Genomic DNA, 72,089 nt, shown 5'->3' with positions numbered 1-72,089 from the left:
AATTTTGCAAGGCTGTCTGAACGAGAAGAATAATGTGTATTTGAAAGATAAATAAAACTACTTTAACAAACATTAAGTAATTTTCAAGTCTGCATAATAATTAATTAATTAAATCTAAAAGCACAGCATGTCACTGTACGCAGAGTCCCAGAACATTATTTTAATGTCTTCAAGTCAGCATGATATCAGAAAGTTCAGGTATCATGGGAATTTAGTGAAAATAACATGGTTTATCACAGCTGGCCATAAGTACAGTAAGTAAGAACATGGTCATCTAGTAAAAATGCTTTTAAATATTTCGTACACAACAGCCCTCCCCCATCCCATATCATTTTTTAAAACTTTAATCATCCATTTCAATGTATTTAAAATGAGATGTTAGTTTTTTGGTAGGTGATATTTTACCTTCATAACAGAATAAGTCCTTAGTTTATTCAAGATAAACGAAATAAGTCTTTATTTGTTAAATGACTGCATAAATTCCCCTTGAAGTTTTCTGCATTTATTTTTAAATCCAAATTCTTTGAAGTAAACTCTGAAAGTCTGATAGCACTCTTAAATAATAAACGGAATCTGTTACACATTTTATAAAGCTGTAAGTTATACTAAATTCTGATGAGAACACTTGGGTTGAACAAAGAGGTCTATCTGGCTCACACATGTACATGCTTTTACATTAAGGAATGTGAGTGTTTTGTGCGGGTGTTTAAAACTACCAAAATATCTTTACTCTCTATGCATTTTCAGAGTGACAGTGTGAAATATCTGTAAGCATTTTACTGGCAAATCCTACATTCCAATTCATCCAAATGTGAGAGAAATCTTTGACAAACTCCAATACTAGACTTCATTAGTTCCAACCTATAAGGAGCTGAAACTTCCCCTCTTGACTCTGAACATGTACAGATGTGTGTGGCTGCAATTTTTAACTTTTCTGCCAATTCGCAGCAGAGCCAACTTTTCCTGTAGGTGAGCGAAAAACTGGGAAGGGCTATGATGTGACATTCATCCTAAAGTAACTGGGCAGTCACTATTTAAATTCTGCTGCAAATCCAATTTTCCCCGATTTTTGTTGGGGTACGTAGGTAACTAAAGTCTGTGGGATGCAGGTCGTATAAGTTAGTGGACGACCCGCTGAAGAGTCAGAAAAGTATAGACAGGTAAGTTGCCAACTTTACATGTTGCAATTTAACTGTGCATGAAGATTGTATTATGCTTTCAATGTAATGACTGTTATAGATTTCTGACCTTAAAAAGTTGACCATTAAATTGACCAACATTGTGAAAAGTTTTACCAGTATGTGCGTCTTTTCCAATGGATAAAGTCCTCTCATGCATCTATCAGTGTTGAGAAAGTGTGTTAAATGAGTCACTTGAGACCGTTGATTTGAGAATTTCAGTAGCTTAAAGTTCAGTGATAATTTCAAATCTCAGACATGGAACAGAACTAACGAGTTGCCAGATTGATCAGATGGAGTGTGTGTGTGTGCGCAAGCGTGTGTAAGGGGGTATAAGTCCATGAGACGGTGTATGTGAGTGTGGGAGTGTATGTATGAATGTATGAGAGAGGGCTTGTGTATGCGAGGGGGTCTGCATGAGTGTATGGGTCAGTAGGAGCGTGTATGTGTGTCTGTGTGTGTATCTGTCTCTGTGAGTGTGTGTGTGTGAGTTGTGTGACAGTGGGTGGTGCAGGGCTGGGGAGGAGTTGGAGAGAAGAGGATTGTATACACTGTAACATAGATGATCATCAGTTTTGTATAATAAATAGTTTTATTAATTTGATCTTTCTTTGAATCGTGTTTTCAATGCTTGTGTGTTATTTATTCCTTCAATGGAGCTTTCACTGAATCTAGGAGAAAGTAAGGACTGCAGATGCTGGAGATCAGAGTCAAAGCAGGACGGTCAACGTTTCGAGGAGAAGGCCTTCATCAGGATCTGTTTGATTAAGTTTTGAGATTGTAGAGAGTGTTTCTTTTTCAAAGAGTCTGCTGAATGCCTTATTTTTATTTAAATATTATAACTATTTAAAATACTTGCCAGTGTTATTTATATTGCTCATGAGTCCTGTGCCTAGTGGGTAGTGAGTGAATGGGAATGGAGGACACAGAAGGCAATGGGAAAACTGAGAGGGGCATCAAGAGGACAGAGGGGATGATGGGATGTTGAAGAGGGATGTTGAGGGTGATTCGCAGAAGGAAAAGCCAATAAGAGTGACAAATGTCACACATTGGTTTCATTCAAATTATACCTCAAAATGGAAGTCCAATAGGACTTTATTCAAATATTACAGCTTTTAGTTCACCGTTTTAATCATCCTCAGTTGATGGCAATGCTTAAAATGGATGGAGATTGTGGATGAATTCACCTCTGAAAAGACCCAAACACTCGCGGAACACAGGGACAACCGATTTGCGAAACGTCGGCCTGGTAGTGGAGGTAAGGCCTTTGCTGAGGACTGATCGTTCATTCTCAGTGAGGAGGGGGTCTGGGGGTATATTGAAAACTCAGCAGGGTTTGGAGCTACGACCTGGTATAGGGCTGGAGCTGAGAGTGGGGGTGGAGACTATAACTGGAGTCGGCATGGTGGTAGGGGGAATGAGGGTGGAGTCATTTGCAGAGTCTCCTCACCAATAAGTATAGAGACTGCGGAAGAGTGTAAGGCAAATAAAGCTAAGAGGAAGAGCAGTCAGGGAGACCACCCCACCAACCTCCGCATAAACCGCATTATCTGCCAATATTTCCGCCACCTACAAATGGACCCCACCATCAGGGACACATTTCTCTCCCCACCTCTATCCGCTTTCGGCAAAGACCGTTCTCTCCTTGACTACCTGGTCAGGTCCACGCCCCCCAACAACCCACCATCCCCTCCTGGCACCTTCCCCTGCCACCGCAGGAATTGCAAAACCTGCACCCACACCTCCCCACCGCCTCACCTCCATCTAAGGCCTCAAAGGAGCCTTCCACATCCATTGAGATTTCACCGGCACTTCCACAAATGTCACTTATTGTATCCATTGCTCCCGATGCGGTTTCCTCTACATTGGGGAGACTGGGCGCCTTCTCGCAGAGCACTTCAGGGAACATCTCCGTGATACCCGCACCAAATAACCCCACCGCCTCGCGGCCAAACATTTCAAATCCCCCTCCCAGTCTGCCGAGGACATGCAGGTCCTGGGCATCCTCCACTGCCACTCCCTCACCACCTGACACCTGCAGGAAGAACGCCTCATCTTCCGCCTTGGAACCCTTCAACCCCATCAATGTGGACTTCACCAGTTTCCTCATTTCCCCTCCTCCCACCTTACCCCAATTCCAAACTTCCAGCTCAGCACCATCCTCATGACATGTCCCACCTGTCAATCTACCTTCTGCTCCACCCTGCTCTCTGACATATCACCTTTACTCCCTCCTTCATCCACCTATTGCACTCCCAGCTACCTTCTCCCAAGCCCCACACTCTCCCATTTATCTCTCCACCCCCAAGGCTTCCAGCCTCACTCCTGATGAAGGGCTCCTGCCTGAAACGTAAATTTTCCTGCTCCTCGGATGCTGCATGATGTGCTGTGCATTTCCAGCACCACTCTAATCTTGACCCTTCCCTCATTAGACTATTCACATACTGTTTCAAAACACCCTCCTGGACACACCTAACAAATTGCTCCTCACCTAAACCTCAGCACTAAGGGAGTTCCAGTCAATATGGGACAGGTTAAAATCAACTCCCTCAATAATCCTGTAATTTTCAGATCTTTGCAGAATCTAACTACTGTATACATCTCTTCCTGTATCTCCTCCTGGCAGCTGGGAGGTCTGTAGTACAATCCCAGTATTGTGATTGCTCACATTCTATTCCTGAGCTCAACCCATAATGTCTTGCTACAAGATATCCCCCCAGGGTGTCCTTCCTCAACACAGCTTCCTAACAAGTAATGCAACTCCCCGCTTTTGCTTCCTTCTCTATCTCATCTAAAACATGATATACTGGAACATTAAGCTGCTAATCCTGTCCCTCTTTCAACCATGTCAGTGTAACAGCAACAACATTACAATTGCATGCATAAATCCAGGCTTTAAGTTCATCTGTTTTACCTGTTATACCTCTTGCATTGAAGCAAATATAGTCCAAGCCTCCAGTTCCACTGAGCTCAGCAACCTCTCCCTGACTGCTCTTCCTCTTAGCTTTATTTGCCTTACACTCTTCCGCAGTCTCTATACTTATTGATCTGCTGCTCCGGTTCCCACCCCCCCCCCCCCCCCCCCCCCGGCAAGACCAGTTTAAACCCTCCTGAATGGCAGTATCAAACCTCCCTGACAGGATATCCATGCTCCTCCAGTTTAGGAGCAACCAGTCCTTCTTGTTCACATCCCACCATCTCAGTGATCCACATAGCTTAGGGCCTCCCCCTACACTAGCTCTTCAGTCACGTGTTCAGTTGTACTTTGTCTCTATTCCTAGCCTCAGTAATGGCACAGGGAATAATCCTGGGATTACTACCCAAGAGGTCCTATTTTTTAGTTTACAACTTAGCCCCCTGAATTGTCGTTGCAGGACCGTGTCACTGGTTCAAGCTATGCCATTTGTGTCAATATGGGCAATGACTTCTGTCTGTTCACCCTCCCGTTTCAGGATGCTTTTTACCCACTCAGAGACATCCATGACCCTGACACCAGGGAGGTATCATTCCATCCTGGTGTCTCTCTCCCAGCCACAGAAGCACCTATCTGCACTCCTGACTATCAAATCTCCAATTACTGTTGCTCTACTAAACTTTGACCCTTCATTCTGTACAGCAGAGCCAGCCATGGTGCCACTGCTCTGGCTGCTATTGCTGCTGTCACCTGATGGGCCAACCCCCTCATCGGTATCCCAAATGGAAGACCTGTTTGACAGGGGGACAGCTGCAGGGGACTCCTGTATTGACTGCCTGCCCTGTCCAGCAGTCATTCATCCATCTTCCTGTACCTTGGGGGTGACCACATAACTTCTATCTATGATTCTGCCCACCATTTATGCGCACCTTAGTTTTGTCATCTGCGACTCAAGCTGATCCATTCATTCAGTGAGCAGCTGAAGCTGGGTACACATTTTTCAAATTTAGATTTTGATTTTATTGGAGGTTTAGTCAACAGCACAGAAAGTTACCTCAGATTGCAACAGGATCTTGATCAGATGAGCCAGTGGGCTAAGAAGTGGCAGATGGAGTTTAATTTAGATAAATGCGAGGTGCTGCATTTTGGGAAAGCAAACTTAGTGGGACTTATACACTTAATAGTAAGGTCCTAGGGAGTGTTGCTGAACAAAGTGAAGAAGGCGTTTGTTATGCTATGCTTGAGTACAGGAATTGGGAGGTCATGTTGTGGCTGTACAGGACATTGGTTAGGCTACTTTTAGAATATTGCGTGCAATTCTGGTCTCCTTCTTATCGGAGGGATATTGTGAAACTTGAAAGGATTCAGAAAAGATTTACAAGAATGTTGCCAGGGTTGAAGGATTTGAGCTATAGGGAGAGATTGAATACGCTAGGGCTGTTTTCCCTGGAGTGTCGGAGGCTGAGGGGGTGACCTTATAAAGGTTTATAAAATCATGAGGGGCATAGATAAGGAAAATTGACAAGGTCTTTTCCCTGGGGTGGGGGAGTCCAGAACTAGAGGGCATAGGTTTAGGGTGAGAGAGAGCAAAGACATAAAAGAGACCTAAGGGGCAACCTTTTAATGCAGAGGATGGTGTGTGTGTGGAATGGGCTGCCAGAGGAAGGGTTGGAGGCTGGTACAATTGCAACATTTAAAAGGCAACTGGATGGGTATATGAATAGGAAGGGTTTGGAGGGATATGGGCCAGGTGCTGGCAGGTGGGACTAGATTGGGTTGGGCTATCTGGTCGGCATGGACGGGTTGGACCGAAGGGTCTGCTTCCTTGCTGTACATCTCTATGACTCTATGACTCTATTGTCACATGTACTCAAGTACAAAAGTACAGGAGTCCAGTGAAATGTGTATAATGTCGCCACACATTGTGCCATCTTCGGTACAAGTACCTAGGTACAGATCCTTAAGAGCAAGTTTGAAAGAAAGAACAAATTTGAAAGTTAAACATTTGCAGTAATGATAGTATTGCGTAAAACATAGGAGAAAAGGTTAAAGTTACACATTACAGAGCTTTTTAGTTTTAAGTAGAAGAATAAAGAAACAAAGCTTAAAGTTCAAACATTACAATCTTTCATAAGCGCTTAGCCATGCTGGGAGCGCACTTTGAGGACTCACCTCAAGACCGGAAGTCCACACTGAGGCCATGCCAGGCCTAGACATCGTCACACTGAGTTACTGAAAGATCACTGAGAAGGGAAGTTGAAGCTGGGAGGATGGATTCGGAGATTTTATAAACACGTTGAGGACAAGTTAATCCCCGAAAGAAAACTCACTGTTGCCTTGCTTTGAACTGATGATGGCTGCTTGGTCTTTCTCAGCAGAGAGGGCCAGGTCAGCAGTTGCCATCTTTACAGGAGGTCAGCAGAGACTTCTTTTGGATATAATTATCAGGGATGCTCTCATTGACCACATCTCGCAGACAGAACACAAAACCCCACCAAGTGACATGACTAATCTTCTCTTGGCTGTTAGATTACAAGTTAAATTTTAATTAAATTTAAATCTAAAAATTACAGTTATGACTTTCTAACAAACAGCCCCCCCATAACCTAATATCTGAACAGCCCATACTAACCAGAAGACGAACTAACTGTACTAACCCATTAGAAAGATTGAGATAAACTTACCCTGTATTGCAGTGAGGTTCCTTCACTTGTAGCACCAAGGGCTTGCAGAACAGTAACATTTTTTATCTGAAATCAGAACACTTCTGTGTTTAGCTAACATTATATTCAACAGAATGTTGAATCAAAACATTGCTGATTGCACCTCAGCACGATTGTCAGCTTACAGATGTGCTGTACTATTTTGTCAGATGCATCTGCAGGATCCTATCCCTAGAAAAGGACAGCTAAACCATGGATCTTCTCCCAGTCTGAAGGTATTGTATGGTGCAATGATCTATTGTACTGTTTGAGGCAATAGAGATGTTTAAGCAGTTTTTCAGTAAGCAGACATTATTAATGGCAGTACTCATTTACAGAAACATTTGTGTAAGCACTGACTTGCTCCCCATGTATCCTGGTGGAAATAATTAACTGGTTCACAGCAAGATTGTTGTTTTACAGGCATAAGCCTTAGACGATGCTATAGCTGATTGAATATTATTTTCTAATCACTCAGGATGTGGCTGAAGATTAAAATTGAAAGGCCGTGGATAAAATAAAACTGACTAGAAGTTTTAAATTAATTATTTTGAGTGAGCTGTTAAATTTCAGAATTTTCTGTCAGGCCATCTTAAGGTATGCAATGCATTTACACAGTAGAATTACCTTTACAAAATTGTCCAATCCACTCAGAGTTTTGGTCATTGCAATTGCAAAGAATTCAATCAAGTGTCTGAATTCCCAATACAGACCACTGACAGAACAATTCTCTGCATTTATTGCTCCTGAATTTCCACTGAGGTACAACAGTTGGCACAACATGATAATCATATTGCAAGATTCTTGTCAATATATTCAAGGATTTTGGTGGCATTCACATCCAAAGCTTCCATTTTGGGAATGCAAATTAGACTTAATCAAAAATCTGGGGAAGATTCCTTCCCAAAATCTGCTTGAAGTAGAATTAATGGTAGTTATTTCAGTGAACAATCATGCCTGTTCTTTTGGGATGATGCCAATCATATGAACCCAGCAGGAAGTAGCTTTCAAGTATCACTCCCATCAGCCAGACAGGCAGGAACTAGTTTGTGTGGTGGCTGCAGTACCTGATCTGCAGGCAGAGCACTGGAAAAGTGTCAGAAATCAAATTGTTGCCTCCCGTCCAAGTAAGAATGAAAGAAATAGACAATCTGGAAGTGATTAGTGTCGGCTGGGGGGTGTTTGTTGGTTGACATAGATATGGTGAGATGAATTTCATGATTCTATAATTATTAGAGAGATCTAGTTCTCTAAAACAGGCAAATTCAGGACATTTTCAATGTCATGACTAAACTTAGTTTCAATCATTTCAGGTTGCATAATGTCAACATAGACAGTGCTTTACTCTTCTGTTTTGAAATGGAATAAAATTCAGTTCAGGTATTATTCATAAAAAGAATCATATTTTGGGTTTTTGTACTTTGCAATTGAACTTGACTTTCAACTTTGAACTTTGTTTTGATTCATTCAGGGCATATGGACACTGCTGGTTGCAGGAGAAAGAAGCTACCTCCATAAATTGCTACAGTTTATTAAATGTTTTTACATCCACAATGCTACTGGAGAGATAGTTCTAATATTTTCATAGAACCTCTGCAGTGTGGAAACAGGCCATTCAACCCATCAAGTCTGCACCAACCCCTGAACAGCATCCTCCCAGATCCACTCCCCTACCCTATCCCATTGGGAGTGGCACGGTGGCTCAGTGGTTCGCATCTGCTACCTCACAGTTCCAGGGACCCAGGTTCGATTCCAGCCTCAGGGGACTACCTGTGTGGAGCTTGCACATTGTCCCCGTGTCTGTGTGGGTTTCCTCCAGGTGCTCCGGTTTCCTCCCACAATCCAAGGATGTGCAGATCGGGTGAATTGGCCATGCTAAATTGTCCATAGTGTTAGGTGTATTAATCAGAGGGAAATGGGTCTGGGTGGGTTACTCTTCAGGGGGCCGGAGTGGACTTGTTGGGCCGAAGTTCCTGTTTCCACACTGTAGGGAATCTAGAACATAGAACATAGAACAATACAGTACAGAACAGGCCCTTCGGCCCACGATGTTGTGCCGAACATTTATCCTAGCTTAAGCACCCATCCATGTACCTATCCAATTGCCACTTAAAGGTCGCCAATGATTCTGACTCTACCACTCCCACAGGCAGCGCATTCCATGCCCCCACCACTCTCTGGGTAAAGAACCTACCCCTGACATCCCCCCTATACCTTCCACCCTTCACCTTAAATTTATGTCCCCTTGTAACACTCTGTTGTACCCGGGGAAAAAGTCTCTGACTGTCTACTCTATCTATTCCGCTGATCATCTATAAACCTCTATCAAGTCACCCCTCATCCTTCGCCGTTCCAATGAGAAAAGGCTTAGCACTCTCAACCTATCCTCATACAACCTATTCTCCATTCCAGGCAACATCCTGGTAAATCTTCTCTGCACCCTCTCCAAAGCTTCCACATCTTTCCTAAAGTGAGGCGACCAGAACTGCACACAGTACTCCAAATGTGGCCTAACCAAGGTCCAGTACAGCTGCAACATCACTTCACGACTCTTGAATTCAATCCCTTTGCTAATGAACGCTAATACACCATAGGCCTTCTTACAAGCTCTATCTACCTGAGTGGCAACTTTCAAAGATCTATGAACATAGACCCCAAGATCCCTCTGCTCCTCCACCTTACTAAGAACCCTACCGTTAACCCTGTAATCCGCATTCTTATTTGTCCTTCCAAAGTGGACAACCTCACACTTGACAGGGTTGAACTCCATCTGCCACTCCTCAGCCCAGCTCTGCATCATATCTAAGTCCCTTTGCAGCCGACAACAGCCCTCCTCACTATCCACAACTCCACCAATCTTCGCATCATCTGCAAATTTACTGACCCACCCTTCGACTCCCTCTTCCAAGTCATTAATACAAATTACAAACAGCAGAGGACCCAGAACTGATCCCTGCGGAACTCCACTTGTAACTGGGCTCCAGGCTGAATATTTACCATCTACCACCATTCTCTGACTTCGACCGGTTAGCCAGTTTTCTATCCAACTGGCCAAATTTCCCTCTATCCCATGCCTCCTGACTTTCCGCATAAGCCTACCATGGGGAACCTTATCAAATGCCTTACTAAAATCCATGTACACTACATCCACTGCTCTACCTCATCCACATGCTTGTTCACCTCCTCAAAGAATTCAATAAGACTTGTAAGGCAAGACCTACCCTTCACAAATCTAATCCCTATAATCCTGCATTCCCTCTGGCTAATCAACCTAACTTACACATTCCGAGAAACTATGAGGCATTTAGCATGGCTAAACCACCTGACCAGCACATCCTTTGGACTGTGGAAGGAAACTGGAACACCAGGAGGAAAGCCACACAGATACAAGAATGTGCAAACTCCACACAGATAGACGCCTGAGTCTGGAATCGAACCCAGGTCCCTGGCGCTGTGAGGCAGCAATGCTAACCATTGAACCACCGTGCTTCATTTTGAAGTAAAGGAATGATGATATGTTTCCAAGTCAGTGTGCTATGTGGCTTGGAGGGAAACTTGCAGGTGGGGGTGGTGTTCCATGTACCTGAGAGTCTTGTCCTTCCAGATGGTAGTGATTGTGAGTTTAGAATGTGTTGTGTAAGGATCCTTGGTAAATTTCTGCTGTGCACTTTGCAGATGGTACATGTGGCTGCACTGAGCATCGGTGGTGGAGGGAGTGAATGTTTGAGCATGTAGTGCCAAACTAGCAGGCAGATATGTTCTGATGCTGTCAAGCTTCTTGACTGTTATTTAAGCTGCACTAATTCAGGCAAAATTAGAAAGCATGCTCTTTTCCCTTAAAGCCAGAGGGCTGGTCAGTTGACTTTACCAGTTCTGGAAGGACTGGGATTCCACAGGGGGGCTCTTTTGGAACAAAAACAGAAATTACTGACAACTGGCCAGGACTTAAGTAAAGCTGCATAAGTGATAATGAGAGCAGAGAGTTGGACAGAATGGGTAGGCTATGCTGAAAATAATGCATGTCATGACAGGACCAGGGCGAGGGTTTGAATTAAAAACATGGAAGGATGTAGTCAGGCTCAAAAATTATTGAATATGATGTTGAGTTCCAGAGGTTGCAGGGTCCCCCAGTGTAAAATGAGATGTTGTTCTTCAAGCTTGTGCTGAGGCTCACTGGAACACTGCAGCAGGCCTGAGACAGAAATGTTGGCCAGGGAACAAGGTGGAGTGTTGAATTTGCAGGCAACTGGAAGCATTAAGTCATTTTTGTGGACTTTCGGACTTTTGCCCAAAACATCAATGTTCCTGCGCCTCAGATGCTGCCTGACCTGCTGTGCTTTTCCAGCACTACTCTAATTTTGGCTGTAATCTCCAGCATCTGCAGTACTCACTTTTGCCTACTTGCTTACAGCACAGCCAATCCACTTTCTCCTATCCTCAGCTCCAACAGAGGCATAGAGATCTGCAGCAAGGAAACAGACCCTTCAGTCCAACTCAACTACGCCAACCAGATATCCCAAATTAATCTAGCCCCATTTGCCAGCATTTGTCCTGTATCTCTCTCAACCCTTCCTATTCATTTACCCATCCAAATGCCTTCCAAATGTTATAATTGTACCAATTTCCACCACCTCCCCTTCCATACAAAGTTGCCCCCTTAAGTCCCTTTTAAATCTCTTCTCTCTTACCGTAAACCTTAAACTTATAGCTCTGGACTCCCCTTCCCTATCCATTTAGGAGATGTCATATTCATAAACCTTTTCTTCTTCATGCGTTGTTAGCACATTGGCAAGGACATTTATTGCCCATCCTGAACTGCTGTTGAGAATACTGGCAGGGAATCATCTTCTTGAACTGTTGTAGTTCGAGTGGTTGAGAAACTCTCCCAGGGTAATAGAGCCATAGAGTCATGCAACACAGAAACAAGCCCTTTGGTCCAACCAGTCCATGCCAACTATAATCCTAAATTAAACTAGTCCCACTTGCCTGCATTTGGCCGATATCCCTCCAAACATTTCTTATTTATGTTCTTGTCCAAATGTCTTTTAAACATTGTAACAGTACCCACATCAATTACTTCCTCTGGAATTTCATTCCACACATGAACTACTGCCTTTGTAAAAAATTACGCCTCATGTCTTTTTTTTAAAGCTTTCTCCTTACACCTTCAAAATACAGACCCAAATCTTGAAATCCTCAAGAGAAAAGACACCTGCCATTCACCTTATCTATACCCTTCATGATTTTGTAAACCTCCATAAGGTCACGCCTTAACCTCCTATGCACCAGTGAAGAAAATCTCAATCTATCAAGGTGCTCCTTATAACTCAAACCATCCATTCCAGGCAACATCCTGATAAATTTCTTCTGAACCTTCTCCAGCTTAATAACATCCTTCCTATAAAAGGTGAAGAGAAAAAAAAGCTCAAATTTTGACCTAGTGTAACGAAAGAAGGGCAATATCAGGTTGGAGTGTGACCGAGAGGAAATTTGCAGATGATGCACCCTTCTCCTTCTAGGTAGTAAATCATAAAATCCCTGCTGTGCAGAAACAGGCCATTTGACCCCACAAGTCCACAATGACCTTCCAAAGAGTATCCCACCCAGACCCATTCCCTTACCTTATTACTCTACATTTCCCCTGGCTAACCTACACACCCCTGTAAACTATGGGCAATTTAGCATGGCCAATTCACCTAACCTGGACATCTTTGGACTGTGGGAGGAAAGCGGAGCACCCAGAAGAAATCCACAGACAGCCTCCTGAGGCTGGAATCGAACCCCATGTCCCTGGTGCTGTGAGGCAGCAGTGCAGTAAAGGTAGCAGATTTGGGAAGTTCTACTAAAGAAACCTAGACAAGTTGCAGAAATGCATTGCAATGTTACTGAGTGATAGAACTCAGGACAGAGAAACAGAAAAGAGAAATCATCCAAGAAAATGGAGAGTATTCCATCATACACAAGACTTGTAGATGATGGGAACACATTAGAGAATTAGGGGATAAATTTTTGTGACAGAATATCAAAGTTTCTCACCTGTTCCAGATAAGTTTCTAGTCAATGATGACCCCGAGATGTCGATAATGGGAGATATGATTTTGATGATGCTATTTCTTGTTAAGGGAAGGTGGTTAAATGCTCTCTTATTGGAGGTGGTTATTGTCTGATACATATGTGACACAAATGTTATTTGCTATTAATGAGCCCAAACCTGAACAGTGACAAAATTCTGATACATGTGGGCATGAAGTGCATCATTATCTCAGGGTTTGTGAATGGAATCGAGCATTGCAGTATCAAATCATCAGAAACCATCTCTGTTTCTACACTTATTGACAAAGCAGCTGAAATAGGTAGGCCCAGGACATTACAGTTGGACAGCTGCAGTAATGTCCCAAGCCTGAGATGATCAACCTCAAGCATCCACAACCAACTTTCTTGTTGTAGGTATGACTCTAGCCAATGTGAAGTTTTTTTTCCTCAATTCCTATTGACTGCAATTTCACTTCAGTGCTTTGAAGCCATAACTGGCCCAATAATGTCTTGCTGTCAAAGGGCAGGAATGAGGCAGTATCTTTTGTTTCTAGAAAGTTGTGCATTAACATCATTGGTCCTTGATGCCATGACCTTGACCCTGACCTAATAATTGTGCGAAGTAGAACGTTGCCTTTAACTTTGATGTAAAGGAGCAGAGCATGAAATGGAATCTGAGAAAGCATATATAAAAGGAAAGATGTAACTGGGACTAACTGCCTTTTCCAGGTAGTTAAACAAATGCATCAACTTTAAGTAAACGGCAGTTTGGAACGAACAAATTTATATCGCCATGACAGTCTGGAAACTAATGCAAGTAATTATAAGAATACTTAATGCTCTCGTATATATTTCTTCTTTTACTATTTTAATACAAGTATTAGCCCATTTAAAATAAATTGGTTGACACATTTACTAAAATAGAATGAGACAAGCATGTTCAGAATTCAGAAAGAATCTTTTTCAGTAATTTCCAGGTTCAAGACTTTGCTGCTAGAGTAAAATTAGCATATGAAAAGTTTCTAATTAGTCATGTTCTCTTTATATTTAATTAACCAAACATTTTGAACAGAGCAAGAAATTTGTAATAGAATTATCAGGAATGGAATTTGGATCACACATGTATATATAGTTCTTTGACCGCACTTTTAAAACAATAAGAGGAAAAGAAATACAGGAGGAATTAATGAAAATACTTAAATAGCTGAGAGGTTAAACTCAATGATAATTCAAGGTAATATTAAGTCACTAAATATGGTCTTTGCTGCTGACAAACCACACATCAAAGGTAATCCCCGTCCTTTTTGGAGAATTTCCATGTGACATTACCTTCTTTGGCTATTTTATACTTGTCTGCAATAGCTCATATATAAAATGCTTTCAACGTATGACTAAAAACATAGTTGGAATCAGTTAAAAAGCAAGTTTTAATGAGTCAAGAATGCAACAATCTATTTCCTTGAACAGTTTCTACTTGCAGGCCTCTGACTAAGCATTTCACTTGCCTTATAACTTTTTCTTAAACTTGGAGACTAATGGCAGTGCTACACATGGGAGTATTCTGGTAACTTGACTCCTTCGCAGAAACTGATGTCAACTATTAATTCTTCTTCATTACTTACAATAAACGATGATATCATAGTATGCTGTCTCTATAGTTTGATCACTCATGTTAACAGCCATTTTATAGCTGCTTTTGGCAGATGTGAGTGTCTATAAGTTTCAGTGGCATGGACAGTAAGAGAAAACCGTTGTATATTAAGTGGCATAGCACCAGGGTGCAGCTGGAGATAATTGTAATGAAGACAGACATTCATTAAATTGGAGCCTGATGTTGGCAAATGCTCAGAAAGACACAAAGAAATGCACTGCAGTGCAACTGTGCATGCTTCAATGTACTACCTAATATGTACTCTAACAATTATTACCATAGTATTACAAAAACAGAACCAAACAATTTATTCATTCACTATCTATTGCCTTCAGTATTTCCAGTGGTTTAGTGAGCAAATGCACTAAAAGAAATAATATACATCTCAAGAAAGACCAAACTTCAATCCTACATAGTGCTCAATTAGCTAATTGCAGCCTACATTTTGTTGTAGACTATGCATTTGCCTTTAATACCCCATTCTAAGGAAAGGGGCATCAACCTCCTGCGAGAAAGATCAGGAAAATAGCTCAACTGTAAATCTTACTGATATGATAATGAAGGGTCAGTTTGCTGTGGTGATCTTTCCATCTTCCGCTATAAGTTTGGTGTAAGTTAGACAAAATGTTTATTTATGTTTATAAATCATGTCTCTATCCAAATTACACTGTCACTATTGAATATGCCTGAAATAAACTCAATCCAAAGTTCATACAACCTCTAGGTTTTGACATGACCACTTTTATTTTCAATAGTTTTGCAGAATTTCTCGTGAGTGGATTGTATCTCCCACCAAAATGTTTTACAAGATTTTCTAGAATTCACATTTAAACACTAAAAGTAACTTCTGACTATTCTGAAAGAACACTTGGCTACAATCACCAGCAGACTGTCACTTGACATGAGGAATTGTATGGGTGGACATCATAGACATTTGTGGGTGAGGGTCAGCATAGGGCTCCAGTGTCATCCCAAAAGAAATCTTGTTTTCCAATATAATCTCAGTCATTATCCAAATTCATTCTGTCAGTAACATGCTGGCTGCTCTGCTCAGCATTAGGTAGAATCTTCCAGTAGCTCTGGAACTCACCAGAAGTAGTGAAGGAAGAATGTGACTTTTCAGCTTAGGGGCTGGATGACTGGCTTTCAACATCTTATCACCTCCTTTGCCCAATCTTGCTTGGATGTTGGTTTATTAAGACCTGTGGGTCAGGTAGCAATGCTACTGTGTTCAGAGGATGGCCATAAAGATGAGAACATACCTGAACATGGTTCCCATCCACTTCACTCATGGTTATCAGGATGTCTTGTTAAGTTGGTAGGAGGACCAGGAGGCCAAGGCATTAAACAGCAGGAGCTTTATTATGGAGGTGTTCACATGAAAGGCAGCAAAGTTAGACTAAGCTGGTTCCCTCTGAAAAAACTGATGATGTCATTACATCACATGACTTCCCTCCACCATATTTAACCTTTAACCAGCCAATCGTGCTCATCAATAACTTCACCCATCCTCCTGCCACTTCAAGGAAACACACCTCTGGAGTTGCTGTATTATCAGAACCATTGCAAGATATGCTGTTAGTCACTTTTTTAATATCATTCCACAACGTTATGCTTTCTCCAGTGACTGACTACAACCTCCATATCACCCTTAATTCTCCACATTTCACCACTCCTTTACAGTTTGTTGTCCTTGAAACTCCTACACCCTTTACTCTACAAATATCACCTTACACATGACTCTCTACACCTTCAGCTACACCTGTTACTGCCCCGTGCGCACCTTGAACCTGATCACTCCCACTGTCCATGCCAACTATACTGTATGATTCCATTTTACCACACCAACAAGTAAGATAATCAAATACTTTGCCATGATTCTAGAACTAGCATTCTATTGCATCCCACACCCCTTCTGTTCCCTCAGCTGCCCAGTACCCACAGTGCAACTCTGAGTACTTCACCATTGAGAGCACTGACCCTGCACTTTCGGGCCACGATCCAACCTCCTTACCCAGAAAGTTCTCCCCCATCAACATGATCACCACAACCATGATATTAGACCTTTCCCTTTTCTATGCTCTGCATATCCCTGCACCTTCATCTTTCCTGCCTGCTTCAAACAGCCTTTTCCTGATGCCTTTTGCATGGTGCCACCCGATCACAATATGATATGCCAGGGATCAATGCTCCCCAAAGTGGTAAAATCTCCGGCTAATTGCTCCAACTCTAGCAAGTGTGTTCTCTCACCTGCTGCACGCCAATTATATGTAGCTGTGAATCTAAAAGCACCTATTTCTCAATCATATGGAGCTTACATGGGAAACTGCACTTAATTCCAGCGATATTACCTTTTAATGAGCATGTGTGGATACAGAGATACCTAGTATTGGGAGGCTCAACTTTGAGACATTGAGATGTACAGCATGGAAACAGACCCTTCAGTCCACTTGTGCATATCGACCAGAAATCCCAACCTAATCTTGCTCCATTTGCCAGCACCCAGCCCATATCCCTCTAAACCCTTCCTATTCATATACCCATTCAGATGCCTTTTAAATGTTGTAATTGTACAAGCCTCCACAACTTCCATTGGTAGCTCATTCCATACATGCACCACCCTCTGTGTGAAAAAGTTGTCCTTTAGGTCCCTTTTAAATCTTTCCCCTCTCACCCATAACCTTTGCCCTATCATATTTTCATCCACTGTGAGAAAGCTGGGTTTTAGTCTCCTGCATGATTAAGTTCCCCCGTTGTCTCCTCCTGTCGCTGGAGCACCATCAAATTCTAAGATAGTTTCTCAATTAAGTATCTGGCAGCATTTCAGACTCTGCAAGCTCAATTATCCAACTTTGGGAACTTGAGAAAATGTTGTAAGGTATCAGTTTCTGAGGAACCTAGCACAAGTTAAAAGGATTCTGAGAAGGTTGACATGTTGAAACATGGAAATTTGTAACAATGAGGAGGTGCTTGTTCCAGCATATGGACTTCACACTTGGAGTACTTTGTAAAAGTCTTGATGCCATATTATGAAAGGGACATGAAGGTAGTGGGAAAGGAGCAAAGATAATGCCAGAATTGTGAGCTTACATATGCAAAGAACGAATGGAGACTGGGGTCTCCTTTCTGTGTGGAAATATAGAAGCTGAGAGGGTGATCCAATTGAGGTATTTAAAACTCTGAAAGCTCTGAAAACTCTGAATGACAGTGCTTTTATTGTGATAAAGAGCAAAACTAGATGTTGTCAATCATGGATATTCACCAAGAACTAAAAAGAGAATTTAAGATGAACCTCTTTAGCCAGAGAACAATGCGAGTCGTGAGACTTGCAAGGCCATCAGTATTTGAGGTGAACAATACAGATGGTTTTAAAGGGAAGCCAGATACATACTTAAGAGGAATATGGATATACTGATGAGTTAAATGGTTGGAAAGCAGCACAGATGTTGACAACTCCCTAGACTAGATGGCCTGTATCTTAGGGCCTTAAAAGAAGTGACTATAGAGATAAAAGAGACATTGGTCACAACTTTCCAAATTTATTGAGATTTTGGAACAGTCCCAGCAGGTTAGAAAATGATAAATTTAAATCTGTATTCAAGGAAAGAAGAAGACAAAATGTAGGAAACTATAGAAATATACAAAATGGAGGGGGGTTGGTGGGTGAAGGGATGAAACTCCTTGACTTGCTCAGTTATGTAGCAGTAGTATATACCACTCACAGGATGATGCTATCAAGTCAAAAAGATATTGTGCCTATCATAAAAATGTATAATGTAGGAGCTGAACTTCAGTGTAGGTGTGAAACAAGATATGTAGGCCATCATAAATACTGGCAGATCATATTATACAGTGTATCTCTTGGCTGTTTGCAGCAACAAGGTACTGATTGTAACCAACCGACCCCTGCTTGTAACACACACAACACAGTATCAAGCGTTAAGAATAATTTTGCAGATAGGCACATCTGCTGGATAATCCTGGGTTTACAAAGAATTACACTTACACTAATTTAGGATTGTCAGTCAGGTTTACAGTACAGCACATTTGTGTACTGGAAACTAGATTTATTAATATAGAGAGCCTTGTTCTTTGCAGTTAGAAAGAACATGTACATGCACAGCACCTGCGTCAACTCAACAAAATAGATGACAGCCCTTCACTGGTGTGATTCTCAGGAATCTGTCCTGACAAATCAGAGTTAAATTCCTAGTTTAAAAATCAAACAAAGCTTGTCAGTAAACTGTCAATCAACATTAATGGGTGCATTTTCCATGTCAATGTCTCTACCAATCAGAGTCCACTTGCCTATCGATTAGCACTCTCCTCTCATCACTCAAAATGTTGGTTTTCCCCATGAATTCCTGTGAATTGTTCTAAAGAATGCAAGGCAAAAAGCTTTCACATAATGTGCTTTTTATAACAAAAATATCAAATTCTGCACTCTTGGTTGACTAACAGTATTACTTTAAACTTCATTGTATTAGAATATATTTATCATTTGCCTCCTCACTTTCCAATCAATGTTCTCCTGATGTATATTACAGTTTTCCTCAATAAATAAGAAACCCTATACCTGAATTTATTGATCTAATTTGTAGATATTGCTCCAGGGCCCAAATTGAAATTATCTACATATGCCAGAAACAAAGCAAGAACCATAGATGGCCACATTAAAGCAGCAACATGAGGAAGAGTGGACTCAGGCTAAAGGTGCATCTGCTATAAGAACTCACTTGTTCACCTCCCTACTGGTGCATATATGGACAGGATGAAGTTTGTCAGAAGTACTTTATGAAATCCTTCACAAATCAATGTTCCCTAAATCAACTGGTACAGAAAACAAATCAGTTCAGATTCAACATCGGTACATATATTAGGGTTTCTGGAACCTCAATCTGCTGTGGAGAAAGTAAGTGACCATCTCGAAGGGAGTTGCAGAAAACAGTTGGCCCATGCGCCAGTGTAATTATTCTGGCTACTGTGACTACTAATGTTGACAATTTACAGGAGGCTTTTAATATTTACCTTGAGGGACTAGAAGATCAGCTTCAGATACTTTGAGATGGCCTATCTGTACACTGATCCCTGATCATCTGCAATGAATATACCAGTTGTTGGACTATTAATACCTCGTCTGCTTGTCTTACTGGATTGTAAAAGAAGCAGAGATTGGGTAACAACAGGAAACCAGCAGAGAAGTCAAGCATGTGGCGAACGTTTCTGTGTCATCTCAAAACTGAGGAGCGAAGGACAATTTGATGCAGCTGAGTAAAAAGATTCAGGATGTAGATACATAAAAGTTCAATGTTTTGGAAGCTTTCTCAGCAACAGGCATAGCTGTCCCTGTGTTAGGACTTGCACGTAGGTCAGATTCAAATAGAGGGGATGTCAGTCACAGTTCCCATTGTGATCATATGTCAGAAGGTAAATCTCTCTAAATATATCCAAGTTGGTAATCCTAGGTCTGAATATTTGCTGCTTGGACCAACTTCATGTGGGAGCAGCCATAACAATAGTACAGCTACATTGGTTTGTGCAAGGGGAGTTCTGTGTTCCAATAATTCATCAAAACTGCATAAAATAGCGATTCAAGACTACTAATGCAGTACAACTTGTGCAAGTTCAAACCATACAATGAAATCTGAATTGGCAAACATACATGAACACTTACTCTAAGCGGTTAAGTTCTCAAGTGAGCAATGAAAGCTAAGAAGTACCCAATATTTAAGAACATGCCACAGTACGGATATAAATAAAGCCTGATGGAAAGATTACACATTGTGTTTATCTTGGCTGAGCACACTTACAATAAGCTTCAATCATGTGTTCAATAATTAAATGTTGTGGAATATTTTAGAAGAAAATATCACCCTTATATGGCAAAAATGCTACAGGCCACAAAGTGGACAATGTTACACCTGATTTTGAATAGGAAGCAAGTTCAGCATGATCTACTTCAGCAGGGGACACATTCAGCAGCATAGTGAATCAAATTAGGAGTGACATATTGGGTAACTGCCAAAAACCTGTATTTGACCCATTGGAAATGCTAAACCTAAGCCTAAAACATGTCATAGGACCCAAACTTGAAAGCTGGGAGAGATTGCAGTGAACGTTGCTGGAGTCAGGTCTGTATTCTGTCTGAGTATCCAGAGGAAGGGTCACTCAACCTGAAACATTAACTCTGATTTCTTTCCACAAATGCTACCAGAACTATTGGCTTTCCCAGCAATTTCTGTGTTTGATTCTGTCCCTTGTCTATTTATCTTGCCTGTTGTTAAAGAGACAACAAAGAACAAAGAAAATTACAGCCCCGAGTAATTGAGTCCCCTACTCTGGGAAAAAGCTTCTTGCTATCCACCCTGTCTATGCCTCTCATGATTTTGTAGACATCAACCAGATCCCTCTGAACCTTCATCTTTCTAATAACAATAATCCTAATCTACTCAACCTCTCTTCAGAGTTAGTATTTTCCATTTCAAGCAACATCTGGTGACCCTCCTCTGCGCCCTCTTCAAAGCATCCACATCCTTTTGGTAATGTGGTGACCAGAACTGTACGCAATATTCTAAATGTCCTATACAACTGTAACATGATCTACCAACCCTTGTACTCAATACCCCATCCAATGAAGGAAAGCATGTTGTTTGCCTTCTTGACCACTCTATCAGCCTGTATTGCCACCTTGAGAGTACAATGGACCTGAACACCCAGATCTCTCTGCACATCAATTTTCCCTAGGTCTTTCCCATTTGCCATATGGTTCGCTCTTGAATTGGATCTTCTAAGATGTATCACCTTGTAGTTACCCATATTGAACTCCATCTGCCATTTATCCGCCCAATTCTCCAATCTACCTTATTCTGTTGCATTCTCTGACAGTCCCCTTCACTATCTGCTAATCCACCGAATTTAGTGTCATCTGAAAACTTGTTAATCAGTCCACCTATACCTTTCTCCAGATCATTTATGTATATCACTAACAACAGTGGTCACAACACGGATCCCTGTGGAATACCACTGGTCACAGTTCTCCATTTTGTGAATCTCCCCTCCACCACAACTCTGTTTCCTGCTGCCCAGCCAGTTCTCTATCCATCTAGCTAGTACACCCTGGACCCCATGCGATTACACTTTCTCCATCAACCTAATTTGAGGAATCTTATCAAACATCTTACCGAAGTCCATGTATATGGCATCTACAGCCCGTCCCTCATCAATTAACTTTGTCACTTCCTTAAAGAATTCTATTAAGTTGGTAAGACATGATCTTCCCTGCACAAAACTATGTTGCCTATCGCTGATAAGCCCATTTATTTCCAAATGTAAATAGCGCCTATCCCTCAGTATCCTCTCCAGTAGCTTCCCTACCACTAACCTCAGGCTCACCGGTCTACAATTGCCTGGATCATCCCTGCTATCCTTCTTAAACAAGAGGATAAAATTAGCAATTCTCCAGTCTTCCAGGACCTCACCCATGTTCAAGGATGCTGCAAAGATATCTGTTAAGGCCCCAGCTATTTCCTCTTTCACTTCCCTCAGCAACCTGAGATATATCCCATCTGAACATGGGGTTTTGTCAACCTTATTGCCTTTTAGAAAACCCAGCACGTCCTCCCTCCTTATGCCGACTTGACCTAGAGTAATCAAACAACTATCCCTAGCCTCAACATGTGTCATGTCCCTCTCCTCAGTGAATACTAATGCAAAGTACTCAATAAGAATCTCACCCATTTTTTTCTGACACCATGCATAACTTTTCTCCTTTGTCCTTGAGTGGGCCAATCCAACTCTGGTTACCCTCTTACTCCTTATATATGAAAAAAAAAACTTTGGGATTTTCCTTAACCTTGGTTGCTAAAGATATTTCATGAACCCTTTTAGCTCTCTTAATTCCTCGTTTCAGATTGGTCATACTTTCCCAATATTCTGCCAAAGCTTCATCTGTTTTCAGTCGCCTAGACCTTATGTATGCTTTCTTTTTCCTCTTAGCTAGTCTCACAATTTCACCAATCATCCATGGTTCCCTAATCTTGCCTTTTCTATCACCCATTTTCCAAGGGACTTGTCTGTTCTGCACTTTAATCAACATCTTTTTAAAAACCTACCACACATCAAATGTACCCTCGAGCAACTGCTCCTGACTCACATTCCCCAGCTCCTGCCAAATTTTGCTATTGTTGGCCTTCCCCAAGTTTTGCACTCTTCCTTTAGGACCACTCTCGATTTTGTCCATGAGTACTCTTATACTTACCGGAATTGTGATCACTTTTCTCAAAGTAATCCCCTTCTAAAACTTCAACCACCTGATCGGGCTCATTTCAGAACACCAAGTCCACCTCCCCCAAAACCAGTCCCAATGCCCCAAAAATCTGAATTCCTCCCTCTTGCACCATCTCACAAGCCACTCATCCATCCTCCCTATTCTTTTATTCCTACTCTGATTAGCACGTGGCACTGGTAGCAATCCGAAGATACCTACCTCTGAGGTTCTACTTTTTAACTTGTCTCCAAATTCCCTAAATTCTTCTTGTAGGATCTCATCCCTTTATTACATATATCATTGGTGCCTATATGCACCACGACAGCTGGCTATTCACCATCTTCCTTCAGAATGTCCTGCAACCAATCTGAGACATCCCTGACCTGTGCACCTAGGAGGCAATATACCATTTGGGAGTTTCATTTTCAACCACAGAACCACCTATCTACTCAGCTTACAATTGAATCTTCTATGACTATAGCCCTTCCGCTCTTTTTCCTGCCCTTCTATACAACTGCCACCAATATAATAGTTTTCTCAAAAACAAACTCACTTAATCATGCAGCTAGAAGGGATGGGAATGCTGTTTCCAGTTAAACACTGGAACCAGGAGCTGCTGTAATCCACTGCTTCCGTCACCCCTCCAAAGTACCTAAATTCCCAATCCCACACTTACCTTTGATCCAGTAGCATCCCAGATGAATGGCTTTATTTCGACCTTTGGCCAATGAGCTGTCGCTGGGGCCCTGTGGCCGACACATAGGTGCCAATGAGAGAATGGACTAATTTGTTATACTTTTGCTACTGGTCTCTTTAGGTACATGTAACATGTGTTGCACTCTCAATTCGAGGAATTAAAATTATAGGCCTAGATGAATAAATATAAAAAATCTGTATTTCTGCAGTTTGATGAACTGATATTGAGAAACGGATCAGTTCAGAACCCGTGATCAGACATTCAAGTGCAAAGCTGAGATGTCTGACAAAGGATTGTCCGTTATAGAGTCATGGAGTTATAAAGACGTACAGCACAGAAAAAGACTCTTCAGTCCAACTCATCCGCACTGACCAGACATCCCACTCTGACCTCGTCCCATTTGCCAGCATTTGGCCTATATCCCTCTAAACCCTTCCTATTCATATACCCATCCAGATGTCTTTTAAATGTTGTAATTTTACCAGCCTCCACAACCTCCTCTGGTAGCTCGTTGAATACACACACGACCTTCTGCATGAAAATGTTACTCCTCAAGTCCTTTTTAAATCTTTTCCCCTCACCTTAAACATATGTTCTCTAGTTTTGGAAACCCCACTCTAGAAAAAGACCTTGGCTATTCATCCTATTCATTCGTGAGTTTGTAAACCTCTGAAATGTCATATCTAAATCTCTAACCATCCGGGAAAAATAGCCACAGCCTATACAGCCTCTCCCTATAACTCAAGTCCTCAGTCCTGACAACATCCTTGTAAATCTTTTCTGCACCCTCTCAAGTTTAACAATATCCTTCCCATAGAAGGGCACCCAAAATTGTACCCAATCCAAAAGTGGTCTCACAACGTCCTGTACAGCCATAATATAACATCCTAACATCTATACTCAATGTTAGGACCAATGAAGGCAAGCATACCAAACATTTTCTTCACCACCATATCTATTTTCAAGGAACTATGCAACTGCACCCTAACGTCTCTTCATTCAGCAATACCCCCTTACCATTTAATGTTTAAGTCCTGCCTTGGTTTGCCTTACCAAAATGCAACACCTCACTTTTATCTAAATTAAACTCCATCTGCCACTCCTCAGCCCATTGGCCTATCTGATCAAGGTTCCGTTGTAATCTGAGGTAATATTCTTCGCTGTCCACTACACCTCCAATTTTGGTGTCATCTGCAAACTTACTAACTATACGTCCTACATTCACATTCAAATCATTTATATATTTGATGAAAAGCAATGGACCCAGAATTGATTTTTATGGCACACAGCTGGTCACAGGCCTCCAGTCCAACAAACATCTCTTCACCACCACTCTCCATTTCCTACTTTAAAGCCAATTTTGTATCTGAATGACTAGCTCTCTCATGGATTCCATGTGATAAAACTTTAATAATCAGTCTTTGTTGAATGCTTTACTGAAGTCCATATAGACAACGTATACTACCCTGCCTTCAATCTTTATTGTCACTTCTTCAAAAAATTCAATCAACTTAGTGAGTCACAATTTTCCATGCGCAAATCAATGCTGACTATCCCTAATCAGTCCTTGTCTTTCCAAATGCATGGAAATCCTGTCCCTGAGATCTCCTCCAACAACTTACCCACCACTGACATAAGACTCACTGGTCTATCATTCCCTGCCATTTCCTTACAGCCTTTCTTAAATAATGGCATCATGTTGGCCAACCTCTAGTCTTCTGGCAACTCACCTGTTGCTATCAATGATACGATTATCTCAGCAAGGGGCCCACCAATCTCTTCCCTCACTTTCCACAAAGTTCTATGAAACACCTGATCAGGTCCCAGGGATTTATCTACCTTTATGCGTTTAAGACCCCCAGCAGCTCCTCTTCTGTGGTATGAACACTTTTCATGATATCACTATCTATTTCCTCAAGCTCAATGGCTCCCATGTCCTTCTCTAAAGTAAATACTGATGTGAAATACTCATTCAGTATATCAGCCATCTCCTGTGGTTCCACATACAGACAGCCTTGCTGATCGTTAAAAGACCCCATTCTCTTCCTAGTTACTCTTTTTCCCTTAATGTATTTATAGAATCTCTTTGGATTCTCCTTAACCCTATTTGCCAAAATTATTTCATATTCCCCTTTTTGCTCTCCTGATTTCCACTTACGTATACTCCTACTGCCCTTTTCTCCTCTCGGGATTCACTCAATCCCAGTTGTCTATACCTGATAACTGCCTCCTTCCTTTTCTTGACCAGAGCCTCAGTTTCTCTAGTCATCCAGCATTCCCTACACCTATCAGTCTTGCCCTTCACACAAAAAGAATCATGTTGTCTCTGAACCCTTGTCCTTAAAAACCTCCCACTTCCCAATCATCTGTTTTCCTGCAAATAACCTCCCCCCATTCCTTGCCTTTTTACTCGCTATTGCTTTGGTTCTCAATGCACTCTCCTTACAAGATTAAAGCCTCTTGAGTCACACTAGCAAATTTCCCCATGAGCATATTGGTCCTTTTCCATTTTAGGTAGAACACGTCCCTCTTAATCCAGTTATTTTTACCGGAAGAGATCCCAATGGTCCAAAAATGTGAATCCTTGCCCCCTTTACCAGCTCCTCAATCACACAATCATCTGCTCTATCCTCCTATTCCTACTGTCATTAGCACATGGCACCAAAAGTAGTCCAAATATTACTACCCTCGAGAATTTACTTTTTAACCTCCTCCTAGTTTCCTATATTCTGTCCATTAAAATTAATGGGTTTGAGTCAATACTGAGGCAAGCTATTGACCACACTGAACTTGAGCTCTGGAGAATGCATTGAACTTGCATGTTGCAATAGGGTAGATCTGAGTTAGTTACATTCTAAGCCCTAACTTTGGGATATTCCAGATCTGCACAACACTTGTAAAAGTAAGTTATTAGATAACATTTTTGAATAATTCCAAACACAGGATATTACAGGCTAATTAACTTCACATTCCCTGGGAAATGTGAGAAAGAACATTTTAAATTTTGCTATTAATATCAGCTTGAAGTTGAAGAAAACATAGGTAGTCATTGTAGTTGTAAAAGCAATCTATTCTATTGATTTTTACATGACTAAACAAATAAAAGAGTTATTATCCACCAATTTCTGTTATTAAATAGGAAACTAACAAAAATAGCAATTAATTTTTTTATTAATCATCAAGCAATGATCTTTGGTGCCTCAGGAGAATTAACAATGTTACATATTTCCCACAATGCTATGTTTATAATTTGTGACAAGAGATATTGTTATCCCTTCCACTCCATCTGTCTCTAATTTTCTACTTCCCTTTTGTTATCTTATTTTGAAACATGGGTCCAAAACATCTTATATGCTTCAAAACAATTTATAACTCAGATCAGATTAAAAGTTGCTAATTTGATTTGGGTGCAGTTTTTCAGGTGAACATCTGCACCGAGAGCTCTCCAGCTGAAGCAATGAGTCCAGGGATACCTGCAGCCAGCTGCAAAGCAAATTCAGCTGAAACCATGATCTCTTCATCAGCATTAAGTGTCATATTGTGTGGTTTAAGGCTCCTAAAGCTACTTAGATAGCTATTGAGTGAAGGTAAGTGTATGAGGTACGGGCAGAAACAGAGTGATGGTCGAAGGGGACAGGTATATAAAGAGTCAGATAGATAAGGGGATAGGGTGCCCAACAGGTGAGAGGTGTAAGTGGAAAGTGACTGAGGAGATTTAGTGCAGATTGGATGTATGGGCAATGTTCCAAGAATAGGTAGATTGAGAATGGGTAAAGTAATTGGATAGCAGGGAGGTGAGTGGGGGGGGGGTTACAGATGCATGGCTTGTGAGGGAGGAAGGGTAGCAGCCAAGTGACTGAGGGAGGAGGGTAGATCACGTGAATCTGGGACAGTTGGTAGCCATCGGTGTGCCACTTGGGTGGGGCTGTTGGGTCATGGAGACGAGGCAGTCTAGGCGAACTGGGAGTCGAGGAAATGGTCGAGAAAGTGGTCAGGATGGTGACACCTGCGGGAAGTGGAGGGTCAGGAAGTGGTTCTGAAAAGTCTGCGAGGAGTCAAGATTCTGATCCAGGGTGGGAGAGGAGGTGTTAGGTGTCTGTGGAAGGTATGAGGCGGGCTTTCAGGAGGGTTGGTTGATGGGTAATTGGCTGGTGGAAGGCATACATTGTCAAGAGTGTGGTGCTGGAAATGCACAGCAGGCTCGGCAGCATCTGAGGAGCAGGAGAATCGACGTTTTGGTCATAAGCCCTTCATTAGGAATGATTCTTGATGAAGGGCTTATGCCCAAAACATCAATTCTCCTGCTCTTGGATGCTGCCTGACCTGCTGTGTTTTTCCAGCACCACACTCTCAACTCTGATCTGCAGCATCTGAAGTCCTCAAGTTCTCCTGGAAGGTATTCATCGCTGGATCAGAGGGCTTCAGTTTTATAACTTGCCTGAAGTTGGAGCAGGTTTTACTTGTCACTAAAGTAAGCAAGTCAGAACCAAAATTGAAACAGAAGTAATCATTCAGCCCTTAGTCTGCTCCACCACTCAATAAGGTGTATGGGGCCAAGAGCGTGGTCCCAAGTGGGCCAATTCCTGATGAAGGGCTTTTGCCCGAAATGTTGATTTTCCTGCTTCTCGGATGCTGCCTGACCTGCTGTGCCTTTCCAGCACCACACTCTTGACTCTAATCTCCAGTATCTGCAGTATTCACTTTCGCAGGTGTATGGGGATCAAGGGTGGAAGTCAGTTCTGAAGGTTTCTGGGGTACTTGGCCGTCCAATGACTCCAGCTTTAACTCTGAGCTGGGGACCTTTTCAGTGGGTTTAAGACACTGGGTAGTTGCCCATCAGAAGTTTCACTTTCCCACACAGTTCCTGTGAAGTCAGCTATATCAGGTCCTCCATATGGCCCCAAAGCACAGCTCCCAACTACATTGCTGCAACAAAGATATTCTCTTTGGAAAATCTGTGCCAAGGTAATGGATTGTGTCCGAACCTATGCTTGTGCCCTTTCACAAACTGAATGTAATGAAGTTTGATGTCCTGTTAGGTTGAGACTAGCAACGTTATCTACTAATCATTCCAATCAGTCGATTTCTCAGAAAACTAGCAACAACCCACACTAACCAAGATCATCAAATAGATCTAAAATTCTGATCTGTCTCACATTTTCCATCAAACTTCAATCACAATTTACTGATTGTAAAAAGATGGGTGATTTTCACTGAAATTTACACAGACCTTGAGAATGAACCATGGAAAATCTTTCAGTCAAAAATTAACCAAACCTTTCAAATTGACTGAACAATCTCCTGGCGTTTCACTCAGCTGTGAAACTCAGCTGTTCTGCCACAATGAAGAGATAAGGCTCTCAGCCAAACTCTCTGTTCGTATAAATTAGCAATCTCTCCAGTCCATGATTGAAACTTGTCACACTCAACTCTCTTAGTAGACAGTAATTAATGAATTAAAATAAATTATATTTAAAATAAAATATTAATTCAACTGCTTGATGCCAATGAAATCTATTGCTTTGAATAGCATTAAAACATGAATTTCAGACGGTGTTGATAAAAATATTAGTTGGAAGTATGAGTGCATGTTTCATGTAATTCCAAGTCCATGGATGGCCTAAAGCAATTATATTCCAGTTATTCCCCCTCACACTCTGGCTGCGACAATAGAAATGCTTCCCTCCATTGCCTGTGGAAACTCCACCCCTTCACTCCAACCCAATACTAGCTGCATTTGATGATTGTTCTGGTGGGATAATAATTTCCTTAGGCTTGGCCGCTGGCTTTAATATCATACCCAGATAACTTGGATTTCACTGAAATATGTAAATATGGCCCAGGATTTAAATAACACAAGTCTGAAATCTTTGTTGTGATTCTCTACCCACTTGCTCAGTGCACACATAAGAACAAAGAAATAAGAGCAGAACTAATGACCATTTGGCCCCTTAAGCCAGCTCCACCATTCAATCAGGTGATCAGATCATGGCCTCAGCTCCATTTTCCTGCCTGCTCCACATAACAATTTATTTATTATAGATTAAAAATCAGTCGAACTCAGCCACAAACCTATTCAATGTCCAAACCCAATGGGGTAAAGAATTCCAAAGATCAACAACTCTCCCAGGGATGAAGTTCTTCCACATTTCCATCTTCAGTGGGAGAGGCCATATTCTGGAACTGTGTGCCCTCATTTTGAATTTCTACAAAAGGAGAAACATCCTCTTAACATTGAACCTGACAAGTGCCTTAAGGGTTTTATATATTTCAATACGATCACTTACCATTCTTCTAAACTACAATGAGTACAGACCCAAGCTGATGAATCTTTCTTCATAAAACAGACACTTCATGTCAGGAATGAACCAAGTTTTTAATAAAGCCCTTTTCTGTATTATATTAAAAGCAGGAACTTCATTCTTAAATAAGAAGATCTCAACTGTATGTAGTTCTCTAGATCTAGACTCATAACACATTGTAACAAAACATTCCAATATTTCGGCTCCAGGTCCACAAAGACCAGTGGTCCACCCATCATCTTCATTAGCTGTACATGTGTGCTCACTGTTCTGAGGAAAGATACAATGACAACCAAATCCATCAGTGCTGTCATTCTGGAGTCTCTCTCCATTTAAACAATAATCCAAATATTCAGTGGAGTAGTAAGCACAATTGATTACCATATTTAGAGTCATAGAGACATAGAGCTGTAAAACATGGAAACAGACCTTTCAGTCCAACACATCCATGCTGACCAGATATCCTAACTTAATCTAGTCCCACTTGCAGCATTTGGCCCATATCCCTCTAAACCCTTTCTATTCATATACTCATACAGATGCCTTTTAAATATGTAATTGTACCTGCTTCCAACATTTCCTCTGGCAGCTAATTCCATACAGTCACCACCCTCTGCATGAAAACGTTGCCCCTTAGGTCCTTTGTAAATCTTTCCCCTCTCACCTTATACCTTTGCCCTTTAGTTTCAGACACCCCCACCCTAGGGAAAAGACTTTGACTATTCACCCTATCCATGCCCCTCATGATTTCATAAACCTCTATAAGGTCACCCCTGAGTCTCTGAAATTCCAGGGTAAATAGCCCAAACCTGTTCAGCCTCTACCTATAGTTCAAACCCTCCAACACTGGCAAAATTCTTGTAAGTCTTTTCTGGACCCTTTCAAGTTTAACAACATCCTTCCTATAGCAGAACTGAATGCAGTATTCAAAAAGTGTTCTAAACAATGTTTTGTGCAGCCACAAAAGGACCTCCCAACTCAATGCACTGAGCATTAAAGGCAAGCGTATCAAAGGCCTCTTCACTATCCTGTCTACCTGTGATTCTGCTTTCAAGGAACAATGAACATGCACTCCAAAGTTTTTTTGCTTGGTAACACTTGCCAGGACCTTCCCATTAAGTCTGTAAGTCCTGCCCTGATTTGCCTTTCCAAAATGCAACACCTCACATTTATCTAGATTAAACTCTATTATCCACTCCTCGGCCCATTGGCCCATCTGATCAAGATCCCATTGTACTCTGAGCTAATATTCTTAGCTGTCCACTACTCCACCAATTTTGGTGTCGTCTGCAAGCTTACTAACCATACTTCATGTATTCACATCCAAATCATTTACATAAATGACAAAAAACAGTGGACCAAGAATTGATCTTTGCGGCACGCTGCTGGTCACAGGCCTCCAGTCTGAAAAGCAATTGTCCATCATCACCCTCTGTCTTCTATCTTTGAGCAAATTTTGTATCTGGATGGCTAGTTCTCCCTGTTTTCCATGTGATCTAACCTGGCTAACAAGTCTCCCATGCGTACATTGTTGAGTGCTTTACTGAACACATGCAGAGCTGCAGTGAATGACCTAGCATATAGATAAGTGTGGAATTAAGGTGACAGTACACTATAGCAGGTTGGGCAACTCAGTAATTATAACTCTAGCTGGGTAGAGTACCAGTGAAATGGGGTGGCATGCCAGTTGTGAAGTTTGACAGCTAACTAGAGTGCCAGACATCTAGGGTGCTAGAGTACCAGGTGGGTAACATGTATGACACAGATCAGAATCCCTAAAGTAATTTTACGGTAATTTTTCACTTTTAATTACAAAATTTGCCTTTCTTTAACAAAAGGAACTCATATAAAGAAACAAAAACCATGGATGTAAATTAAAGTGACTCCCTCTTAAGGTCCTCCATGAAGCTAAAGGAATGTTGCACATATAAAGAGACAGGGAAACTTCAAAAGAAGAGATAACAAGGGGGCTGACTATCCTCCCTCTCAGAAAGCCACTTTTGCAGACATGTCTGTGTTATTCTCCAGGAATACAGAAAAAAAAGGGTTGAAGCTGAACATAACATCAGTCTATGTTATCGATTGGGTCGTCCTAGTGTGGAATGCTGTGAGGGGGATAGTTTTAAGAACTGCCTTTTTCATACATACACTGCATATGTGTTAATGTGAAAGACTCTTACTCTGAATGGTGTCAGTCAGTTCAAAAGGATTCAGGACGAAGGAATTTCAACCAATATGCAAAACCAAGAACCTTGAGATTGCCTGCTCAAATGCCAATGTCAATATTATTGGTGTCATTCAGTAACAGCCAAAATATCTTTCTATGTACTCTTCATCAGCACTTCAGAAATTGGTCCATATATCACTTTATTCCACTTCTAACTGTTTAGAATCATCTCTTATTTCTACTCTGTATGCATGTGTGTTTGGCTACTATTTTGTTCTGAAATTATGTTTGTCTTGGTATTTAATAAACTCACTCTTTTTGATAATTCAAAAAAGCCTGTTTAAATTTGCTTCTGGAGAAAGGTATCCACAAAGTAAAGGAATCCTTTTTGAATTAACCTTGTTGTAACCAGCTGAAGAGATGGGTGAGTAACCAAAGATAACCAATTCAGCCTCCTCATCTTGGAGCTCAACAATTTGGGGTATCCTGTTGGAACCATAACAAATGTAGGAGACCCAGGGTTGGATTGTAACAATGGTGCCAGGTAAGTAGGGGCCAGGTAAGTAGGGAGCCAGGTAGATAGGATGGCAGTTAAGTGATGGAATGCTCAGGATAGTGTTTGCAGTTGTGGGTGTGTCAGGGCCAGAGGTGATAGAAGTTTGGATGTCGGGGCAAGTGAGTCACCAGGAGTGTGGGTGTTGGGAATAGATATGGTAGTAAGTGACAGTGTCAGGGATGGAAGGCAAGTGGGCTGTTGGGACCAATGAGAGAGTGTTTGGTGGGAGGGAAGCCAATGCCGGCAGGAAAGATGGGTGTTGGGTCATGTGAAGAGGTTAACAACTTAACAGTACTAACAACAACTCAGACTTAGACTATGTTCTCTTACCCCCACACTCCTCTTCACCCCTCCAAAAAACCAGCTGGGAGGAATGGATGATTCATCAGGATGAACTACCAAGGCCACATTTGTGGGTTTCCTGTGTGTCTGAAATTAATACTTAACTTCTCAGCATTTTCGTAGCCAGGAAGATTTGTTTTAAAAGAATTTTAGAGGCTTAGCTTTCATCAATGGGTTCTGCGTGTCATTAATGGGTTTTTGGTCACCTTAGACTGTTTTGTGACCCACCAATTGGGTGTCAATGCTTGTTAACGATTTCTGGAACTTGCTTTTATTAAGCTTAGGAGAAACACCCATACTGACAGAAAGGTTTTGTTTCTTAATTGAACTAAAGCTCTGAAAAGGTTACTTAAAGCTGAATGCATTTAGCTCAGATGTGTAATGGCTCCAGCAAGAAGCTATCTGCAGTTCCAGTCTAAAAGTTGAAATCACAAGTGACTTAATCCTTTTGAGGTGTTAGAGGTAGGGACTCTTGTGTGAGTATTGTATGAGTGGTATTTTTAGGTACAATTCAAGGTATGCTTTGGATAGTATATAATTGCTGTTGTTTTTCTTTTCAACTTATAAACGACTGTTTGGGGAGGAATATATTATACTTTTATTGTGTAATTAAAGCTCTTTGAATTTGTAATAGCTTGGTTTATTTTATTTTATTTTTTATTTCTTATGCTAATAAACTTCTGTTTTTCAGTTAAAACAAAATCTTTAGCATTGGGTGCTTATATTTCAATGAAAGTCTGCTTATCCAAAACCAAAACAAAATATATGATCTCACAAGCTGGGTTTTAATCTGAGATCTGCCTTGTCTAGAAATAACATTAGCTGAGATCATAACATGGTCTTGTTTGTTTTCTCCTTCACAGTTAAATGTTCATCAGTGAATAAGACATTAAATTCAGTTAAATGACAAAGACAAAATACTTGTAATGAGAATAAATTAAGTATTATAGACCATTCCTGTTGACCTAGAGCAATAATCAATATACTGATCAAATCATTGTACCATAATACTATCTATAAATATGAGGTGAATCTTCATTTCTTTTGTTTACCTCAATCATTGAAATTTTTTAAAACATTGCTAACGATTACATTCATTTTTTTTATATATTGAGAAACCCAGATGCAGGACAAACCAGAGAGATGTAATTTAGTCCTGACCCTCATAATACTTCTACTAAAATGTCAAATAAAATAAATAAAATATTCGCAAATGTTCAAAGTTTGTGAGAAGGTTTGTAGCTCGGGTGCTCGTTGTTGTGGTTCTGTTCGCCGAGCTGGGAATTTGTGTTGCAGACATTTCGTCCCCTGTCCAGGTGACATCCTCAGTGCTTGGGAGCCTCCTGTGAAGCACTTGTGTGATGTTTCCTCCGGTATTTATAGTGATTTGTACCTGCCACTTCTGGTTGTCAATTCCAGCTGTCCGCTGCAGTGGCCGGTATATTGGGTCCAGGTCGATGTGTTTATTGATTGAATCTGTGGATGAATGCCATGCCTCTAGGAATTCCCTGGCTGTTCTCTGTTTGGCTTGTCCTATAATAGTAGTGTTGCCCCAGTCGAACTCATGTTGCTTGTCATCTGAGTGTGTGACTACTAAGGATAGCTGGTCGTGTCGTTTCGTGGCTAGTTGGTGTTCATGGATGAGGATCATTAGCTGTCTTCCTGTTTGACCTATGTAGTGTCCTATATATGTACCCAGCATGAGCAAAACCAATGTAGCGTACAAAATCCCATGCAAGGACTGCACAAAACACTACATCAGACAAACAGAAAGACAGCTAATGATCCGCATCCGTGAACACCAACTAGCCACGAAACGACACGACCAGCTATCCTTAGTAGCCACACACTCAGATGACAAGCAACATGAGTTCAACTGGGACAACACTACTATTATAGGACAAGCCAAACAGCGAACAGCCAGGGAATTCCTAGAGGCATGGCACTCATCCTCAGATTCAATCAATAAACACATTGACCTGGACCCAATATACCGACCACTGCAGCGGATAGCTGGAACTGACAACCGGAAGCGGCAGATATAAATCACTATAAATGCCGGAGGAAACATCACAGAAGCGCTTCACAGGAGGCTCCCAAGCACTGAGGATGTCACCTAGACAGGGGACGAAACATCTGCAACACAAATTCCCAGCTCGGCAAACAGAATCACAAATGTTCAATTTAAAATGGAAATTATTTGCATAATGTATTTCACATTAATTGGAGTGGTAAGGATTATTTTTATTTTAAATATATGGGCAGAATCTTCCTAGGCACTGAACAATGTGGGTACTGGCAAAGATGTTGGGAAAATCATGAGATTAGCAATAAGGAGCTTCACAATGTTGACAGCAGAAATTCTCTTTTTCCAATCTAGTGTTGAACAGCAAGACAAAGTTCTCATCAGTAAGCCTATTTGCATGCATCAGCATTTGTTAACATATTTTAAATTAATTTCCCATTATTTATACACAGTTTTCCATTCTCCCACTCACTGGATACAAACAATTCCTACCATGAAAATCAGAGCAATTGCCTGAAAGTGGAGTCATAGGTAGATGGGATAGTGAAGAAGGAGTTTCATATGCTTTCTTTTACTGATCAATGCATTGAGTATAGGAGTTGGGAGGTCATGTTGTAGCTGTACAGGACATTGGTTAGGCCACTTTTGGAATATTGCATGTAATTATGGTTTCCCTGCTACAGAAAGGATGTTGTGAAACTTGAAAGGGTTCAGAAAAGATTGACAAGGACGTTCCAGGGCTGAAAGATTTCAGTTATAGAGAGAGGCAGAATAGGCTGGAGCTGTTTTCCTTGGAGTGTTGAAGGCTGAGAGATGAACTGATAGAGGTTTGTAAAATCATGAGGTGCTTGGATAGGCTAAATAGACAAGGTATTTTCCCCAGGGTGAGGGATTCCAAAACTACAGGGCATAGATTTAAGGTAAGAGGAGAAAGTTTCAAAAAGGTTCTGAAGGACAACTGTTCCATGCAATCGGTTGTGAGTGTATGGAATGAGCTGCTAGAGGAAGTGGTGGAGGATGGTACAATTCAAACATTTAAAAGGCACCTGAATGGGTATATGAGTAGGAAAGGTTTAGAGGGATATGGGCCAAATGCTAACAAATGGGACTAGGTTTATTTAGGATATCTGGTCAGCATGGACGAGTTGGACTGAAAGGTCTGTTTCCGTGCTTTACATCTCTATGACTCTATGACTCTATAACAAGGGCACTGCTTGTTCCTCAGCCCTTTATCCAATACATCAGTCACCAGCATGTCAGGCATACCCCAATGACAGTGATAGCATGAACTCCCAGTCCACGGGCATTGGCATCTGACACATACTAGCCTCTCCAAATCTTTATGGCACATCTTCTGATCCATTTGAAAGATGGTTCTTCATTTCCATGCTGTACTTTGGAGCACACTGGCACCATTTATTGGAATGCTGGAGAGGAGAGGAAGCCTGCTGGAATGCAGAGGGGATAATAATTACCAAGGGGGAAATTTAGCAAGGGGAAAACAGTAACATACCAAGGAGAATGGGATGCTGCAGGACAGGTGGTCATTGACAGTCGCAACAACCCTGGCCTCAATGGGGGACAGTGCAGTGCAATAGTTGCCATGATTAAGCTCTAAGGAGTGTGGCCCAGAGGATAACATTGAGAGATGAAGTCTTGATTCTCAGTGATGGGTAGGACTATGTGGAGGCTCAGTACTGATGGACTTGACCGGGAATTCCAGGAAGGAAGGAGAATGGAGATTCAGGAGCCCTTGTAAAACTCTGTGACTCATGGTGCTAAATGCATCCTTTGTCGCCTTCTATCTTGCAAATGTCTAATGGAAATCAAAAATGACTACAACCACACCCAAAATGAGCAAAGCAAGTAGTTTTTTTTATGTTTTTGCTCAAATTTGAGGTGATGTGAGGCCCTCCCAGGTGCAATTGGATAAATCAGACACTTACAGAGTACAGGTCATCTGTAATCATAGCTTCCTGTACAGAAAATGCAGTGTTTGTCTGTTTGGAGTATAAATGCTGGCCACAGGCAATTGAAAACTGAAAATAATCATCTCTACCAGCTGAAGTAAGCTATTTTCTTATCAACCTGTTCAGCAATTTTATTACACACCTCTGGAGCAGATGGGGCTTGACCCAGGCTCCTGGTCAGATAGAACCTTAAACGTGGAACCCGTGAGCCACAATTCACAAAGAAAATCCAAGATCTCATAGGCTGCATAGCGCCACAGAACTGATTTTACCTCATCTGGTTTCACTCCATTGAACCGTAAGCATTTGCCAACATGCTGTGATATGCAATGATGCGATTTGTGGGTGATGTGTGAGGACAGTATACCAGTAATCGTACACTGCCAACAATCTCCAATTGTCTCATTGCGACATGGCTTACGCTGAATTCATTGGTGTATGGCCCCTAAGTCAACTCAATTCCATGGCCCACCTTACAAGAGGTCTTCCATGTCCCATGGTAAGGAGGACTATGCTAAAACGAGATACGAGTGCTGACTACTCTGATTACTGAGAACCTGCTCTGCTTCTTTCATTCCCAAAACAACTCAATTGAAAGGAGTTCTCATCACCATTGCAGCATGCAACAAAGGCTTGGAGAAATGTAGGAGAACAGATTCATCAGGAAGCCCAAGCCAGCATTGGTCTTCAGAGGATATTGAATAGCCTCCATATAAAGAGGTTGAGCTGAAGCTTGCCTCATGATGCACAGGAGGGCCTGAGTCTAATGCCCTCAATGTCATTTCTTCTGGATGAGCAAGTTGCAGTGTCACTGCAGACTGAGGATGTCCCAGCACACTGTCACAGAACGATGGCATCTGGAACATAGAGTGGGCAGCCATCCTATCCCAGTCACCAATAAGGTGACAACAGAGCTGATTTTCTATTTAATTGGCTGCTTCCAAACATCCACTGGGGACCTCTCTTGTATCAAGGCTGTTACCATTGTACGCAATTTGTGCTAAATCACTCCAGTTCATCTTGTTTTGCTGTAACAAGGTCAGTGCTGCAGACTGCCTTGCCAATATAGCTGCAAGGGGTTATAGTCTGTACACAAATCGCATTGGGAGAGCCATATGCTAATGCAGCTGACTTCATCAATAGGAAAGGGTTCCATCCATCAAGGTAAAGTCATTTGAGTTCATCCATACCATTTCTTGGAAGCTTGTGCCAGGTACCCTCAGAGCTGCCAAGGTGCTTATATCCTTCAAAGCTCTCAAGTTCCTGCTTTGTTTCAAAGGTTGGATGCCTTATAAAAATGGTCATTGGGAGATAAGAGGTACCCATCTGCAACCATGGTTTATGACTGAGTTACCCAAGTTCCTGACTGAGACTGAGCATTGATACAACATAGCCTTTCTTTTCGACCAGGAACAGACAATAGCTCTTCTGATGATGAGGGCTCAATGCTCTGATTAGCCTGGAGGGTGACTTGCAGTACAGCGTGGATAGAATGTCCTGTATAATCCTAGCATGCTGCACTTTGAGCCACTGGAGCAGGGCCAAGGGGATGGACGGGGACTTGGAAGAGCTTGCACAGCAGCAGCAGTTTTCCAAGAGGAAGATGAGAGCATTGAACAAGAGGAATATAACCTTCTTCATGACGGAGCTCAGCCTCATCAGAGGCACCCAGCTGGACAGGCAATGGGCTTTCATTGATGTGAGCTGGATGCAATGACTGACTGTATATTTGTTCGAAAGACAAACGGCTCCTGTCTGTGCCCAGAGGCAGTGCATCTTTAGTCTGTTTTCATGTTATGCATGTTTGCTGCTGCTGGATAAAAGTGAATGTTTTGAACGTCTCGAAGGGTTCCCAGCATGTGATGGCCCTACCTTGAACAAAGAAGGGAACTTGGGCTACACTTGGCACTGGATAACAAGTAGCACGCTTTGGACAGGCTTTGAAGATGGGATGGGATGTGAGGACAGTTACATTGTGTAGCTTGGCCCCCAAATAGCAATAGATATATAAATGTGTAACAGAGTGTCAGCTGTGCCACCTATATGCCCTGGAAACTAATTGGGGTTGCCCTTTCACTACAAGCACAGTGAGGGGCAACACCAGACTGCCAGCACTTCACCAGCTGCCTGGCTGGGTTTTAAAGATGGCACCAGTGCCAAGAATCTCAAAGTGGCGAGTACTTCCACTCATGGTGAGTGGGAGAATATGACCAGCGAGGTACCACTGGTGTGTGGTGAATAGGGCATGAGGTGAGTTTATAAGACAACATGAAAAATCCAGTTTAACCTCATGGAGAGAAAGCCTCCCTGAAACCTGCGAAAATTGACACTCAGCAATTTCTGTTAAAATTGAGCCTAAGGTGTGGCATAAGGAAAAATGGAACTTTCTGAAAAGAAGTCTCCTTTGTGATTCCACAATTCCTTACCTTTGTCTTTGTAGTTCTACAATGAAAGTCAAGGGATCTTCTTTTTTATTAACACAATCCTTTCTCAGAGTTTATTCTCTAAATGATATTTACACAATATTCGACTTTCACTGTACTATATGAGGTGACACAGTAGCTCAGTGGTTAACACTGCTGCCTCACAGCGTCAGGAACGTGGGATGCTGCGACTGTCTGTGTGGAGTTTGCACATTCTTCTGTCTGTGTGGGATTCCTGCTGGTGCTCCAGTTTCCTCCCACAGTCCAAAGATGTGCAGGTCAGTTTGGATTGGCCACGCTGAATTGCCCATAGTGTCCAGGGATGTGCAGGCTAGATGGATTAGCCGTGGGAAAATGCAGGGTTACAGGGATAGAATAGAGGGAGGGTTGAATGAAATATTTTTCGGACGGTTGGTATGGATTCAGTGGGCTGAATCGCCTGCTTCCATACTATAGGGATTCTATGATTCTCTAACTAATGAGATTTTTAAAAATTTAAATAGGCTTTTACTAGACAGGCCTGCTCCATCCTTTTTTGTACTTTTTCCATTTATTTATGTTTAACTTCAAAATTTGTCTTACCTTCTTTGAATGACTTCAGTGGATGCAGAGGGAGGCTGCAGCAGTGACGAAGGTCATGTGGTCTATCTCTTGTGACCATAGCGACAGTGTCCTAGTGGCTTCTGCAGAGTGGTAGTCTGCTTTGGCGACTTCAACAGCATGGTGGGTACAGCCCAGGGTTCCAATGATCCAGGATTATTTGAGGAGGTTTCTGCGGTGTCTTCCAGAGCAGGATTACAATGAGCCGGTGTGCTGGCCAGCTTCAGCAGCTGCTTTGGTAATGAGCTGGGCCTTCACGCAGCTTCTGCAGACTCTTTGGCAGCACAGTGGTCCAGCCCGGAATCCCAACGGCACAAGATTTGGCGGCTTCGATGTTGGCTTTCTGCTGAAGTGGAGAATGTGATTCCTGTCTTCTCCTTGACCTTGGGAACCCAGTAACCATGGATTGAACAACGTCTCTGTCTTATTTTTTTTTTAAATGTAATTTCTATTATTAATGTAAGTGTCAGAGATTTTTTTCTTATTCATTCACAGGATGAGGGCATTAGAGTCATAGACTCATAAAGATGTACAGCATGGAAACAGACCCTTCAGTCCAATCTGACCATGCTGACCAGATATCACAACCAATCTAGTCTCACCTGCCAGCACCCGGCCCATATCTCTCCAAACCCTTCTTATTCATATACCCATCCAAATGCCTTTTAAATGTTGCAATTGTACTAGCCTCCACCACTTCATCTGGCAGCTCATTCCATACACATACCATCCTCTGCGTGAAAAAGTTGCCCCTTAGGTCTCTTTTATATCTTTCCCCTCTCACCCTAAACCTATGCCCTCTAGTTCTAGACTCCCCTACCGCAGGGAAAAAGACTTTGTCTATTTATCCTATTCATGCCTCTCATGATTTTGTAAACTTCTATAAGATCAGCCCTCAGCTTTTAACGCTCCAGGGAAAACAGCCCCAGTCTATTCAACCTCTCCTTATAGCTCAAATCCTCCAACCCTGGCAACATCCTTGTAAATCTTTTCTGAACCCTTTCAAGTTTCACAACATCTTTCCGAAGGAAGCAGACCAGAATTGCATGCAATATTCCAACAGTGGCCTAACCAATGTCCTGTACAGCCGCAAAGTGACCTCCCAACTCCTGTACTCAGTACTCTGACCAATAAAGGAAAGCATACCAAACACCTTCTTCACTATCCTATTTAACTGCGACTCCACTTTCAAGGAGCTATGAACCTTAAAGAGAAAAAGAATTATTGTAGCCCAGTTAACTTCAATAAGAGCAGTGAAAAGAAAGGATTTCTAATGTATGCAACTTAAACAATATCTTTTCAAAACCTCAAAGATAAACACACATTGAATCATGATTAAGACAGACAAAAGACAAGTCGTTTAACACAAATTATGAATTGTTGGCCAGGCCAGCATTTATTGCCCATCCCTAATTATCCAGAGGGCATTTAAGAGTCAACCACATTGCTGTGGGTATGGACACACATCTAGGCTAGACCAGGTAAGCATGGCAGTTTCCTTCCTTAAAGGTATTAATGAACCAGATGGGTTTTTCCCCAATAATCAATTCATGATTATCATTAGACTCTTCATTCCAGGTTTTTAGTTGAATTCAAATTCCACAATTTGTCATGATGGGATTCAAACCTGGGTTACCTGGGTCTCTGGATTAAGAGTCCAGTGATAATACAACTAGGCCATGTCCTCCATGGCAACTTATGCACTTTCCACTGTACTTTTTGTAAAATTATAAGTGACAATAAATTACCAATCTATTCTACTGCAGGGCTATTTTTATACTCAATGACTCTCTTCCTCCTGTGAAGCTGGTGGCTCACGCAGGGATATTTTCAATGAGACCAAGTTTGTTTTTACAACTCTAATGTTGATTGGGAAACCTAAGACCCACGGTAAAAGCTCATATTGAGAGAAATCTCACATAGAAGAAATTAATGATAAGATTGCATCAGCTAGAACTTTAAAACTTCAAAGATTACAGGAGCCTTTCAGAAGATATCTTTACATTTCAGAAGGGGATAGGAATGTTTGATATGACCAGGGTGGGTAAAAGGAAAATAGCTCTGAACGATTGCAATGTAAAGAGATGATTCATGCAAATTGTGAGAGCACTGGCGACAATCAGATTATCCATGGAAGAACGACCCTAATTCTTCAGGATTAATGCACATAATTCACCTTTGGTGGCCTCCTTGGCTGTTAGCCAGTAGCAGCCTATGCAATGCAACTACCAAAAATCTAAAATGACAACCAGTAGTATATTTGCAGCTTAAGAGTATGACTTTCATATTAAAAAAGGCCTGAAACAAATGGGTGCTATGTGGACCTTTTTCTTGGAGCTGACCATGTTACTGGTTTTAATGAGGTAGGAAGAATATCAATTATATTTTGAGACTGTTAACATCAAATAAAGGCAAGTAAAATCAAATCCTGGGAACTAGAATTGCATATCAGGAGCAGCTGCTCTCCCTGATTCTCAGGTCACTTGCTTGGGAGAAACTGGGGTTAACTCTAGCGCCTTATCCATCATCTAGAAAATTAGCACTGTACGCAGCTTTGAACATTCTGAGATTGGTAGCTCAGTGCTGCATTGTACAACACACTTAGCCATCCAATCACATGTACACTTTTCTAACTAATACTTACAATAATGAGCAAATTTGCTTCATAAATATCTACATGCTTGAGATTGGTGATAGACCCTTTTTTTGCCTGGCAACCACAGAAATTGAGGTGGAGAGCAAGCAAATTTGGTAAACCCACCTAAACCATGAGTATAGCAAAGAGCCAGGTGGCCCACACATTGCTGTCTGCATCACCATGGTGAAATCATCTCCTCACTGGCAAGCTGAATGCTGGCCACGCACAATCATGTGGTATCCAGCCAATTAGACAGCAGAGTTGAGGGCCCTGGCCTAGCATCAGTCAGGATGGGCCGGATGTCATTGGCTCCACCATACTTATGAGGCCAATGTGTCATAAAAACAGTGGAACTGCAGAGGCTTCGATCTCCTTGCCATCCAGGAGGCTGTCCAGTCTGACTGTCCGTGAGGATTTTATAATCTTTCAACTTGCTAGCACTCACACAGTGACCTTTTGTTTACAGATCAAGGAATCTGCAGGACTGTTCTGATGGCAGGAATAAGAGTGCAATGTTAGTGTGAAGGGCTACTCTACTCCATTGCTCTCGCCCTGTCTTCTCGTGTAATTTCTCCATGTCAGAGAGGTCTTTGAAAATATTGAGGAGTTTCATGAGGTTAAAGATAATAAAAGACTACATTGCTCTGGTTCATGTAAAGTTGAAACTTTATTGCTGGAACAGCACACCAGGTCAGGCAGCATCCAGGGAACAGGAGATTCGACGTTTCGGGCACAGGCCCTTCTTCAGGAATGTTCCCTGGATGCTGCCTGACCTGCTGTGCTGTTCCAGCAATAAAGTTTCAACTTTGATCTCCAGCATCTGCAGACCTCACTTTCTCCTGGTTCATGTAAACTTGACTAAGGCCAGTCATGACTGGTATATGATATAAAGATAGCTAGTGTAATGTCATTTGTAGGACATCAGTGCAAGAATCTTTTTTTGTTTAGGTAAAACTGCTGTGTGTTTTTTTAAACACTACAACAGCCAATAGGCCACTGAGATAGCTAGGCTTATAACTTCTTAAAAAGACTATTTACAGATTACAAATGTTATTATTTTCATGAAGCATTCTGTACTATTTGTTTTGATGTGTTTATCAGTAAATCAATTACCTCACATTGTTTACAGTATCAATGCATTCTGAAGATGCTTGTCTTCACATGTCATGAAAAAAATGTTATGAATCACACTTAGGGCAAAGGTCAAAGCAATGCATGAAATGATTTCAGTAAGATGTGTAAACATGAAGCTCACCACTGATCTTGCAACTTGTCTCCTTGTGTGCTGCTGTGTTACGTTGCTGTTATAATTATAAGTTGTTTATTACTATACAATTACTGTAGTTATTGGTTGTTTAATAGAAATTCATATTGAAAGACAATCATTTTTAAGATGAATTTATGTCATTGCCATGGACTAACTGTATTTTCACTGAAGATGCTGAAAATCTGAAACAAACACAGAAAATGCTGAACAAACTCAGCAGGTCTGGCAGCGCCTGTGGTTAGAGAATCAGAGTTAACATTTTCAGTCCTGTGTGAGAACTGAGAGGTGTCGGAAAATGTTTTTAACACTTTTGACAGTGCAAAAGACAAAGTAGTTGTTAATAGTGGAGAAAGAGAGAACAAAATGTAAAATGGGTGTAAAGTAAGGTGTGAAAAGGTCCTCACCACTGAGAATAAAATTAAAAAGACATAAACAGGACAAGACTGTGGGGTTGGAGGTGGGTGGAGAGAATGTAAGTAAAATGAGAACTGATATAATGTTGTCAATTTCTGAAGTTTTTGAATGCAGTATTGAAACCTCGAGGCTATAAAGTGCCAAAGTGAAAAATGAGGTGTTGTTTCTTGAGCTTGCATTGTGCTTCTTTTGAACATACCAGCAGAACCAGGACATACAGCAGCATGGTGTATTGAAATAGCAAGTCACAGGGAGTTCAGGGTCAGTCCCACAGATAGAGCCAAGAAGCCATCACCCAATATGCATTTGGCCTCGCCAATGTAAAGGAAGCTGCATTGTGAGCAAGGAATGCAGTAGACTACATCGAAAGAAGTATAAGTGAAATGTCACTGCCTCACCTGGAAAATTGTTGGGCCCTGGACAGTGAGGAAGAAGGAGGTGAAAGGATAAGTCTTTGCTGGATGAGCAAGTTTTCCCTGGAGCTTTGGAGGCTGAGGCGGTGACCTTATAGGGGTTTATAAAATCATGAGGGACATGGATAGGATAAATAGACAAAGTCTTTTCCCTGGGTTTGGGGAGTCAAGAACTAGACGGCAGAAGTTTAGGGTGAGAGGGGAAAGATTTAAAAGGGATCTAAGGGGCAACTGTTTCCTGCAGAAAGTGATGTGTGTATGAAATAAGCTGCCAGGGGAAGTGGTGGAGGCTGGTACAATTACAACATTTAAAAGATATCTGGATGGGTACATGAACATGAAGGGTTTAGACGGATATGGGCCAAGTGTTGGCAAATGGAATTAGATTAATTTAGGATATTTGGTCGGCAAGGATGAGTTGGATCGAAGGGCCTGTTTCCGTACTGCACATCTCTATGTCTCTATGACTGTAAGTCGGGCAGAGGCTGATTAAAGCTATTCACTAACCGGTGGAAAAGTTTGTTTTTATTGAACATTACAGCTAGCCAGATACCTGTCTGTTTAATCTGGACAGTAGTGAGCTGGAAGGTGCCAGGAAAGTGAAGCTCCACATCTGTAATTTGAGCTGTTGGCTCAAAACCAGGTGAACAGTACATGAATGGTACTTTACTTATTAATAAGATAGTGAAGGAGATCATATGGCTGAAATCTCAAACCCCTTGGATTGAGAAACCCTGTTACATGATAAAAGTGCACAGCTCCATCACCTGGGGTCAATGTCTGTGAAAAAGTCAATATGCTCAACAGCTGTGGGAAATAATGTGAATTGGCACATCTGACCACACTGGGTAGGAAAGGAAAAACTGCAAATATCCACAAAAATCAACTAAAACAACCCAACAATGTAGAAATTCAATGTAGTATTACCTTATAAAGTTAATTCCAGTGTAATCCATGGCATGGAGGATGGTGCTCAAATCTGGCACCAATGGTGATAGAACTCATTGATGAGTTCCTAAACATTGTTTAGTACTGTTCTTAGCTCAGCTAGAGATAAGCTTAGTGTGCTTAGAAGGACAGGATCTTGTAGATGGTACACACTACCTTCACCAGTAGGTAAAGGCTAGTTTCCTCTAAAACTACCCGATGAGCCAGGCTTCTTCTGTACTTCATCTTAAGCTGAGGTACAGAGGAGGGTCCAGACATTCAAGAGGTGCACTGAGTTGCATGGTTGACAGCTGAAAATTACAGAATAGTACAGACAGATATCAATTTGGCAAGAGACGAGGAAATGTGGAGCAGCAAAGGGAGATAGATGCCCCTATGCAAAATTACTAAGATTAATGCATAGGTACAAAAAGTAATGAAAGGGATTCATAGAATATTGGCTTTTATCTCAAGGGACCGAGAATACAAGTGAGAAGAAGTGGTGCTTCAGATGTAAAAATCTCTGCTCTGACTCTCTGTGAAATATTGGATTGAATGTTCCTTATCTTCAGTTTGTGTTTTGCCAAGAGAGAGAGAGTCATGCTCCACCCCTTCCACTCCTCCCTGCCACCAACCGGATTGATTCCTCCCATTGACCAACCAGGTCATACCCTCTACCTGTTTTTACCTAACCCACTTCACCACCCTACTCCTGCCAACCCTTTTATCTGCAGCTCCCCCTACACCCACCCCCAGTCCTAAAGAAGGATTACCCAAAAGGTTGACTTCTCCAACTCCTGATGCTGCCTGCTTTGTTGTGTACTTCCAGCCTCCTGCCTGAGCCTTGCATCTTTGTGGCATGCTGTACTCTTCACACTGGGCCCAACAAAGTAGCATGGTGCAAATGGGGAAATTCCACCCACTGGAATTAGTGTAGGGTTTACCAATCAAATTACAAGGACAGTTAGAAAATAGATAAACTTGGCTTTCCAAAAGATTATGGATGTAACGTCAATTCAAATTTTCCAAACTGAGCTTGACTGTTTCTTGCTCAATAATAAAATCAAGAGATATAAATCAATGATGGATAAATGAAGTTGTAGTACAGGTTGATGGTGATCAGATTGAATGAGAATAGATTTAAAGGCTCAAATAGTTTGCTCCTATTGTCTCTCATCTTATCAGAGACACCCTTAACTTTGTCTTGGTTTCCAGCATTATCCACATGTTAGACTTCTTTTCTAGACTTTGGGACTGTATTATCTTAAAATATTCCACGGAAGTAAATAAATTCAAAATTTCGCACTGTATAATTTATATTTTCTGAGTTTGTACCTGCCGTGAGCAACATCACCCATGTCAAAGCACATATCGACAATAGAACATATAGAAAATAGAACATTACAGCACACTACAGGCCCTTCAGCCCTTGATGTTGCGCCAAACTGTGAAATCAATCTGAAGCCATCATCCATATGGTGCGCAACTTTGATGGGCACTTCCTTTCACTGTAATGAAAAGAATGACTCTCAGTCTGTTCCTTAGAATATTTGATTTTAATTATGTTGTATTTTTGACAGAAGCTGATCATTTTGCAAATGATTTTCATAACTAATTAGGACATATATTTTCCAAACTAACCTATCAGCAATGTGCAAAAATGAGCCCAGAGTTTCATAACCTTAACTGATTTCCTCTCTTCCTTTCTAGGTCCCTCAATATCGTGCAAGCAATTGAAAAATACAACTTACAATATTTTTAGATTTATTCCGTCAATGAATTTATAGCATTCAAATTGGTATGCTTACTGATAATACAGAATGTGTCTGGGCTCCTTGGGGATTTTCAAGCAGCTGCTGAGTCACGTAATAAAATTCATGCAAAGAAACCTGAGAAACTACCACAAGACACAATGATGTAATTGCACGAACTGCTATGTATGTTTTTAAATATTTGAAATAATTCATCAATCTTTACATTAAGCAGCAAATGCAATGATGGGAGGTTTCATGTGGAAGAGTAACTGTTCAGATTTATTTTTGGGTAATTAGTGGACTGATTGATGTACTGAACATTCTACGTTTCAACATTTTTTTAACCCTTAGGACAACTAATATGTCATATTAGTTTCATTTTGTTTATTCATTGTTGGTTAGGTCAGCATTTACTCCTGATGAAGGACTTTTGCCTGAAACATCGATTTTCTTGATCTTCAGATGCTGCCTGATGGGCTGTGCTTTTCCAGCACCACTCTAATCTTGACTCTGATCACCAGCATCTGCAGTATTCACCTTCGCCTAGGTCAGTATTTACTGCCAGTTGGGGGGAAACTTGCGCATTTTGGGGTCTGCGCACCACTGCTGACCTTGCCTTCTAGCTGGTAGAGGTTGCAAGTTTGAAAGATGCTGTCAGAGAAGCCTCGGTGAGCTGTGCATCTAGCTGCCATGTATGGTATTGTCATTTCAGCATCTAGAGCCAGCTCCTGTTCAACGATATCCTGTATTAGATGGTGTTCCTAGTGTTTCCATATCTCAGATACTGTCCCCAACCACTTCAAATTCATCATCAATACCTATTTCCTCATAGCAATAATTTCTGACAACTGTATCCTTTTGGCGGAAGTGGGTACTGCAGATTCTGGAGATTAGAGTCAAGATTAGTGTGGTGCTGGAAAAGTACAGCAGGTCAGGCAGCATCTGTGCAGCGGGAGAGTCAATGTTTTGGGTATAAGCCTTTCATCAGGATTCCTGATGAAGGGCTTATGCCTGAAATGACAATTCTCCTGCTCTTTGGATATTGCCTAACTTGCTGTTCTTTTCCAGTGCCACATCCTGTTAATAATGTAAATTAAGGTTGTGAAGAGAGCACTGAAGAATTTGCAAAAAGGGTGAAAATGACAAGTGGAATGTGTGGGTAAGAAGATAGCATATGAACATTTCACATAGAAAAATATGAAGTTACCCATTTTAGTAAGAAAAATGAGAAATTTTAGTCGGTAGAGTGTTTTTACAATGGAAAGATATGGGATATGATAGTTCTCAAAAGGATTTAGGTGTCATCACATGTAAATCACAGCATTAACATGCAGATACAGCAAGCAAAAAGGAAAGCAAATGATATGTTAATTTTTGCCTCAAAATTATTAGACGTAATAGTCAAGAATGGACATTACATTGATGTTGTACAGGATGTTGGTGAGGCCTCTTCCAGAGTACTGTGTCCAGTTCTATTATAGGAAGGATATTATTAAGCTGGAGAGAGTTCAGAAGAGATTTACCTGGATGTTGCTAGGAATGGAGGGTTTAAGTTAGCAGAAGAGGTTGGATAGGCTGGGACTTCTTTCACTGGAAGATAGGAGGTTGTGAGATGACTTTGCAGAAGTTTATAAAATAATCAGGAGTATAGATAAAGTGAATTGCAAGTGTCTTTTCCCTAGGATTGGGGATTTCAAGTCTAGGGGACATATTTTAAGCTGAGAGAAGACAGGTTTTAAAAAGACATGAAGGACAATGTTTTTACACAGAGAGTGATTCATGTGTGGAATGGTGAATGCGGGTACAGATACAATGTTTAAAATACATTTAAGTAAGTACATGAATAAGAAAGGTTTGGATGGTTATAGGTCAAGATCAGGCAGGTGGGATGAGTTTAGTTTGGGATTACGGTCAGCATGGACTGGTTGGACCAAAAGGTCTGTTTCGGTTCTGTATGACTTCATGACTCTATAATTCTAATTATGTACTGCTTTGGTGAGGACGCGCCTAGTTATGTGCAGTTTTGCTTTCTTTACCTAATGAAGAATATATTTGCATTAGAGGGAGTGCAACAAGGGTCCAATTAATTGTCTTTTAAGAGGTGGATTTGACCTTCATTTCCTAGAATTTAGAAGAGTGAGTGGTGATCTCATTGAAACATATAAAATTTTTAACAGACTTGGCAGAGTACAAGATGTTTCTGCTGAAGGGAGACTCTAAACAAGGAGAGAGTTCAGCACATTGGTTTTCACATTATTTAATGTGCCCAAACTACATCGAGTCCCTCCTTTCTGAGAATCGGTACACATACATCTCAGAAGGAGCTGACTATTTACAACTGAAAGGAGGAGAAAGTTCTTCACTCAAAAAATTGGAATCTCTGGAATTCTCTATGCCTGAAAACTCAATGATCAGCATACTCAAAGTGGAGAGACAGACATTTGTAGACATATAGAATCCAGGGATATGAGATAGTGTCAAACTATCTTACTGAATGGCCCACTCTTGCTCCTTCTTCTTATATTCTTATGGTCTAAAATACTCCACAAGACACCGAGCAACAACATGGCAGATATTCCTGTGGAGTATCTTAGACCATGAGGACATAAGAAATAGGAATGAGAGTGGGCCATTCAGTGAGATTTCCCTGCACCATCACATATCCCTGGATTCCAACAGGATGCAAATTCCTGTTTCTCTAACTTGAATATTCTCAACATCTGATTATTTAGCTTTCAGGCAGAGAAAATCACTAATAGGGAATATATGGCAAATGACAAAATGACTGGCCAAAGAGGCAGGCTTTAAGAGCATGTCAAAGATAGGGAGGGATGTATGAGGTAAACAAGTCTACTGAAGGAATTCCAGAGCTTTTACCTAGGCTGCAAATTATGTAGTGATGAAAATTGACTTGATGCAGGGGGTTTGAACTGAAGGTGGACTGGGGTCTCAGTGGGATGTAGAATGGAGGAAGCTACAAAGATAAAAACAAGTCACTAAAGATTTTGAAGATAGGTGTAACAGTTTACAAATCGAGATATTCTGAGACAGCAGAGAGCATGAGTGTGACAGGTGACTGAGATCAAGTGTCATTATGTTCCATCCCTGACACAAACTCTATTTCCTACTCACTGATTCTGTCTGGAAAGTAACTGACATTAAACTAATTTGGTGTTGTATTTGACTCTGGGATGGTTACCGACCATTGCTCTACATTACCATTAGGATCACATAATTCCACCATCATAACATTTCCTGACTCTGCCCTGATTGAGTTTATCAGCTGCTGAGATACTGTTACCTCGAGACCTGACTATTCCTCTTTGACGAGCTTATGGTCACTTGTTCTAATATTTCTGTGTTTGATTTGATGTTAAATTATGTTCAATAATGCTCCAATAAAGGGCTACGGAACATTTTTCCTCAAACATTCATAACTTCAGCACCTTCTTGTTCTTTTATCCAAACTTGCTCTCATTCCTTTTAAAGAAGTTTAAGCTGTAAGTTGTACGCCCCATTTGTTGTTGTTCACCTGACAGTGTTACGTTATCACATTCTACACAAAATAGATGAAATATTTTGACCCCACCAAACTGAGTCAGAGGGGATTTTCAGATGACTGTTTGAGAAATTCTGAAACTGAAAGAAAGTATGTTACTGAGAGGCCTGGCAGGAGTACATTATTTAATGTCTCCATGTTCCAGTATCATTTTGCAAATAGAGTCGAGAGTGTGGTGCTGGAAAGGCACAGCAGGTCCGGCAGAATCCGAGGAGCTAGAAAATCGATGTTTCAGGCAAAACCCTTCATCAGGAATTGCTGATGAATGGGTTTTGTCCGAAATGTCAATTTTCCTGCTCCTCGGATGTTGCCTGATCTGCTGTTCTGTTCCAGCACCACACTCTCGACTCTAATCTCCAGCATCTGCGGTCCTAGCTCATTTTGCAAATAGTTTGGTTCAGACTTGACTGCCTGATAAACTGAGATGTGTGATTTTTAACTGATTAATGTCTGTTCACACACACATACCAAGTATATCGGTCATGAAAGAAGTATTATTGAATTGTCGAAAATCTTCAGGAAATGGTTGTACAATTCTGTCAAGTTTGGTTAGGTTGTTCCCTCAATGGGAACATGCCAGCAGCAATCTTTTGGCATATAAGTAGAATTTTTTTAGGCTTTTTTATTAATTACTGAGAATGAATTTAAATAACATATACGCAATGTGGTTTTTGCCACCTTTTGTCTGTAGTTAATGTGGATAAAGAGTTCAAAGCGAGAGAATCTAGTTTTGGAATTCACATGTAAAGCTAGAATTATAGCTGATAAACCAGTATGTTGGAAAAACTGGGTAACATTTGTATGTTGCCGCACTATCTGAACTTGACAAATTTGTGAAAAGCTACGCTGGAGACAAAAGATAAGCAGGTGGTTGTATCCTTGAGCTGCATATTTGGAAGTGACCCCAAAGGGCTAAAGATTGGTTGGTAATGAAAGCTATATTACTAGTTCTAGAGGGTTGGAAGTCTGAAATTCATACCTGCTGCTTCACTAAATATGACATTTACATAAACAAACTGAAAAGTTTGCTTTTATACGATGACTGAAATCCTGTTTGACTCACAGAGAATCAGATTCTGTTATCAAGTGAGTGCGGCTGAATGAAAAGCTAATTATCAGAAACAGTAGCAGCTTTTTCTTCAAAGAAAATCCAAATTAAAAGGAAAAATAAGTGATATTTGCATTTATGTGAACTTGCCACATTAAAATGCTGTAAACTATGTGACAAAATTAATTGTTTAATTGTAGTTACTATTGGTACATAAGACAGTAAGTGTTCTATGTTACCAAAGCTCTCGAAATCATCATGACGTTTTTAATATACTTCTACAGATAAGTATATTAAAATGGTATTAGTCAGAGGAGGAATACTAATTAAAACAATGTTATTGAATAATAGGGAAAATGGTATATTGAGTAATTTTAAGACAGGGTTGAAGGGATTAGGTTGGACACGTTGGACCTATAACCCAACGTGTTATAGGTCCAACTGAGAGGTGATATTATTCAAACATGAAATTCTGAGGGAATTTGACAGAGCAGATACGAAGAGGATGTTTCAGTGGGAAAATCTAGAACTAGATGACACAGCTTAAAAATTAGGGACCTTCCTTTCAGGCCTGAAATGAGGAGACTTTTTTTCCCTCTCAGAAAGTCATATGTCTGTGAAATTCTCTTCTGGATAGAACAATGTAGGCAGGATCATTGAATAAATTCAAGGTTCACTCAGACAGACTTTTTATTAGTCAAGAGTTATGGGGACCAGACTGGAAAATGGAGTCCAAGCCATGGTCAGATCAGCCAAAGGGTTGGATATCATATGAGCATGGTTTCAGCAGCGATGGGAAAAAGACATATTAGATTCAGAGGATGTCCTTTTTGTATCGAGACACACTGTAGAATATAGATCACAGAATCCTTATAGTGTGGATTGGCCCACTGAGTCGATAACGCCCCTCTGAAGAGCATCCCACCCAGATCCACCCCCTACCCTATCCCTATCACCCTGCATTTCCCCTGGCTAACCCACCTTCACTGCGCATCCCTGGACACGATGGGCAATCCACTTAACCTGCGCATCTTTGGACTGTGGGAGGAAACCCACACAGACATGGGAAGAATGTGCAAACTCTACACAGACAGTCACCCAAAGATTGAATTGAACCTGGGTCCCTGGTGCTATGAGGCAGCAGTGTTAACCACTGAGCCACCATGCCATTCTGTATTTTATGATTCTTGCATGAAATAAATTAAATCTTTAAAAAACGAAATTGAGGAACAAAAAATGACTACTCGAATGTTGTTTCTTCATACAAGAAATTCCTTTTCATAAAAAAAGGAACAAATCTTCAGTATTGCCAGATCAAGAGTAGGCCATTCATCCCTGTGAGTCTATTTTATCATATTTTGAACCAATCCATATCTTAATTCTATCTACCTGTAAATGTAAAGTAGTTCCACAGTACCCTCCATACATGGAATTTAAAATTCAGCCCTCCCCAGAACTCTTGCCCACACCCATTACCACCATTATCATCCAAGGTCACTAAACCCACCCTATTGCTTACTGAACTGGATACATTTGGATCTTTATTCTGACACCGATCAAAGTCCCAGCAGCTTCCACAATGGAATTCTGTAGTTGTCAGGATTGCTGGAGCCCCACCCTCTGGGACTTCTTTCCTCTGAAAGGCAGAACTCTTGCTACTTTGCATTGTATTATTGTCATGACAATGGATCAGAACCCTAAAAGAACCATGGATATTATGAACTTTTAACTCCAAGATCTGTCTTTTAAAGGAAGTTTATTATAGCCAAAGTATGGAGTAGATGTAAATTCAGTCAATGTCTTGCAAAATCTTGTGTGAATTGCATGGAAAGTTGCAATTATAAGTGTGTCGGGGAAACTTCAACTAGAAAGAGAGAAAAGTAACAGGAAGAGATAACAAGAAAGATGACTACATCACTCAACTCAACAGAAAGCCCATTCTTGCAGAATTTATATGCTTCGGCCTTCTGGGAATAAACAACAAAAGGGAATTAAAACTGACTACAGCACTAGTCTATATGGGTCAGTGTCTAGACTAATGTGTTGTGAAGTCTACTATCTGAGAATGGCTATTTAAACATCTCTACCCTCCTGGTACTACTAATGCAGAAAGGAATCAGGACAAAAGAGTTTCAATCAACTTACAAAGTTAAGAATCTCACAGTTGACTGTCCAACAACCAACATTAACACCACCATTGAATTTGTTTTCATAGAATTCATAGAATCTCTACAGTGTGGAAACAGGCCATTAGGTCCAACAAGTCCACACCAACTCTCCAAACAGCATCCCATCCAGATTCATCTCCACTCCATCCCTGTAACTCTGCATTTCCTATGGTTAATCCACCTAACTGACATATCCTTGGACAGTATGGGCAATTTAGCATTGCTAATCCACCTAACCGGCTCATCTTTGGACTGTGGGAGGAAACCCACGCAGACACAGGGAGACACTACAATATCCTGTAATGACTGTAATGTTCAATATCCATTCTTTTCAAACAATTCAGAGACTGACCCATACATCTTCTTATAACTTTTATCTTTTTGGACTCACCTCTTATTCTTGATGTGTGCATTACATTATTATTTCTTTTGATGTTTAGTAATTGCTAGTTCAAGAAGCCTGGCTATTAAGCTCATTGTAAAACATAAATTCATTTGGATCTGGAAGAAAGATATCCACAGGGGAAGGGATCCTCTTCTAAATTAACCTTGTTGCAACCAACCATGGAAGTGGATGAACAACTCAGGGCAGTCAATTGATCTCTCCTCACCTGGTTTGAGGTCCCCTAGCTGGAACAGATTGGGGAACCTCACCTAGGGACTAGCTTTAACATATTATGGGTTCAAGTATTTTGGACTCAGTGATGCCAGTTGAATTATGACTATTTGCCATGACACCATAGAGATCTCCTGCGAATAGTGCAATGGAATTTTTGTCATCAGTAAAGAATAACTGATTTACATAAATACTTAAAAAAAGAGTTTTTCATCAATTGTCTTTTCCTGAATGATCAAAAGCAATATCCATCTGATTAATTGGACCAGTCAGTTGGATTTAGTGTTTTTGATGTGGATCCTGCCCTTTGGTTGGAGAAGGAACAGGAGATCAGTGTTGTGTTGATTGGACTCAGGACCAGCAGCATAAATCTAGCTCGCTGAGAGTGGACAGCAAGTCAGATGCCAACAGCACAGTACAGGCACAACACTGCCCCTAGTGGCTGCTGCCAGTGCAGTGAGACCTTCACCAGAAATCATTGTCCCCTCAAGATAGGTGAGTTGGTGGTGGGGATGGGGAGTGTGTGCAGTGGTCGTGTCTGGGGGGAATCATGGGATGAATCATTACCTTCAAGCGGCTTGTTCATGAGCCTAATTAGCCAATGGTGGAGTTCTCCACACCAGGCCGCTCCTGCTGTTGACTTAATAGGGGTGAGTTTTTCCTGCTGGCAGAAATGGGTTGCACAGCCTCCTCCATCATCTCTGAAACTCAAACCAGTGAACTCCATTAAATCCAGACATTCACTCATTTGCTGTGGCTAAGCTATTGAGGCAATTGTTTGCACCTTATAGAGAGTTTGCTATATTAAAACTAAACTCATTCTGTGCATCCCTGAGAAAGACACTATTTTGACACCCATGTAAAGTCAATCAAGTGAGAAGTCTACCTACTGAATGACTGGGCTCTCATGGTAGTGTTCCTACCTCTGGACCAGGAGGCCTAGATTTAAGTCCGTCCTGAAGCCTTGACTCCTAACACTAACCTCCATGCTCATCACCCAAGAAAGCCAGCACTTCTCATAAGATTATGTTGACAAATATTTACAGTTCAAAGTGAGAGGAAATCAGCTCCATGTCCTTGTGTAAAGTATTATATGAGGCTTTGGATTGTCTTTGTGAGTTGTGGCCCACAGGTGACACCTGTTATCACTTCTGCTTCATAGAAATAGCAATGATCAATCTGTAATGACAAATGACAAGGTCAGGATTGTTTGTGATCAGGATTTACATCTCACACAGTTGAACACTAATATGTTTCCAATGCAGGGCATCATAATTACAGATTATTGTAACCTAAAATGTATAAGGGTCTGCTTAATACAATTGCCCTTTCAAGGGCCTTATGTTGCTCACAAGTAGAGCCCACCTATTCAGACAGAAAAAAAAACCCTTTCTTCATTAGGTGTTGTCACAGCCAGTTTCCATTTCCATTACGTGTTTGCAAAACAGATGATGAAAGACGACCATGTACTTTCAAAGTGAGTCTCAGTCTCAGCCTTTTAATCTAAGGGCCCCCTCAAACCTTCATGTTCCTTTCTTCCTTGCACTCCCTGTCAACCCAATCAGTTCTGAGCTTCTACACATGCCCATATAATTTTTAAAAAATCTTTCAACAATTATCCCTTGGCCCAGGCCCTGCCATTCTGACTATTGTGTTATTCCGGCCCTCCAACAACCAGAAATTGGTAGTGAGATTGATGGCCCACCCACTCCCACAGTAACCAATGTCCACCAATGCAATATCAGCTCTAGCCTTTATAGGCTGAGTTCTTCCCTCTTCACAATTATTGTCCCCTCTGCATCCCAGCATGCTGCTTCCAATCTCCACAATTCACTTCCCCAACTTACTGATCATAGAAGCAACCAGAGATAAGCCCTTTCAGTCAGCAGACCTTCAGGACCGACCATGGCCCAACCCTCTGAATGACATAGCACAGAATCCCTGAATGATTTGTGACCAGAACCCTGACTGATTTCTGTGCAGCTTCTCATCTGACCTACCATGACTGCCCAGACTGTGTGCACTGGACCTTCAACACTGACCATGGCCCACACCTCAGACTGTACTGTCCCTAAACAACAAACCACTGAGCTGAGATCAGACACTGTCCTTGACTGACTATCTTGGGACCTTTTGACTGTTGACCTTGTAGACTTTGAGACATGGCTTTTGAGTTGATGCAGTGTGTTAGCCTCGTACACTACTAGCTACTGGCACATGCTGTAGGTGTGACATTGATGTAGCATGGTGCTGTACATCAACATTGTCCACCCCTTCAATTGATCACTACTGGCAAACATGATAAATTACCTAGCTTTGTGTCTGAACTAAACTGCAAGACAAAACAGAATTGCTGTAAGTCTTTTAACAAAACTAAAAGAGCAAGGAGAATGATGCTGTGAGCATTCAAGCAAAGTATGGGGGCACTAAGCGAGGAAACCCACAGCCCTGAGATGCACTCTGCTCCAATGCATGAGATGTGTGCCTGCTCTTGCATTAAAAGTGTCTCAGCAGCAGCATCGCAATGAAAGGTAAGCTCCAAAGCAGCATTAAAGTGGTGAATTGTATTACCCTCAAATGTTCCAAGGTGATGTGGTGAGGTTTGTGTGTGTCCCCGATGCCAATTTCTATGGATCTGGGGGTGGATGTCGGCCATTGCTGCACATGCACATACCCTGAGGTGTTGGGGATTGGTGACCAAGAGGGAGACCTGGAGAAGCAAATGACATTCTGGAGCTGCCTGATATCCATTTTGACTTTCATGTCAGGAATTGTCACTGTCTAGTTTCTCTCTGTTGTGTGGGTAAATAGCAAAAAGCAGAGAAATGAGGTGAGACTAATGAGATATTAATTCATGCAAATAAGTCTGTCATCTTTGCCAGCAAGATTCTCATTATTCAAACCTTGGGCAAAAAAATTGGCTTTGTTTTCTCAATGTCAAGAATCTCCTTTTACTCATCTCACCATGTTTTCCCAACTGGCTCACCAATTTTAATGGGGTTCAATGGCTGGCAAAATTTGATCCATTGTACCTAGCATGTACCAAATTAGCTGATTTCTACAAAGCCGAGAGTAGGCACTAAAGCTGAGCTCAGTTTCCTGAGATACATGCGGAGAATCTGCAAATACTGGAAATCTGAAATAGGAACATTGGAGCAGGAGTAGGCCAGTCAGTCCCTCAGCAATCCTGCCCCATCATTTTGGGACTTAGTTCATCAACTACCACTACGCCATATTGCAATCCCAAAATCCTTAATGTAATTAGTAACTAGAAATCTCTCGGTGTCTCTCTGGAGTTTACTTAATGACTGAGCTTTGACAGATCTCTGGGGGAGAATTTCAAAGATTCATTACCTTCTGAATGAAGAAATTCCTCCTGATCTCAGCCCTACATACCCTACTCCTTACTCTGACACTGTGTACCCTGGATTTAAATACCCTAGCTAGGGAAAATATTTCCACTTACCCTTTAAGAATTCCATACATCTTTCTGAGATCACCTCTCATTCTACTAAACTCTAGGAAATATGTCCCAATCTTTTCAATCTCTCTTCCTCCAATATCCTGGGAATCAGTCTGGTGAAATTCTGCTGAACTCCCTCTATGGTAAGTACATCCTTCTTCAGGCAAGGAGACCAGACTGTACAAAGTACAAGGTTAGGATTAACATTAGTTAATATAGTTTCACCAGTTGTCTGTACATAAGAAGCAAAACGTCTTTGCTCCCATATCAAATTTTCATGTGATTAAAGCTAATATATAGTTTGCCTTTTGAATTGCTTGCTGAACATAAAAACAGAAAATGCTACAAATTTTCAACAGGTCCGGCAGCATCTGTGGAGAAAATCGAGACCTATCAGGTAAATAAATAATTTTAATCAGTTAATAAATAAGTAGTTCTGAGGAAGGGTCATCAGACTCAAAACATTAATTTTGATTTCTCTTCACAGATGCTACCAGACCTGCTGAGCTTTTCCAGCAATTTCTGGTTTTGTTTCTGATTTACAGCATCCGCAGTACTTTCTGTTTTTAAATACCTAATTTTGTTGCGCTACCAAAGAGAGCTGATGTCTTGTCTGAGGTGAACCTGATTCATATTATGGAGTTGTTTGGTCATAAAATTAATGATGAGGCAACCATCATGGAAACATATCCTACCAACATATAAATGACAGAATTATTAAAATAACACATTTGTTAAAAAATGTAACAATCTGGTAACGATCACCAAAATGGATAAACTGCAGGGTTTGACATTTTGGTCAAAAGTGCGGTCTGTATCTGTGAGCCAATTTTACCAGAATGGTGTTTCACGCATTCATCATCACGTTGACAAACATGACTCTCCTAAACTGATTATGTGCTGTTATATTCCAACAATATAGCATTTATATCTTCCTACTTTGCAGAGTAATCTTTGGACTTAAGGCAATTCATTTTCAGGCCTTGCGAAACGTAAACTTCTCCAGCAGCAACCAGGAGTCCTTAACGGCAGTGGCTAGGATCACAGTTGTTGACCTTTAGGCCTCCGGTTAAGGTTCTATGTCTTACCACCACCACTCTCCCCTCCCCCTCCCCACACTTGACACACATTTCCAGAAACAGAGTGGGGGAGTGGTGGCTACTGAAGATATTCATATCCAGCCATGCAATTTTCTCAGCTTACCAAACTAAACACACTCCAGTTGTGACAGGTGCCTCCAGTGTACAGAATACATGCTGAAAGTGCAGTAGGGACACAGATTAAAAAGTTGACCTTCCACATCCCAACCAAGTGATGGAACTGAATTCATATAAGGAGTGATTACACAATTCGCTGCTTCTCAGATAAGACGGGATGACTCTATTTTGCGATAGTGGCTCTTGATGCACTATCAGACACTGTCGATATTTAAACCACTTTTGTACTGATGCAGCTTTAATTGAAATTCCAGGAGAGCAGTAACTGTGAGTCAGCTCCCTTATCACAGAAGCAGAATCGAAACCACATTAGACTCAGAGGGAGAAGCAGGCAGGCAGAAAAAGTAGTATACAGTTAGATGTTTGTGCTGGCAATACAGGATCTGGCCACAAATATAAAATTACTAAGCTTAGCACAGGTGTACCTTAAACTGACATTTGGAAGTTAAGCTGAACTAAGCATTGATTTTGCCAATCACCAATCTGTCAGGTGCAATGATTTGTCACAGATCCGATTTGGTCCAGACAAAGTTTAAAACGGACCTCACTCAAATCTCTAATGGTACATGCAAGATTTTTCAGTTTTATTCTTTTACTAGATAAAATGGAGCGATGAATCTTATTTTAAATAATTAGATTCTCAGCTGCTGTCAAATCTGTCAAATAAACATTGTAAATTTAAGTTTTTGAACAGCAGCTTTAACACCACCTTTCAAATCACAAGCTCTTCCACCTAGAACGACAAGGCCAGCAGATGCATAGGCCATCACCAGCTGCAAGATCCCCACCAAATCACGCACCATCCTGACTCGGATTGAAATCACTGCTCCTTCACTGTTGTTGGGTCGTAACCCTGGAACTTTTTGATCCCTACCAGTAGGTGGATGTACCAATCATCCATGGACTGTAGTGCTTCAAGAAGGCAGCTCGCCACCATCTTCTCACCTACAGTTCAGGATGGCTATAAGTGTTAGTCTTGACAGCAACACTCAAATCCCATGAATGTATATTAAGAAAAGTTTAGCAGTGAGTTTGGCAGGGCGGATGGTGAGGGCCATAATAGTCTTACAGTGACAAGTGCTGCCTATTGTATCCATGTCCTTCATCACCAGATCACCATACTCCAAGATGAATAACACATTGTGACTAATGAACAGGAAAGTAGATGCGGGCAAAATTTCAGGCAGCAGAACACAATCACCAAAGTTTCAAAAGCCTGGTTCTTGGTGCTAAAGTGAGGAAGGAGAAAGTGTGGACTGCAGATGCTGGAGATCAGAGTCAAAAAGTAGATGCTGGAAAAGCACAGCAGATCAGGCAGCATCAGAGGAGCAAGACAGTCGATGTTTTGGGCATAAACCCTTCTGGAGGGTCGACTGTCATGCTTCTCAGATGCTGCCTGGTGTACTTTTCCAGTGCCACATGTTTTGACACTAAAGTGAGGCATATGAGTGGTCATGATTGGGGGGATGCAGAGCTGAGACTACAGATGGCCTACATTTCCTTCTGATGCACTGAGGAGCACTCCTACTTCTCCTGGTCTACAATGGAACCATTAAAGGTTCAAACTCTGACCTTACGCAGCTTTTTCCAGCACTGGATCCATGTGCTGGCACCATTCCCAGGCATGGTGGCATGATTTACGTTGTTGGGTTTAAAATCGTATTAGTTTCCTAATGATCAAGGTCAACTTCAGTGTAATTTCTGCTTCACTGAGATCCAGAAAATTTCTGGCCAGCATAGTAATGTTATGATAATGGATCATAACCATGGATCATGCATAGACATGTTAAACTTTTTCATAAAACATGTGCTTTTTAAAAGAGTACATAAAGCTAAAAAAATGAGTGAAAATATAAATTCTGAGCAATGTGATTAAATCACTGTCTAAAAGGCCTTTGTAGATTATCCTTAGCATTGAGAAAGATCCAAGAATGTCATACCTTGTGAGTGTATTGCCATATGGACTTCAATATGGAGAAATGTGTTGTAAACTGAACTGTAATCCCCTGTAAATTATCTCAGACTGTGAACACAATGGCAGCAAACAGAGCAGTTGGGGCAAAAAGACACATTTGTGCCTTTTCCTTCCAGTAATACACAAGAGCAGAAGGCAGCTCCAGCCTTTGTCTGTGTGTGCTGATGGAAGAAGGTGTGTGCTGTGTGGGGCACATGTTGACAAAGTGTGAGAGTGCGTGTTGCATTTAGTGACAAAACTCCATTGTTAGCTCAAGAAAGACTATTTAAAATGTTTTTTTCTCTTTGAGAAAGGCATCTATAGAGAAGGTATCCTTTGTAAATAATACTTGTTGTGGCCAACCAAGGGGACATGTAAATATAGAAGGTGAGCCAGTCATCCCACCTCACGTAGGACCTTGCCAATTTGGGGTTACCCATCTGCATCCCCAATAAAGTAGGGACTCTTGCCCAAGGATTGGTAATGACAATAGGGAAGTCTCGTGGGATCTGTAGTGAGCTGGTAAGATGGATACAGAATTAGCTTGGTCATAGAAAACAGACAGTAGCAGTGGAAGGGTGTTTTTTTTCTGACTGGAGATCTGTGCTCAGTGGTGTTCCCCAGGGATCAGTGCTGAGACCCCTGTTATTTATAATATATACAAAGAACTTGGAGGAGACTATAGGTGGTCTGATTAGTAATTTTGCGGATCAAAGATTGGGGGCACTATAAATTCTGAGGAGGATTTCCAGGGGATACAGCAGGATGTAGATAGGTGGAAACTCAGGCGGAGAAACGGAACATAGAATCTAATCCTGACAAATACGAGGTGATGTATTTTGGAAGATGTAATACAGGAGGGAAGTATACAGTAAATAACAGAATCCTTAGAAACATTAACATACAGAAACATTAATGTACAAGTCTACAGTTCCATGACAGTGGCCACACAAGTGGATGAGGTGGTCAAGAAGGCGTACAGCATGCTTGCCTTCATTATTTGGGGCCTAGAGTGTAAAAATTGGTAAGTCAAGTTGTAGTTGTGGAGAACGTTAATTAGGCCATCTTTCAAACTTTGTGAACAGTTTTGGTCATCACTCTACCTGAAGGATGTGGAGGCTTTGGGGAGGGTACAGAACAGGTTTACCAGGATGATACCTGGTTTGGAGAGTGTTAACTATGAAGAAAGATTGGACAAACATAAATTGTTTTCATTTGAACGTCAGAGACTGAGGGGTGACCTGTCAAAAGCTTTACAAAATTATGAGAGGCATGGATGAAATGGATAGTAGGAGTCTTTTTCCCAGGGTAGAAATGTCAATTACTAGGGATGAAGTTTTACGTAAAAGGAGGAAGGTTCAAAGGAGATGTGAGAGGCAAATTGTTTACAGAGGGTGGTAAATGCCTGGAATATACTGCCAGAGGACCTGGTTGAAACAGATACAATAGCAATGTTTAAGAGGCATCTTAACAGATAAATGAATAGACAGGAGTAGAGGGATATAGACTGCGTAAAAGTTAATTTTTAAAAGCATCATGTATCAGCGCAGGCTTGGTAGGCAAAAGGGCCTGTTCCTGTGTTGTACTGTTCTTTGTTCTTTGGATTTAGGAAAAAAAACTAAATAATAATAGTTTACCTGTCCTACTGACTAATCCTTATCATAAGCCACAATGGTTCCAGTGGACTTTAAACTGCTTCTTATGCATGTCTCATTGGTCAAAATGCAATATTTCCATGGGCATTGCATATAGAACACTTTTACAAATAAGGAAATCAAAGAATGTACTATGCAGGAGCTGACATGCAATTTTCAGGCAGGAATAAGCAGACTGTCTGTGAATACTAACCATCCACTTGTACCAGCCAGTAATGTGTCTATGTTCCATGCTATGTCTGACTAGCCAGCATTCATTACATCCCCTGCACCCAATCCCTGGCAAAATCAACCCCAACAACCTCCCTTCCTCCAAACCCCATGCCCAGCTTATTGATTGGGTTAATATATAAACATTTGATCTTACTGCCTGCCATCTAAGCAGGCCCCAAGTAAAAAAATGGTTCACACCTTCCAACATTTGTCTTGAGTGGACAAGTAGCACAGTTGAGCCCTCAATTTTACCCCTGTTAGGTGAAAGCTAAAGATTACATCCCCATTCACCCACCCATTAGCACATCTCCCACCATGACAGATTTTGTTTTCATTATTTATCTTCTCTTCCAAACTAATGAAGATGGTTCTGGTTGTTGAAGGTCAGTCATCTCAACTCCAGTTCATCACTACAGGGGTTCCTCAGGGTAGTATCCTAGACCTAACCATCTTCAGCTATTTCATCATAAGATCAGAATTGTGAATGTTTGCTGATGATTACATAATTCTGGATTAGTGGTGCTGGAAAAGCACAGCAGTTCAGGCAGCATCCGAGGTGCAGTAAAATCGACGTTTCAGGCAAAAGCCCTTCATCAGGAATACAGGCAAAGTTGAACTGCTGTGCTTTTCCAGCACCACTAATCCAGAATCTGGGTTCCAGCATCTACAGTCGTTGTTTTTACCCACCTTGATGATTACACAATGCTTAGCGCTACTCACGACCCCTCAGATATTGAAGCAGTTTATGTTCAAATGCAACGAGACCTGCACAATATCCAGGCTTGTGCTGAAAAGGGGCAAGTTACATTCATGCCAGGCAATGACCAGCTCCAATAAAAGACAACCTAACCATTGTCTCTTGACATTCAATGGCATTACCACATAGAATTCCCTACTATCAACATCCTGAGCATTACCGTTGACCAGAAACTCAAATGGACTCTCTATATAAACATAGCAGGTCAAAGACTGCGAACAGTGCAACAAGTAACACACTTTCTGATTTCCCACCATCTACAAGACACAAGTCAGGAGTGTGATGAAATACTTCCCCCTTGCCTGGATGGGTGCAGCTCCAAAAACACTGAAGAAGCTTAACACTACCAGGACAAAGCAGCCTGGTTGATTGCCACCGCATTCACTAACATCCATTCCTTTACCACCAACGCTTAGTAGCAACACTGTTCATCATCTACAAGATGCACTGCAAACATTTGCCAAAACTCCTTAGAAAGCACCTTCAAAACTCATGACAACTACCATCTAGAAGGACAAGAACAGCAGATATATGAGAACACCATCACCTGTAAGTTCCCCCTTAAGCCACTTACCATCTTTACTTCGAAATATATCACCATTTATTCCGTATCACTAGGTCAATATTTTGAACCTCCCTTCCGAATGGCATTTGGATCTACCTACTGCATATGGACTGCAGCAGTTCAAGAAGCCAGCTCATCACCATCTTCTCAAGCTGAAAATGTGTTGCTGGAAAAGCGCAGCAGGTCAGGCAGCATCCAGGGAACAGGAGAATCGACGTTTCGGGCATAAGCCCTTTTTCAGGGCTTTTCCTGAAAAAGGGCTTATGCCCGAAATGTCGATTCTCCTGTTCCCTGGATGCTGCCTGACCTGCTGCGCTTTTCCAGCAACACATTTTCAGCTCTGATTTCCAGCATCTGCAGGCCTCACTTTCTCCTCACCATCTTCTCAAGGCCAACCAAGAATGGGCATAGGCTACCCAGTTGCATTCACATTCCACCTTGGGGGAAAAAAAAGATAATTAAGTAAATAAAATTGGCTTTGTCTTTTCAAAGCAGCCCTGGATGCTGTGCCAGGCTTACGAAGACAAGCAATTTTGTACTCCAACCAAAGAGCAAGGTTTGTCATGATTGTAAACAAAAATTAAAGAATAAAAGTACTTCTGGTACCTTTCAGATCAGTTTTGAGGTGGGTTTGGTGAGCACAGTCTCCAATTTGTGAACTGTACAAAGTGCTGATGTACTGCTGTAAAATACTATGTAACGAGATGGTGAAAGTGGATAGATTTCAACTCTTTGAATGTATCACTCACGTATCAGTCAGTTTCCTATTTTTGGCTAAAAATTTAAACTCAGCAGCTTGACTTTTGCACAAGCACATAGGTTAGCAGAGAGTTTGGAAAAGGTGAAGTGAAAATAAGGTAGATATTTAAAAGATTGGGAATTAGCTTATGACACGGTGCAGATGGACTGTCACATTGATTCCACTTTTTTGTTAAAAGTACAGTTAGTGCTGACTCCCCTACCAGGCTGCTGACCAGAGATGACAGAAAATGACCTCACCATGAAGAATACAATCAAAGTGATTCTGCTGGTGATTCACTCTTTACGTTAGCACTTTGATACTAAAGTTCACTGAACGTGCAAACAAAAAAAAATGAATAAAAGAGCTTTAGCTAATACAGTGGAGGCCATTTTTCACTGTAATTATCTTGCCTGGTTGCTTATCCTTTCTCCTTATCTTATATCACAACCATTGTCAGACCTGTTGCACACAACTCATCATTCCACCAATGACATCATTCATTGAAACAATTCAATTCAGAACAGACACAGAAGAAAGAGAGATATTGCAAATAAACAATGATGCTGAATTGTATACACTAGGCCTTTAATTCCCTTCTAATTCTACTTGAACACTGCAAAATAATTTGTTTGCTTTACCTTTCTGACAATCACCATTCTGCAGTAATGATATTGCAGTTATCTCTAATTATCTTAAATCAATGGTAATGCTTTTGACTAACATCAGCACTGTGTTTCATAACACCAAACCCATGTTACAGTTACAAATAACAGTTAATACATTCCAGGAATTGCACCTATAAATTAATAGACTTTAATGTTTTGAAATATAAAGCCATCTGATTCCCCGTGGAAAATTTAGCCAAGATTTCATCTCATTGACAGGCAAAGAATCTGTGATGTTTGAACTCATCCAGTTAAAATGCTGAATAATTTTTAAAATAAAACATTTTTCTCATTGACATTTTTTCTTCTGTCCCGTTGAAGGGGCTCAGTAAGTGAATGGTAGAACAAATATAGTTTGAAGCTAATGAAGCATTGCCACTGCACTTGTGGTCTGGGTATCAACCGACATGTTTGATGGCTTTTCTTGGTGTTTGTGTTTCATCCTCAGATAAATGAAACCATATTCTTTCCTAAAAGTCTAACCACAAAACAAAACGACTGTTATTACTGACCCACACCTAATACACAGAGGTTTAATCTAAGCAGGCTTATACAAAGCTGTCAGTGTGCCCATCTGTTTATTCATTAGTTGGAGTGTTAAAAGGTTTCAATGTCCTGTGCCCAATGGATTCTAATGTTTAATTCAGGTATGTGTGGTTACATCTGGTAGTTGTTAACCAGCTTACCCTAAAACTCTATAAAATAATTATTCTGAATTTGTAAGTAAGAGTATGTTGTTGGTGTGGAGAACTTTAACTGACTGTGCTAAAATAATGCTCATACTCAAGATCACAGTGAATGAGCTGGGAAGTGAAATTTTAGCAATATGCTAGCTGTAGAGTAAAATTATGTGCACTCAACAAAGATGTGATATTTCTTCTCCTGAAGGAAAATATACAAGATGGGGATGTTCACGGATCCCAGTGAATAAAAGACCTTTCACTTCAATGACACTCTGTTGTAAGGTAGGTCTACGTTTATTTTTAACTGTTACATCATGGTACTTGCTTTGTATGCATGAGATGACAATGCTCTCTGGTCATCACTTTGAAATTACAATTCCAAGTGCATATCAAAACACGTTGTAATTTGCATAAAACATGTTCAATTTTCTCTGGTGGGGCCAGGGGATGAATTGACTCAGTGCCAGTTGAGCAAGCACAGCTAATGTTCAAAACTAGACTTCTGATTAATTGTCTTTTTTGTGTATGAATAGAAGTAACAAAAGGTTAGCAGTGAATAAATTCTGTTCTGCACAAAATCCGCTTTACGATTTTTTTAATTTAGTGATTAGTATTGGTAAGAACACTCTTTATAAGTAGGTTTCACTCTTTAATTAATGTGACTCACACAGTCAGGAAATAGAGGAAAACATCAATAAATACTGTCAATGCAGTCATTCAGACACCTACCATACATCACCTCCCATGGAATGCGCTGTTTGTGTTCACAGTGACTATGAGAAAAGTAATATAGTGGTATTTTTCTCAGACAATTTAATTGCATTTTATTCTATTCACCTAATAGATAGTCCAATGGGTTTTATAGATCTCCCAGTACATAAAAGAGGAAGTTTGCTGAGTTCTCTGACCCTCTTGGGGGTGCTGGTAGCTGAAGTTGGCATACAATTGATTTCTGTAAGTTTGCCATCTTCCAAGAAGGCTTAGGCATAGAAATTTTGGGGAAACATCCTTTGTATTGTGAATGCCTAAATTTCTGAATGTTAGAAAGATCTACATTGGGTATTGATGCATATATCAGCTTGTTTTGGGTTCAATTTGAAATAGACATCTCATTCATTCCCAAAAAGTTAAGACATTTGAGTTAACCAGGATCTCCACTGAAAGAAAACGGCAGCAAATGGTATCAAGAATTGCATCTTCTGTTTTTTGTATGTTGTGCGTGTATCTGTAATGTTCTGGTGAAGCCAAAGGTCTACCAAGAGAAGCATCCTGAGAAACCTGGTGCAGTCACTGGGATACCCCATGCAACATTTGCACTTCCATTGGATGAGCACCAAAAGCATGCCAACTCATGCCATCAATACATCAGCCAATGCTATCAACAGATTTGAATTTAGATCACACAAGTCCTTTCAACCTATTTGTTTGCTTGTAATCAAAGACCTGTAAGTGTGGTCCAGAATTAGCATCATTCATTTGGTGAGACATCCAATTTGCAAGTAAGGTAAAAGTAATGTCTGCTATTACAAATTTTCTGAAGTACTGTGAAATCATGCATTTAATGGTAAGATCCTGGTGAGTGTTGCTGAACAGACACCTTGGAATGCAGGTTCATAGTTCCTTGAAAGTGTAGTCGCAGATAGATAGGATAGTGAAGAAGGCATTTGATATGCTTTCTTTTATTGGTCAGTGCATTTTTTAAAGGAATTGAGAGATCATGTTGTGGCTATATACGACATTGGTTTGGCCACTTTTGGAATACTGTGTGCAATTCTAGTCTCCCTGCTATAGGCAGGCTGTTGTGAAACTTGGAAGGGTTCAAAAAAGATTTACAAGGATGTTGCCAGGGTTGGAGGATTTAGCTATAGGGAGAGGCTGAATAGGCTGCGCTATATTCCTTGGAATATTGGAAGCTGAGAGGTGAACAAATAGAGGTTTATAAAGCCATAAGGGGAATGGACAGGGTAAATAGATAGGTCTTTTTCCTGGGGTGGGGAGTCCAAAACTAGAAGACATAGGTTTAAGGTGAGAGGGGAAAGATTTAAAAGGGATCCAAGGGGCAACTTTTTCACACAGAGGGTGGTGTGTATATGAAATGAGCTGAAGGAGGAAGCGGAGACTGGTACAATTACTGCATTTAAAAGGCATCTGGATGGGTATGTTAATATGAAGAGTTTAGAGGGATATGGGCCAAATGTTGGCAAATGGGACTAGATTTATTAAGGATATCTAGCCAGCTTGGATGTGTTGAACCGAAGGGTCTATTTCCATGCTGGACATCTCTATGACTCTAATGTATCAAGGAATGTTGAAGTTTAACATTCTAAAAATTACTTGAACATTTATTCAGCCTCCTGAAAAGACAAAAGGTTGGCAGTTGGTAAGTTTCATTTCAACAAATTAAGCAGATTATGTAATTAAAGCAAAATCAAAGGATAGGTTTTTTTTTAAGTCACACAAGGGCTTAGCTCTCGCCAGAAGTCTGGAAACAGGTTGGTGCTAGTTCTAAGCTGAAACTTTATTGCTGGAACAGCACAGCAGGTCAGGCAGCATCTAGGGAACAGAAGATTCGACGTTTCGGGCACATGCCCTTCTTCAGGAATGAGCAGAGAGTGTTCAGCAGGAGAAGATAAAAGGTAGGGAGGAGGGACTTGGAGGAGGGGCGTTGGAAATGTGATAGGTGGAAAGAGGTCAAGGTGAGGGTGATAGGTCGGAGTAGGGTGGAGGCGGAGAGGTCAAGAAGAAGACTGCAGGTCAGGAAGGCGGTGCCGGGCTGGAGGGATTCGGCTGAGACAAGGTGGGGGGAGGGGGGATGAAGAAACTGGTGAAGTCCAAGTTCATCCCCTGTGGTTGGAGGGTTCCCAGTCGGAAGATAAGACGCTCCTCCTCCGACCGTCGCGTTGTTGTGGTTTGGCGGTGGATGAGTCCAATGACTTGCATATCCTCGGTGGAGTGGGAGGGGGAGTTGAAATGCTGTGCTACAGGGTGATTGGGTTGGTTCGTCCGGGTGGCCCAGAGGTGCTCTCTGAATCGCTCCGCAAGTAGGCGGCCTGTCTCCCCAATATAGAGGAGGCCACACCAGCTGCAGCGGATGCAGTAGATAATGTGGGTGGAGGTGCAGGTGAATCTGTGGCGGATATGGAAGTTTCCTTTGGGGCCTTGGAGAGAAGTGAGGGGGGAGGTGTGGGCGCAAGTGTTGCACCTCCTGCGGTTGCAAGGGAAGGTGCCGGGAGTGGAGGTTGGGTTGGTGGGGGGTATGGATCTGACCGAGGATATGCAAGTCATTGGACTCATCCACCGCCAAACCACAACAACGCGACGGTCGGAGGAGGAGCGTCTTATCTTCCGACTGGGAACCCTCCAACCACAGGGGATGAACTTGGACTTCACCAGTTTCTTCATCCCCCCTCCCCCCACCTTGTCTCAGCCGAATCCCTCCAGCCCGGCACCGCCTTCCTGACCTGCAGTCTTCTTCTTGACCTCTCCGCCTCCACCCTACTCCGACCTATCACCCTCACCTTGACCTCTTTCCACCTATCACATTTCCAACGCCCCTCCTCCAAGTCCCTCCTCCCTACCTTTTATCTTCTCCTGCTGAACACTCTCTGCTCATTCCTGAAGAAGGGCATGTGCCCGAAACGTCGAATCTTCTGTTCCCTAGATGCTGCCTGACCTGCTGTGCTGTTCCAGCAATAAAGTTTCAGCTTTGATCTCCAGCGTCTGCAGACCTCACTTTCTCCTGGTGCTAGTTCTAGTCTAGACTGACCACTTTCCAACTAACTTGTTCAGAGATGTTCTCACACACTCCTCTAGAGCCAGTGGAACTTGAACCTGGGCCTCCTAGTCAACTCTTCTTTCTTCTTTCTTCTGTTAACCTGTATAACTATATACTGGAGCCTTTTGGAGAGCCCCATTATCTCTTTCTAGTTTTGGCATGCAGTATCTCTCTAACCCTGTTTGGGTAAAATAATATATTCACACCATTCATAGCATGATCGATATGATTAATACACATTTCCATCAATGCATCATCGACATACAATCAAGAGCTACACCCTGAAATACAGATAATTAAGTCTAAGGCATGCAGCAAGTGTATCTGGATTGTTCTTCAGTACCACTTTTAGTGCGACATTGCAATCAGAGTTCAGCAATCTAATCAAAAATCAAACTGCCAAGTAATTTCAAATTGTCCTTTTCCTGTCTCCTAAATTGTATATTCCACATACTGACTCAATCATCTTAAATTGTTCTACTTTTCATGTAATTATTTTGAATTGTTCTAACTTTTTACCCTTTGTCTCTATAAATGCCTAGTTACATAAAACGTGTTACCCTTAATCATCACATGATATCCTCTATTTACACCTAACCCAATCAATGCAAACACCTCTTCATGCACCAGCATTAACTTTTTGCTTGCCAAAAAACAATGTAAAAACCTATATTTCCTCCAGTAGTGAGTGTCTGAAGTGGTGGAGAATGTGAGTGGAGTGTTGAATATTTGGTGACCTGTCCACATAAAGACGACAATGGATTCCCCAGATTCTGGAAAGGTCCGTTAGATTGGAAAGTAACTTTTTCTTTTCAAGAAAGGAGGGAGACAGAAAGTTGGTAACTACAGGTGAGTTACACTAACATTTGTCATGGGAAACTGATAGAATCCACTATTGAAGAGATTGTGACAGGACACTGAGAAAATCTTAATGCAATCAGGCAAAGTCTGAGATAATGGGGCTCTCCAAAAGGCTCCACTATGTATTGGGAGCAGTGTGGTGCTGTGGGAGCGTGCTGGGCCCATAACCCAGAGGTCAATGGATCAAAACCATCCTCTGCCATATGGGTGGCATGGTGGCACAGTGGTTAGCCATGCTGCCTTACAGTGCCAGAGACCTGGGTTCAATTCCCGCCTCTGGCGACTGACTGTGTGGAGTGTGCACATTCTCCCCGTGTCTGTGTGGGTTTCCTGCGGGTGTTCCAGTTTCCTCCCACAATCCAAAGATGTGCAGGTGAGGTGAATTGGCCATACTAAATTGCCCGTAGTGTTAGGTGTAGGGGAATAGGTCTGGGTGGGTTGCGCTTCGGCGGCTGGTGGATACTTGTGGGGGGGATGACTTACCAGGGGTAAGTAACGGGGCTCAGGTCTCTGGCACGGAGCCTGTCCCCGTTACTCAGAAGGGAAGGGTGAAGAAGAGCAGAGCAGTAGTAATTGGGGACTCGATAGTTAGGGGCACAGATAGGCGGTTTTGTGGGAACGAGAGAGACTCACGTTTGGTATGTTGCCTCCCAGGTGCAAGGATACGTGATGTCTCTGATCGTGTTTTCCAGGTCCTGGAGGGGGAGGGGGAGCAGCCCGAAGTCGTGGTCCATATTGGCACCAACGACATAGGTAGGAGGAGTGCCGAGGATGTTAGACAGGCTTTCAGGGAGCTAGGTTGGAAGCTCAGAGTTAGAACGAACAGAGTTGTTGTCTCTGGTTTGTTACCCGTGCCACGTGATAGAGATTCGAGGAATAGGGAAAGAGGACACTTAAATGCGTGGCTA

This window comes from Chiloscyllium plagiosum, unplaced genomic scaffold (genome assembly GCF_037043375.1).
Source record: "Chiloscyllium plagiosum isolate Xiang-an unplaced genomic scaffold, Cpla_swu_hap1 HiC_scaffold_10, whole genome shotgun sequence".
Taxonomy (NCBI): Eukaryota; Metazoa; Chordata; class Chondrichthyes; order Orectolobiformes; family Hemiscylliidae; genus Chiloscyllium; species Chiloscyllium plagiosum.
Note: the sequence above shows the minus strand (reverse complement) of the source record.